General features: G+C 47.1%; 5 protein-coding genes and 1 long non-coding RNA gene across 15 annotated transcripts in view; 4 read left to right on the plus strand and 2 right to left on the minus strand.

Moving 5' to 3' along the window:
• mkrn1 (makorin, ring finger protein, 1) overlaps window positions 1-9,056 on the plus strand; it is a 9,066-nt gene extending 10 nt beyond the window's left edge. The window contains exons 1-9 of one of the 3 annotated variants that reach the window (XR_008948198.1): window positions 1-145; window positions 647-778; window positions 4,464-4,639; window positions 4,857-5,080; window positions 5,764-5,978; window positions 6,195-6,305; window positions 7,344-7,488; window positions 8,168-8,390; window positions 8,540-8,680. The exon at window positions 1-145 is cut by the window's left edge and continues 10 nt beyond it. Coding sequence is in view for 2 of the 3 variants with exons in the window: in XM_057022034.1 (XP_056878014.1) it covers window positions 72-145; window positions 647-778; window positions 4,464-4,639; window positions 4,857-5,080; window positions 5,764-5,978; window positions 6,195-6,305; window positions 7,344-7,488; window positions 8,540-8,752 (1,290 nt within the window). In the remaining variant the exon portion in view is untranslated. Of the gene's footprint in view, window positions 146-646; window positions 779-4,463; window positions 4,640-4,856; window positions 5,081-5,763; window positions 5,979-6,194; window positions 6,306-7,343; window positions 7,489-8,032; window positions 8,132-8,167; window positions 8,391-8,539 lie in introns of those variants that run through there. The other 2 variants (XM_057022034.1, XM_057022035.1) reach the window with 2 other exon arrangements.
• A 650-nt stretch (window positions 9,057-9,706) lies between these two features.
• On the minus strand, window positions 9,707-18,364 carry il17ra1a (interleukin 17 receptor A1a). Of its 2 annotated transcripts, XM_057022031.1 has the most exons (11): window positions 17,581-18,362; window positions 17,080-17,104; window positions 16,839-16,982; window positions 16,546-16,667; window positions 16,186-16,309; window positions 16,002-16,049; window positions 15,240-15,394; window positions 14,847-14,921; window positions 14,701-14,770; window positions 14,327-14,437; window positions 9,707-14,250 (listed from the first exon to the last, which is right to left on the minus strand). In XM_057022031.1, exons 1-11 carry the CDS (start codon window positions 17,671-17,673, stop codon window positions 12,887-12,889), a joined length of 2,331 nt encoding a protein of 776 aa, XP_056878011.1. In that variant the 5' UTR covers window positions 17,674-18,362; the 3' UTR covers window positions 9,707-12,886. The 2 variants fall into 2 exon arrangements, with proteins under 2 accessions (XP_056878011.1, XP_056878013.1); XM_057022033.1 differs by lacking the exon at window positions 17,080-17,104 and having other exon boundaries at window positions 17,581-18,364.
• tmem121b (transmembrane protein 121B) lies at window positions 9,920-12,675 on the plus strand. The gene is made up of 2 exons (XM_057022036.1): window positions 9,920-10,656; window positions 11,567-12,675. Exons 1-2 carry the CDS (start codon window positions 9,920-9,922, stop codon window positions 11,595-11,597), a joined length of 768 nt encoding a protein of 255 aa, XP_056878016.1. The 3' UTR covers window positions 11,598-12,675.
• A 10,622-nt stretch (window positions 18,365-28,986) lies between the features above and the next one.
• Window positions 28,987-49,846, minus strand: arhgef39 (Rho guanine nucleotide exchange factor (GEF) 39). Of its 5 annotated transcripts, none has more exons than XM_057021813.1 (12): window positions 49,710-49,781; window positions 49,481-49,562; window positions 49,021-49,192; window positions 48,413-48,507; window positions 47,355-47,475; window positions 46,291-46,409; window positions 45,603-45,673; window positions 43,759-43,887; window positions 42,830-43,059; window positions 41,000-41,088; window positions 36,083-40,732; window positions 28,987-31,019 (listed from the first exon to the last, which is right to left on the minus strand). In XM_057021813.1, the coding sequence occupies exons 3-11, from the start codon at window positions 49,168-49,170 to the stop codon at window positions 40,663-40,665; spliced, it is 1,074 nt and encodes a 357-aa protein (XP_056877793.1). In that variant the 5' UTR covers window positions 49,171-49,192; window positions 49,481-49,562; window positions 49,710-49,781; the 3' UTR covers window positions 28,987-31,019; window positions 36,083-40,662. The 5 variants fall into 5 exon arrangements, with proteins under 5 accessions (XP_056877793.1, XP_056877794.1, XP_056877791.1 ...); XM_057021814.1 differs by lacking the exon at window positions 49,710-49,781 and adding an exon at window positions 49,634-49,650; XM_057021811.1 differs by lacking the exon at window positions 49,481-49,562 and having other exon boundaries at window positions 49,710-49,846.
• LOC130518905 (uncharacterized) lies at window positions 31,199-34,318 on the plus strand. Its single transcript, XR_008948170.1, has 3 exons — window positions 31,199-32,894; window positions 32,982-33,055; window positions 33,141-34,318. It is a non-coding gene; the product is annotated as an uncharacterized LOC130518905 (long non-coding RNA).
• Window positions 49,847-50,244: 398 nt separating the features above from the next.
• On the plus strand, window positions 50,245-57,970 carry lmo3 (LIM domain only 3). 3 transcript variants are annotated; one of them, XM_057021819.1, is made up of 6 exons: window positions 50,678-50,793; window positions 51,036-52,065; window positions 52,166-52,379; window positions 53,042-53,167; window positions 55,521-55,665; window positions 55,733-57,970. In XM_057021819.1, the coding sequence occupies exons 3-5, from the start codon at window positions 52,174-52,176 to the stop codon at window positions 55,624-55,626; spliced, it is 438 nt and encodes a 145-aa protein (XP_056877799.1). In that variant the 5' UTR covers window positions 50,678-50,793; window positions 51,036-52,065; window positions 52,166-52,173; the 3' UTR covers window positions 55,627-55,665; window positions 55,733-57,970. The 3 variants fall into 3 exon arrangements, with proteins under 3 accessions (XP_056877800.1, XP_056877798.1, XP_056877799.1); XM_057021818.1 differs by lacking the exon at window positions 51,036-52,065 and having other exon boundaries at window positions 50,643-50,793; XM_057021820.1 differs by lacking the exons at window positions 51,036-52,065; window positions 52,166-52,379 and having other exon boundaries at window positions 50,245-50,793.
• Window positions 57,971-59,572: the final 1,602 nt, after the last annotated feature.

The following is a 59,572-nucleotide window of genomic DNA, read 5'->3' on the forward strand; positions in this document are numbered from 1 at the left end:
GAAGAAGCCGAACTGAAACGGAACTAGTCCGAACATCCGACGGGAGCTCGAGCGCCTCAACATAAACAGCAATGGCGGAGGCAGCAGTCGCATCTACGGTGACTTTACCAGTGACCGGGGGGTGGACCAAACACGTAACCTGCAGGTGATGAAAAAGTAACGACAGTTGTCTTGCGGATCGTCGCCATGTCTGTTGTGTGGGGACAGAGCCTAGGTGACAGCGAGCCTGAGCAGCAGCTGACATCAGCCTTTTGTCGGGCTCCACTCAGCTGTCGGCTAACTTGGCTAATATTAGCCGAGTCGCTGTGTTGTTGTGGACGGCTGCTGCCTGGCTCGAAGGCTCCTCAGCTTCAGGGTCGCCCGGTATGTGTCCGTGAGGGACCTGCGTTGGTGCTGCCGGAGCCCCCAGCAAGGATGGCAGAAGCGCGTCATGAAGCCCAGTTCAATGACTGGCTCGGTTATAATGGTGGACCTTGTCAAGCCTCAACACGTCGGCTAGAACCTTCTCTTTCCAATGAAAGTTAAATAAAAGCCTCCCCGGCATTAAACCTTCAATTCCGGTTTCCTAGGCGTAGTTTCACGGCCGAGATGCTTTGTCGTTTTTGCTTTTCTTGTATTTCAGGCGTGTTGTTGTGTGTAATTTCAGGTATTTCATGCACGGTCTGTGCAAAGAAGGGGACAACTGTCGCTATTCGCATGATCTGACCAGCAGCAAACCCGCAGCCATGATGTGCAAGTTCTTCCAGAAGGGAAACTGTGTGTTTGGGGAGCGATGCAGGTAAAGATGCATAAAGGTGGACATGTCCCTAGAGTAGCTCACTGTGTTTATGCATCATGGCCCCAGCGTTGAAGGGCTAAAGAATTCTAGGAAGTAAGTAAGGACTAGCTCCTTCTCTGAGAGATGACAGTAGGGGGTCAAATGCTGTAGCAGGGGGACAGATGCTGTACCGGTGGGACAGATGCTTTTGTGGGGGACAGATGCTGTAGAGGGATCTCTCTCAGAGAGAGAGAGATCCTCTTTTAAAGGTGTGTCCACAGGTCTGTCTTTTATGAGACAGGTCTTTTATGGCTCAGCTCCTGGTTCAGCTCTTGGTTCAGCTCCTGGCTCAGACCCAGAGCCAGCCTGTACAGGATGGTCTGCTGCTGTGTGCAGAAGCTCAGCAGCCATCCAGTTTCTTAGACATTTTCCTATAAGTCTCTGGTCTGTTGGAGAGCTTGGTTCAATAGTCTGAGCTCCACAGTTGTGTCTGTCCGTCCGCCCGTCCGTCCTTTTGACGGAGCTGTGGGTGTCCTGGTCATCTGTCTCACCAAGACAGATTTGCAGCCTTTATGAGGAGTTCCTGCTGAAAGGCCTTGTGTGCTGCGTTTGTTCTGCCTCAATAGCCTCTGCTCGGGCTATTGTGATGGACTTGAGCTCAGTCTGCTCTCTGGGCCTGGGGCCCCTCTCTCCTGCAGACCCCTGAGCCAGACAGACCCCTGTGGTTTCTCCTCCACTCCACTCCTCTCCTCAACTCTTACCCCTCTCCTCAACTCTTACTCTCTCCTCCTCCACTCTCCTCCTCCATTCCTCTCCTCCACTCTTACTCCTCTCCTCCTCCACTCTCCTCCATTCCTTTCCTTCCTCCACTCTTACTCCTCTCCTCCTCCACTCCTCTTCCATTCCTCTCCTCCACTCTTACTCCTCTCCTCCTCCTCCTCCCCCTCTTCCATTCCTCTTCTAAACTCTTACTCCTCTCCTCTTCCACTCCTCTTCTCCTCCACCCTCCTCCATTCCTCTCCTCCACTCTTACCCCTCTCCTCCACTCTTACTCCTCTCCTCCTCCACTCCTCTTCTTCCTCCATCCTCTCCTCCACTCTTCTCCTCTCCTCCTCCACTCCTCTCTTCCTCCACTCCTCTTCTCCTCCACTCTCCTCCATTCCTCTCCTCAACGCTTACCCCTCTCCTCCACTCTTACTCCTCTCCTCCTCCACTCCTCTCCTGCACTCTTACTCCTCTCCTCCTCCACTCCTCTCCTCCATTCCTCTCCTCCACTCTTACTCCTCTCCTCCTCCACTCCACTCCTCTTCTACTCCACTCTCCTCCATTCCCCTCCTCCACTCTTACTCCTCTCCTCCACTCTTACTCCTCTCCTCCTCCACTCCTCTTCTCCTCCACTCTCCTCCATTCCTCTCCTCCACTCTTACCCCTCTCCTCAACTCTTACCCCTCTCCTCCACTCTTACCTCTCCTCCTCACTCCTCTCCTCCTCCACTCCTCTCCTCCATTCCTCTCCTCCACTCTTACTCCTCTCCTCCTCCACTCCACTCCTCTTCTCCTCCACTCTCCTCCATTCCTCTCCTCCACTCTTACTCCTCTCCTCCACTCTTACTCCTCTCCTCCTCCACTCCTCTTCTCCTCCACTCTCCTCCATTCCTCTCCTCAACGCTTACCCCTCTCCTCCACTCTTACTCCTCTCCTCCTCCACTCCTCTCCTCCACTCTTACTCCTCTCCTCCTCCATCCACTCCTCTCCTCCATTCCTCTCCTCCACTCTTACTCCTCTCCTCCTCCACTCCACTCCTCTTCTACTCCACTCTCCTCCATTCCTCTCCTCCACTCTTACTCCTCTCCTCCACTCTTACTCCTCTCCTCCTCCACTCCTCTTCTCCTCCACTCTCCTCCATTCCTCTCCTCCACTCTTACCCCTCTCCTCCACTCTTACCCCTCTCCTCCACTCTTACTCCTCTCCTCCTCCACTCCTCTCCTCCTCCACTCCTCCTCCTCCATTCCTCTCCTCCACTCTTACTCCTCTCCTCCTCCACTCCACTCCTCTTCTCTCTCCACTCTCCTCCATTCCTCTCCTCCACTCTTACCTCCTCTCCTCCACTCTTACACTCCTCTCCTCCTCCACTCCTCTTCTCCTCCACTCTCCTCCCTTCCTCTCCTCAACGCTTACCCCTCTCCTCCACTCTTACCTCCTCTCCTCCTCACTCCTCTCCTCCACTCTTACTCCTCTCCTCCTCCACTCCTCTCCTCCATTCCTCTCCTCCACTCTTACTCCTCTCCTCCTCCACTCCACTCCTCTTCTACTCCACTCTCCTCCATTCCTCTCCTCCACTCTTACTCCTCTCCTCCACTCTTACACTCCTTCCACTCTCTCCTCTCCTCCTCCCCCTCTTCTCCTCCACTCTCCTCCATTCCTCTCCTCCACTCTTACTCTCTACTCCTCTCCTCCACTCTTACCCCTCTCCTCCCCTCTTACTCCTCTCCTCCTCCACTCCTCTCCTCCTCCACTCCTCTCCTCCATTCCTCTCCTCCACTCTTACTCCTCCTCCTCCTCCACTCCCCTCCTCTTCTCCTCCACCTCTCCTCCCTTCCTCTCCTCCACTCTTACTCCTCTCTCTCCACTCTTCCTCCTCTCCTCCTCCACTCCTCTTCTCCTCCCTTCTCCTCCCTCCCTTCCTCTCCTCAACGCTTACCCCTCTCCTCCACTCTTACTCCTCTCCTCCTCCCTCCTCCTCTCCTCCTCCACTCCTCTCCTCCATTCCTCTTCTTGTCCATTCCTCTCCTCCACTCTTACTCCTCTCCTCCTCCACTCCACTCTCTCTTCTACTCCTCTCTCCTCCTCCACTCTCCTCCTTCCTCTCCTCCACTCTTACTCCTCTCCTCCACTCTTACTCCCTTCCTCCTCCACTCCTCTTCTCCTCCACTCTCCTCCATTCCCTTCCCTCCTCCACTCTTACTCCTCTCCTCCACTCTTACCCCTCTCCTCCTCCACTCTTACTCCTCTCCTCCTCCACTCCTCTCCTCCTCCACTCCTCTCCTCCATTCCTCTCCTCCACTCTTACTCCTCTCCTCCTCCACTCCACTCCTCTTCTCCTCCACTCTCCTCCATTCCTCTCCTCCACTCTTACTCTTACTCCTCTCCTCCACTCTTACTCCTCTCCTCCTCCACTCCTCTTCTCCTCCACTCTCCTCCATTCCTCCCTCCTCAACGCTTAACCCTCTCCTCCACTCTTACTCCTCTCCTCCTCCACCTCCTCTCCTCCTCCACTCCTCTCCTCCATTCCTCTTCTTGTCCATTCCTCTCCTCCACTCTTACTCCTCTCCTCTTCTCCTCCACTCCACTCCTCTTCTCTCTCCACTTCCTCCATTCCTCTCCTCCACTCTTACTCCTCTCCTCCACTCTTACTCCTCTCCTCCTCCACTCCTCTTCTCCTCCACTCTCCTCATTCCTCTCCTCCACTCTTACTCCTCTCTCCTCCTCCACTGCTCTTCTCCATTCCTCTCCTCAACTCTTACCCCTCTCCTCCACTCTTACTCCTCTCCTCCACTCCTCTCCTGCACTCTTACTCCTCTCCTCTGCTCCTCCTCTCCTCTCTGGGGATCATAGAAAGAGCTTTTCATTTCGCGTTTTGTCATGGCAACATCATCTTATATACTGAAATTCTAGCCCTGACTATTTCTTCTTCTCTGCTTCCTCAGGTTTGAACATTGTAAACCAACAAAGAGCGAGGAGGTCTCGAACCCCCAGATGTTGCTATTAAGCTCCACCCCACCGTCGATTGATCCAGAATGCAGTGAGTCAGGCCCTCGCCTGAAGACTCAGGACTGGGCCAATGCTGCCGAGTTTGTTCCAGGACAGCCTTACTGTGGCCGGGGTGAGTGGCAGCCCCGTCTCTCTCCCACCGGGTTGCTAATAAGGGTCCGTATTTCACCGGCTGACTTGTTTGGTGGAGCTGATGAAGCAGCCTTCATGTTTTTGGGAGGCTCATTAGTAAACCGCGGTCACATTTGTGGCCGTCTGTCTCTGTGGGGCTTCTGCTATTTCCTGTTTACGTCCGGACATCTCGTGAATGTCATGTGTGTGTTGTGCAGCTGAGTCGGTGGATGTGGAGATCTCCATCCCTCTCATTGAAGAGCTCAACGGTGATGCCACCACTGATAAGGAAGAGCTTCGAAAGCAGCTCTGCCCATATGCTGCTGTAGGAGAGTGCCGCTACGGCGTCAACTGTGCGTACCTGCACGGGGATGTGTGTGACATGTGTGGCCTGCAGGTGCTCCACCCCACCGATAGCAGCCAGCGCTCCGAGCACACCAAGGTAACCATGGCAGGGAGCCTGTGGAGGTGGTTGCGTTAAAAGGTGAAAATGGCTATCTGCCTCTGGTTCTTCACCCTGAAAATCTGGGACGCACCACTTAGCTGAGAGGGGGCGTGGCCCTGGAGGAAGCCCCGCCTCAGAAGTGGTTGAAGGTTTGTAGGGTAGGGGGCTGTTTGGACAGCTGCTGGATGATTACTGCAAGCTTGGACTAGCCAGCAGCACCTGGAAACAGGGCAGTCCTGGTCCAGTATGAGTCCAGGATTCCTGGCATTAGTAATGAAGGCCAGGATGGCATCCATCTGGCGATCCAGTGGATCTCTGAGCCTCTGTCCAGCCCCTGAAGGGCACCTGACACAAACAGCTGGCTATCATCTGTAGGGCCGTGGAGAAGGCTGTTACTTATGGGTGTTCCACGTTAGCAGGTTAATGGACCTGCACTCAGGCAGACCGCAGGAGCATCAAATGGAAGAACATCTCAAGATCCAGATGTGAAGGCTCGTGACTTCGTACCAAGAAGACCGAAGACTTTTTGAGTGTAATGAAGCCCAGATTCAGGGAATTTTTTTGGATTCTAGCATAGGGCTGCAACAGAGTAACCTTCCTGGAGAAAGCTTAGCAGATGGAACTGTTGCTATGGTTACAGGCTTGTCAACTGATGCATTTGTCACTGTCGCATCTTTCAGGCCTGCATCGAGGCCCATGAAAAGGACATGGAGATCTCGTTTGCCATCCAACGCAGCAAAGACATGATGTGCGGCGTGTGCATGGAGGTGGTGTTTGAGAAGGTCAATCCCAGCGAGCGACGCTTCGGAATCCTCTCCAACTGCAGCCACTGCTACTGTCTGAAGTGCATCCGCAAGTGGAGGAGTGCCAAGCAGTTCGAAAGCAAGATTATCAAGTCAGTCGAGTTCGGCACTAGTGTGTGAGAGAGTGTGAGCGTGCTCTGCCTTCCCAGCAGGTACCAACAAGGCCTGAGACAGAGTAGAGAAGATGGGGTGATTCCAATGTCCTCGCCGAGAACAGTCCCCCTGAGAGGGTTACGGATGTCGGCTGACCTGTTGTTGAGCTTGGACGTGGGCATTTAGCAGGTTTTCATGCTGACTTTTCTTTGCAGGTCTTGTCCAGAGTGTCGAATCACCTCCAACTTTGTCATCCCAAGTGAATATTGGGTGGAAGATAAAGAAGACAAACAGAAGCTCATCCAGAAATACAAGGATGGAATGGGGTAATTACACCGCAGCAGTGCAGGCTTTACCCCACACACGTGAGAGTAGTGTAGAGGAGGAGAGGGGCGGGGGCGTCAGGGATGAGGCAGGCAGCAGCACCTGTAGACCCTGTTAATGATTCATTCACTCGTCACCATCACCATAACAATCGTTAGGAAGTTAAGAATGATGATACCCATCCCATCTGGGTAGGCTAACAGGGGTACCTCTACATCTGGGAGAACGCCTGGTGTTCCAGGTGGATGACAGTGCAGGTCTTGGCTCCTCCTCAGGGGCTCATAGAGCTCCCTATCCTCTCCTCTCAGGTGGAACCTATTTCAGGGGCTTGCAGCTGCAATTGGGCCCTGTCAACAACTGGAGGTTAGATTAAGCAGTTCATTCAGAAGCTCTCAGAAGAGCTGTGTCTTCAAGAGGGTAGAGAGGGTCGCTACTGCTGTGACACAGCTCTGGAGGTCGGTCCACCATCGGGGAACAAGGGATGAGAAGAGTCTGGATCTCTATGTCCGAACAGACGGTGTTACCAGATGATGCTCATGTGAGGAACGCAGCAGACGAGGGGTTGATGGGCTCTAACAAGACCGGGAGGGAGCAGATCCAGCTCTGTGGGCCAGCAGGAGGGACCTGAACCTAACGAGACACCTGGACTCCCTACAGTCTTGGGGTGCATCTCAGAGCTTCATCCTCTGCTTTTCCACAGTACCCCCCCCCCATCCCCACCTTGACAGCATGGAGATCCCTTTTCCTTCCTGGGGCACCAGACCAGAGCCCCTTACAGCCGACTTCTGGTTGGCCCTCATAGCCAAGCACCTCAACCGGGTTCAGTCTACTGGCTGGTGGCCTTTGGAGCAGTCGGCTCTACAAGAGTCCTCTTTGAGCTGGGACGCAGCCCTCAGAGTAGTCCACATCTTAAATACTGACCAGGCAGGAAGAACCTTGGGAAGAATGTCTCAGCAGCGCCACAGACCACGCAGCTCTATCTCTGTGCTGCAGTTCTGACGTTCTTTGCTTTGTCTTGTTTCCACGTGTGCTCTCTTTAGGAGGAAACCCTGTCGATACTTTGACGAGGGTCGTGGAATTTGCCCTTTCGGTGCCAATTGCTTCTACAAACACGCCTTTCCTGATGGTCGTCTGGAGGAGGCTCAGCCACAGCGAAGACAGACTGGATCCAGCAGCAGGAACCGGGTAACATTATCATTTTACATACAAGTGCTTCTGACCCTCACGGGACAGGAGAGTTTCTGAGTCCGTGGACTTCCCTGCTAGTCCTACACTGGTTGAGGATTCCACGTTCAGCTGCTCCCCCTGCTGTTAGACAAGACCTTGTTGGCTTTAGCTTTCAGCACGCTGTAAACAGAAATATTGCCATCAAGAAGACACGCGAGGGAGGACATTTGGACAGCTAGGACTGAGTCGTTCCTCCAAAGGTAGCTGGTATTCTCAGCTGGTTTCAGCACTATAACCGTGGTTGACAGGCGATGTCATCAGCAGTGGCAGTGTTTATGGTCTGCCAGCACTCCTCACTGGTCCACCACTGTACTGATAAAGTCATCAGAAATCAAAAGTGTTCCTCAGACTTTAGTTCAGTCAGCAGCAGCTCCAGTGGTCAAATCATGGCAGATATTTTCTTTCAGCTAAGCCGTCAGGGTTCCTCCGTCCAGAGACGGACCTCATTTGTGGGTGCAAGCGGCCCACTGTGAGTTTGCTGTTATGACCACCCCCCCACCAGGACAAGCTCCTCCTTACTCTCACTGGTTGTAAGGTGAAGGAGAATCTGTGCGGGACGTCTGCTCCAGCTGCCCGACCTGTGTGAAGACAGGCTGCTGCACTTCAAGGTGACGAGGGATCTGGCGCACGTTTTCAGGTCTCCCGAGGCGAGCTGTGAGTCAGAGCCGAGGTCCGCCAAGATGGGATGACGGTCCTAGGGACATCACGTCAGGCTTCAGAGGGTTCAATCTGACAGACCTGAAGATCCTGAGCTGGCTGTGAATCTGTTGGTGCTGTTAACAACCACAGTGTAGCACTGGGAAGGTGGAGCTTCAACACCAGCAGGACCACGAGCGTCCAGGAGACGCGAGGAGCTCTGGGTTGGTTGTGGTTTGATAAGCATGTTGACTAAAGTCTGAAGAGGGTTGAGGAGCACTGATCTCCAGATGTGTGAGGTGAATTAGGTGTGTTTGTTTTAGCAGCGTTCCCCACTCAGTCTTCTCTGTCTGATTGTGCTTGAATCCATTAGAACTCCAGGAGGACACAACTGTGGGACATCATTGACGAGCGGGAAAGCACCGGTTCCCTGGACAATGACGATGAGGAGATGGTGACATTTGAGCTGAGCGAGATGCTCCTCATGCTGCTCGCTGCAGGAAATGATGAAGAGGTGACAGATTCAGAGGATGAGTGGGACTTGTTTCACGAGGAGCTGGACGATTTCTATGAGATTTACCTATAGCCGCCCCAGCCTGTGCCTCCCCCCACCCCATCCTCAGATTATATTCTAGACTCTAGAATGGACTGTCTTGTGCAAGTGGTGGACAGTAGCTGTTTCTTTCCCCATTTTGTGGTTGTGCCTTTAACTAGGCCGTTAAAAACCAACGTTAAAGACAAAAAAAACCTGTGGGTGCACTTGTGCTAAACTTTTTTACACATCTATCCTTGAGTGTAACTGCTGTTTCCTAATGAGTTAAAACAGAGTCATCTACGTTAAACGGAGGATCAATGTCTGCAAATATTGGGAATAAACATTGTCAACTTTATTTGTAGTGTGACTTTGACTTGTTCCTCGTGATAATAAAGACTAAAGCGAGGACGTGGACCCTCAGCACATGTTCTCTGCGTGTTCCAGGCATGTTTCACAGCTCCTGACAAGTTCCGCTTTTGTTGTTTTTACTGTTTGACCGGCTGAAGATGTGTCTCCGTGTGGTCGTCTGCCACCTTCCCTGTCCTGGAGCCATGCAGCCGCTCACCTGTGTCCTCTCTTGACAGCAGGGCTGCAACTGGACGTGGATAGATGATGCACCTGTATGATCCCAGTAGCCCTCACAGACATGAAGCACAAATGCTGCCTTCTTTACGGTCTGTTAGAAACTGCAGCCAGCCAGGTGAATCTGATCAGAGATGGCAGATAACTGGATCACACGCGCACACCGGCCCTTCACTATTTCATCTCCATCATCATTCTGGCTGTTCCTCTGCTCCAGATGAGCCACTCGTGGAAGAAGAATCTTCAGTAGTCGTCACGTGAATCAAAGACTTCATTTCCCACAACCCATTGCGCGGCTGTGGCAGCTGCCGTGTGCTGGCTGCCCTTGGCTGTGCACCTCTTGTGATTGCACGTTAAAATTAAATATGTGTGATTTGTTCCGCATCCACCTGAACTTCAAATTAAAGTTTCTTCTCACGCGGCTGCAGGAATAAACGGATTTTAATTTGTGAAGGAACTTTTCGCCCACTACATTTTAATGAGTTTGCGTTGACTGCGAGCTGCAACAGCAGCAGTGAAGCACCTGTGCACACATGTGGCTGGAGCGGCAGCGGCGCTCCAACACCCAACTCCCCCCCCCCCGCGCATGCCTGTTGTGGGCAGGAGGCAGAGGAGGGAGGCGGCCGCACATGTACCATGATATCAAAAACGGAGCCGCTTCCACCCGAAGAGTCTGTCGGTCCAGTCTCATCTGTCTCTCTGTTTCCGGAAGGTGACAGCCAGACCACCAGCGGTAGCATCCACCCGCTGCTCTCCTCGGGGGGAGGTGCCGCCCGCATTATGACATCGGGGGAGTCGGTCCAGAACCCTCCAGCGGCGCACACACCCAGGCGGGCTCTGATGTACAAGGTGCTCTGCTTCCTCCTGCTCATCCTCCAGGGCGGCGTCCTGGACTTCTATCTGATCATCTTCACCGACCTGTACTGGTGCTCCTGGATCGCTACGGATCTGGTGGTGGTCTCCGGGTGGGCCATTTTCTTCATCAAGAACGCGCGCAGTAAGCGGGAGCGCGCCTGTGGCTTCCGCCAGAAGAGCTCCGTGTTCGGCTGCAACCTGGGAGAGTTCACCTACGCTTACCTGGCCTGGCTCATCTACGTCATCTCCTGCACGCCGAAGGTGGTGCTCATCCTGGAGACGTCCATACTGGACCTGATCACGCTGAAGGTGCCGTGCGGACTTACTGGTTTCAAGGTGGTGGTGGTGCTGTCTGTGCCGCTGCTCTTCTGTCTCATCAGCGCCATCATCGAGGATCCGAACGGGCCGAGCAGACACCGGGCCCAGAGCTGCTTCCTGAGCACCTGCCTGGACCTGCTGGACGCATTCACCTTGGTGGAGCTGATGCTGAGCAGCGGCATCCCCACCGTCTACCTTAAGTACGCCGTCATTTCCGTTTACTGGGTGGCTCTGGCGGTGCCGGTGGTCTGGTTGTACGAGTTGACCGTGTCGGAACTGGGCTGCCGGCGGCTGTGCTTCCGCTTTCTGTCGGCCTTGCTGGTCAACGCGCCCCTGCTGGTGGTCAGGTGTCTCCTGGTGTTCGTGCACAACACGCCGGTGTCCGTGTTCCTGTTCAAGAACGTGTTCTTCTGTGCGTGTCAGCTGCTGGAGCTGCTGGAACAGTGCGCGGCAGTGCGTGGCCTCCGCAGCAGCGGGGCCCAGTTCTCCCATTGCGTGTCCGACAACGACATGTGTCCCCACGGCTACGTCAACACCCTGGCCGTGGCCCAGTCCTAGAGACCGGCCAGCGGCTGCTTCACACAGCTGGACCGAAAAGATGGATGGATGATGATAGGTGGATGGAGGGGTGGGTGGGTGTATGGATGATGAATGGGTGGATGGATGGATGAACAGCTGATAATGTATTTCCATTGTTTACCCATTAACATAAAGCATCTGTTTGGCACTGGCAGTAATAAACACTGAAAATGTCCCAGCGATGGTCCCTCCGATGACAGAAATGGTTAAACATTATCCTGAAAATTGACTGAAACGACAGTTTTACTTTACAATCTCGCATTTTGCTGTGATGAACCTGATTATTGCTGATTCGGTGCCCTTTGTGGCCCCTGAGTAGACGTCCATCCACAAATCAAAGTGTCCGGTCACTTCCGACTAACCGTCAAACGGTCAGTAAGGCCACACTCAAGTCTAGCTGGCTGAAGGAATCCAGGACGCTTAATGGCTGTATGAAGAGCAGCTGCTCCACACTGGTTGATGATGAGGCTGCTGTAAAGTCACCAGAGTGGTTTGGCCCGTTTGTGTTGAGCTCAACCTCATTTCTGACAGATCTGTGGTGATGATGGTGAGCAACACGTGATGGTGCTGAAGGTGAGGAGCTGCTCCCTCTGAGGCCAGTTTCCAGGTGCCCCAGTGAACCTTGCTGTGGACAGGCTTGGACATGAGCTGAGGACACCGTGAGGACCTCGTCAAGTGCTCAGTGTCCAGCGGTGGTGGTTGGACAGAGTCCTGCTGGCCGTCATCTTCATCTTCTGTCTGGAGTTTCTTCTAAAATATGGGAAATGTTCACGTTAGTTCCGGTTCTCGTCTCGTCAGATGAGTCTGAAGCTCCAGTTCAAAGGTGGCTTGTCTGGTTTCTCCTCACGACACCCAGCACCAGACAGGTCTTCACACCTGTTCTCCAGAGACCTAGTGTGTGTGTGTTGCCCATGGACGTGGTGTGCTTATCTAATGACCTAAGATGTGATCTGAAGCTGTTGGTGATAATTGTGTTCAGACCCTGGTGGGTCAGCAGGTTCTGACATCGTTGTTGTTCCTAATGGTGAACCTTAGGTGGTGTATGTGCACGTCGGTTTGGTTCTATCACATAGCTACTAAACACATTGTAATTGTTGGCTAACCCAGTTCAACCTGAACCCAAAACCATTTAAAGTGCTAAATCATGCTGCTGGTCATGGTTGTGCTGTTACCCACCATCATGTGAAGTTAGGGTAGCTTAGGGATTAGCATATCTGTGGCTAGCTGAAATGTTGTGCTCCATACTAATGTGGAATGTAAAAACGGCATCACACCAACAGGAAATCCAGCCAGATGTTTCAGCTGACAGACGCTGACTCCAGCCCGCCAAACTGGAGTAACTGGAGAGACAAAGAAATGTTTTTACTCAGACAAAAGGGAAACATCTGATAACATTGGTAGCTTGTTGCTGGAACGCTCCTCTATTGGAACCAAGAGTTCCAGCCCCAGGGGAATGCGTGAAGGTGTGACCCTTGAACTTTGACTCTCACGTCAGGCCTGTGACAAGATGACAGCAAATATCAGAGAAGCTTTACTCTTCCTGCCAACATACTCCTTCATTTGTGTATCAGTAAAGACTTGATGTGACAATAAAACGTGTTGACAGAATATTGTGGTTGAAATAAAGGCGAGGGAGGAAATGTCCAATGTCTTTATTGATCAGTGCACACACACACACACACACACACACACACACACCCACAGTCCAGAAGACCTCCTGCCACCATTTGACAAAACATTGGTTATTTTTATTATTGAAACTAGAAAAGTGTTTTTTTTTCTTTATATACAAATAACATATAAACAACATGTGCACGGAACATCACGTGCACATGTCTTACATATTTGGAGTCAGGTTTCTTCCAGGTCAGAACACTGGAGACTTGAGAGCAGCAGCCTCTCTTGGAGCCTCCTCAGAGCCACCAGAGAACCCTCGTTGGACCCTGGTTCCTGCTGGGATGATGTCTTGGAGATGTATCCGAGGTCAGATCTATGGCTCTGGATCTTTCTGGGCTCCAGAAGCTCCTCCGTGCTCACAGGCTGAGAAGGTCTGACTTCCAATGGAGGGAGAACCTCACTCTGCCTGTTGTCCGCCGAGGAGCTCTGGAAGATTTTAACACCTGAGTGCTGCAGAGAAGAATCCTGGTCTTCAACAGGGAGCCGCCTGAAGCAGCCTTCACTGAAGCAAATCCCGTGTGTGCTGACCGCTGCTGGACTGTGGTATCCAGGAACGGTGTGATGTGTGAATGGCTGGTTCAGCGGCTGCTGCTGGGCACTGTCTCTTATGTTATCTCTGATGAGTGGTGTCTGTTCTGCCACAGACGGTTGGAGAGGCGGTGGGTTCAGTTCAGGGCTGCAGATGTGGACTCTGGTCTGGCTCTCCTTCAGTTCTACCTCACGGATGAAGAAGGGAAGGCCGTCTCTGATTAGAGGAACGCACTCGAGGACCGGAGAGACCTGCAGCTGGGAAATGGGAACATCTGGCTCCATAATTACATCCTCCTCGGCCTCCACACATTCGTTCGCAAACCAGTCAGGGTGCTCGAACTGAAAGTCTCTGAAGGTCTGGATGGCATTCCTCAGGGTTTCACCAGAGGGGCAGTTGAAGTATTCATCACAGCCGATGCCCTCGATGTGATTCACCTGATCAGGGTGATACTTCTCCATGTCTAAGATGCGGAAATACAGCTCCTCAAAGTGCTTCATCAGCTTGTATTTGACTGCAATGTCAAACACTGAGGGCACGTCTTCATCAGTGCTGACCTCATCGAAGTAGGCGATCAGGTACTTGCCCATCATCCCCGCCTGGTGCATATTTGGCAGTAAAAGGTTGAGAAAGGGGGTGAGGATCTCATCAGTCGGGGAGAGAACATCTTGTCTCAGCATCACACGGCCTTGGCCACAGACGGCCCTCCACTTTGCCTGGACGCCTCGTGAGCACAGCACCAGAATCTTATCGCAGGGATCTTCGAGCTTTTGGAGCTGCAGCTCAAGCCATCGAAGGGGCCCGACCATGCCGACCGAGGCGGAGTCCAGCAAGTCCAGCAGGACCTCGGTGCCACATTTAGCCTGGAGGAAGGCACATAGCTTGAGCACAATTTCTCTGTAGAGGGGGTGGTCCTGTGAGTAGATGACCAGCACTTTAGGAGGGTGCTTGAGGGGTTTCTGCCACAGCTGTTTTCCTCTTTCTTTCGATGCCACCTTAGCACGGCTCCCTGTTGACACCACAGCAAGGACTGTCACCTTATAAGACCGAGTAAAGCTCCAAGAACCATTGCAACTGTGACTGACCTGCCCTCCTGTAGAGGCCATATCCGACTGCTGCCATGACTACCAGGGTGAAGACCACTGGCAGGACAACCACAGCAGGAAGTAGAACAGCTGGAGGAGCTGTTGGCTGGACTGTAGAAAGAGTAGAGTTCTCAGAGAAGCTGAACCTTTCCGAGCACAGGTAGACACTATGAGTGACCCGCAAAGACTCGAGACCTGGACTTTTGACTCATGTCAAAAGCAGTTGGTGGCTAAGGTTCAAACCATAACACCTGATGCACATGCGTTTCACAATCAGACCTTCAAAAGAGTTCTGGCTGATGTTCTCGCATCCAGATGTTATTTAGTCACACAGACCTCATAACAGAGTTCATGTTGTGCAAGTGCATACCTACCGGGACAAATGTCCCACCTAGTGGCTTGACGGGTACAGTCCTCACCGCACCGTGGGAACAATGGTTTGATCTGGAGTCAGAGGGAAAGCTAGCATTAGTAAATAACGAAGATCGGCTCAAATGTGACATAATAGAAAGATATTTACCTGAACCCTAAACTGGCAGCAGGACCGGGGCCACTTATCCAGGCTGAAGGTTGCACTCAAACTGGATTTATTGGTCTGAAATAAGAAGACGGTCAGAAGAAGGATGAAGGTCAGTCGAAAAACCACCCACAGCTTCTCCAGTACCTACTGTGGATGAATTCCTGCTCTGATGAGCCTTATGTTGTGTGAATGGAACAACTTCTAAGTTTTATCCTCATGGTTTTAGGCGTGTGTGTGTGTGTGTGTGTGTATTAGGCACAAACATTAACATCCTTGCAGAGATGAGTCCAGGTTATAGGAGAAGCTAGATGAAGCACATTTGCTCCTTTTCACCAAGAAGCGCTTCATGTTCCAGTCCAGAAGTTCTGGTTCTCCAGAGTTGTGTGAGCTCACCTTGAACACATGTTCGTTATGTTGGGTCCTGGCACAATCAACAATAACCATGTATTCTTCACAGAGAGCATCAGGCTGGAAGTTGACAGTCAGCACAGGTTGTCCATCAGCCCCCGAGAGCTGAGCCAGGCTGATATTGGGCTGCCAGAGACTCCCTGTAGCACAACACACAAACACACACGCACACTGACTGACTGACCACATAAACACACACTCTAATTGACCACACAAACAGACTCACATTGACCACATAAACACACACACACTGACTGTCCACATAAACACAAACACTGACTGACCACATAAACACAAACACTGACTGACCACATAAACACACACACAGACCACATAAACACAAACACTGACGGACCACATAAACACACACACAGACCATATAAACACAAACACTGACTGACCACATAAACACAAACACTGACTGACCACATAAACACTGACTGACCACATAACACACACACACTGACTGTCCACATAAACACAAACACTGACTGACCACATAAACACAAACACTGACTGACCACACAAACACACACTCTGATTGACCACATAAACACACTGACTGACCACACAAACACACACTCTGATTGACCACATAAACACACTGACTGACCACACAAACACACACGCACACTGACTGACTGACCACATAAACACACACTGACTAACTGACCACATAAACACACACTCAACAGACATTGACACACACAGAACACACACAGGCAGTGTTCCTGAGCAGTGACTCACCTTGTTCGATGCAGACTTGTGTGTGTTTCATAGTCTTCTCTTGACAACCTGCGTGGATCAGGAGGACAGTGGGCGTGATGAAGATGATACCAGAGGTCCCTCAGATGACGCCAGAGGTCCCTCAGACTCATCAGCACTTGCACTCAGAATTGAGAAGAACCAAGCCCAACCAGCAGAAACTCACCAGAAACACTGACAAGTGTGTCGACGTTATAGTTGTTGTGGTTGAGCTCTGGTTTGGGGATGTTGTAGACAGAGACCGTGTAGATCTGATCCGGGTTGACAACTATGTCAGCTGAGAATGACCACTGAAAGAGAGACATCTGTCACGAAGGGTCTGACCTCATGGTGGTGAGAACGTGACCAGACCTCATGGTGGTCTGGCGAGAACAGACAGCAGAGGATGGAGAACATCTGTGCTTATCAAACATGCACAGCTAAGCTATTAAACATCTGTTCTATTGACTGAAGATCATCACAACACTGACAGGAACATCTGATCTAGTTTTTTTTAGTCTAAAGCAACAGCAGGTCAATCACACACCATCTCTTTTGCTGGACTTCTCATGGGCAGCTTGTCTTTGAATGAGTATCGGACACACAAGTTCTGGTTGGTGGATGCTTCTAGGACATGAAGCTCAGTGGCGTTGAGGAAGTGAATGCTACCTGAGGGAGGAGTGAAGAACATCTGCTTTCAAGGTGTTCTCAAACCTGTAGCTACAGCAACACCCAGACACACTGTACATCTTCAGCACAACAGAGGGGAAGAAGCTCGGGCCATTGGCTACTTGGGGAATGGAGGCATCAAAACAGTATCAGTGTTATAGTTGTCCTTACCGTCGTCCTTTAACTTCCAGCTGATGTGCAAGACAGGCTGCAGTTGTCTTCTCCTGTCCCGCCTGAAGTCCACAGTCACATGAAGCTCCTCTGGACCACTGGGAGTGTACTGGTGAGGACGCAGGTCACTGTCCCAACAGTTAGCTACAGACACACACACGCACAGACGCACACAAGCACACACTTTGGAAGACTTGGTCCTACATATTTATGACAATGATGAAGGTCAAAGTTGACTCACTTGTGGAAGTGATACACTGTAAACCCTACAGGACAACAGAGTAAAGGCAAATGAGGATATTTACTTTATTCTGCAACAATTAGGAACTAAATCAGTTGCTATGATGACAGCAATAACACACACAGTGTGCACACCATTGCGCACGCAGGTGCGCCATAGACAAGTCTATTATCTTGGTGGCGCATTTCTCAGATGGAGGCCTCGCAGACTACACGCCCCGCCTCTGCCCCGCCCCTGACCCACCCGGGCCCCGCCCACCGACATGTTCAGGCGCCAACTGCTTCATCACTGTTGCTTTTAAATTTTGTCAGATCCCTTGGAGGCACGCACACGCACGTGCACACGCACAGATTTCTGGAGGTTAACTGAAACTGACCTACTAAGATGTCAGAAGACAATGTCAACATGTCGAATACAGTTTAAAATGTGTGTGCGTGTCAGGTGCGTAAATGTGGATCAGGTGTGTGAGGTGTGCGCGAGGACAGGCAGTTTCTCGCTTACCTGCTGGCTGCAGTTGAGCGGCGGCCATGTTAGGATCCCGACGGCGGACACAGAAGCGCACATTAACAGCAGCAGAACTGCGTTGATACTCATCTTGATACAAACGCGACCCCACAGAATACAAATCTGCGCGTTTTCCTTTAAAATAACAAAGGTGAGGCTTTCTGAGAAGACGTTAACCCAACAGCGAGGCGAAGCTCCCACTCAAATACTTCCTGCTCTTCATGCAAATCAGTGTGGTATGTTTTCAGGAAGTTACCTCAGACGCCTTCAGGTTCCTGAGAGAAAACCGAGTGTTCACTTTCGCCCTCTCATACGTGTGCGTTTTAAACCACACTTTCTCGATATAAGATTGATGAAAACGCCTGTCACATCTTTAACCTTTTCACCTTACAGGGATAGATTATTAATGTAAAGAAAGCTGGTATAAATTGAGTAATCTGACTTTGAATTCCACACGACCTTAACCCTGAAGGCATCATGTCATCGTATTTCTACGTGTGTAGGAGGAAAAATCGCGTAAATAAAAAGTTTCCTTTGCTGGCTCACTCGGCCCAGTTCAAGTGAATCTGATTTCATCTCTGAAGTGTCTCAGGGTTGTCTCAGACTTTTTTTCCCCAAGATTGGAGAGAAAAAAGATTCCAGCCAATTATGTGACATTTTCAGTCAAAAGAGATCACATCAGTCCAGCGTTGGTTTCTGGCTCCCCATTAAATGTAGAGTAGATTTTTAAATCCTCCTCGTCACATATGAGGTGGGGAAACATGATCACCTGACAGGCCTCTGTCACCCCACTGGGTCATGGTTCCCTCTCCTTTCCTCCTCCTCATCAAGCAGACTAGTTATGCTGATTCCTGTGTAGTTTTTCTGCCCCCCCCCCCCCCCCCCCTATTTATTTACAGGTATCGCCGCCTTCGGAGCTGCATGACGACCTCTGGCCCGCTGACCTGTTGTATAGTGTATTTTTGTGTGTGCTTCTGTGCTCTGTGCCTCTCTCTCCCTCTCCTCTTCCCCCTCCTTCTCCTTCTCCTTCTCCTCTCTCTTTACCCAGCTGGCCATCAGCAGGAGGGTCCCCCTACATGAGCCTGGTCCTGCACAAGGTTTCTTCCTGTTAAAGGGGAGTTTTTCCTTGCCACTGTTGCTTGTCTGGGGTTAGGCCCTGGGATTCTGGAAAGCACCTTGAACAATTTTGATTGTATAAGATGCTATATAAATAAAGATTGATTTGATTTTGATTTGACTGAATTTCTGTATGCTCACCAAGTAATTAACTCACAATGTTAACTTGCAAAGCCGAAAGTTAAAAACAAAGAATGCAACTAGCAAACACATACCATCAGGATGCTTCCCAGAATAGCAGAGATCTTTTCCTTGTTCCTTTCCCAGCACTGGCCCGCTCCCTACGAGCAGGTGCCCCACCCTGCACATAGCGAAATGTGGATACGAGAGGAGGTGGGTGTTTGGAGCTGTCTCCCACTTGCAGCAGCACTCATATCCGGTTGGACTGTTAGCGGACGTAGCCGCTGCTACAATATCACAGATGTACTTCAGCCCAGCGTTACATCAGAGGGAATGGATGGAAAATATGTTGAGCCACCAACACAGAAAAGTTTGTATTGTAGCGTGTTGGGGAGGGTCAGAGTGGGAAATTCCCAGCATGCTTTGTAGCAGTGTGTTCTGTGGGTTCAGGTTTTAACCCTGTTTTTATTTGTTGTAAATGTTATCCTTTGCAACTTTCAATGTTAATGTTCTATTTATTGAGTTCTGGTTGTTGAAGAGAAATATTTTGGTTTGTTAGCATCTTTTATCCTATTAGCATGTGTTATACTATATGTTTTGTTTTATGTTACAGTTAGTTTAGAAGTTAGGAATACTATATACTCTTTAGTAGGAATACACATAAGCAAGTCAGTTGACCCTTCCTTGACCTGAAGACTGGTCAGACAGTTGGAGCCAGCCAGACAGGAATTGGTAGATCCCCATCGTAAAACATGACAACGTAGTTTACTGGTGTTGATAAGTTCCTTGGCAGGAATATGACTTCGGACCTGGCCATCTGGAGAAGATAATGGAGAAGAAGGACCACACCAACACCAAAGGAGGCTGGAAGAAGAAGATGGGGTCATCCAAGAAGAAGGACTGGATTGGACTGAATTAGCATCAATAATTTACATATGTCTTTCTATAAAAGACTGGGTCAAGGGATAGTTAGGCAGTCAGACTTCATGCCCTGACAATTGACTTTGTTGTTGCTAGGGTTATGAACTGGCCCAGAGCTCTGTAATATTTGTATCTTGAATTGATTCTGTTTGCTAAATACATCTGTTTGCTAAATACATCTGTTTGCTAAATACATTTGTTTGCTAAATACATTTTGAAATTGACATTTGTTTACTTGAAGTCTTCATTTAAAGAACACGCGGATTGGCAGTGACACACGAGAGGTACTGCAATCCAACAATTTGGTGACCCCGACGTGATGAAGACAGAGAAGTCATCTGAGGCAAAGAATTCAACAACGGTCACTTCGGAAGACAACTGACGACAAAGGGATCCCTAATAAAAGGTAAGCAGACACCTGTTTAATCAAAAGCTCTGCACATTGGCAATTTCCAAAACATTTGTCGTCACTGTCAATTGAAGTGTCCTAGTTATAAATTCCAGATACAAATATAAAAGTACTGTTGAAAAACAGGGAAGTACTGTTGAAAAAACAGGGAAGTACTGTTGAAAAACAGGGAAGTACTGTTGAAAAAACAGGGAAGTACTGTTGAAAAACAGGGAAGTACTGTTGAAAAAACAGGGAAGTACTGTTGAAAAACAGGGAAGTACTGTTGAAAAAACAGGGAAGTACTGTTGAAAAACAGGGAAGTACTGTTGAAAAAACAGGGAAGTACTGTTGAAAAACAGGGAATTACTGTTGAAAAAACAGGGAAGTACTGTTGAAAAACAGGGAAGTACTGTTGAAAAAACAGGGAAGTACTGTTGAAAAAACAGGGAATTACGGTTAGAGTAAACCGTAACTAGTACAGTGCTGTATTGCTGTATGCAGTGCACTGTATATCAAAAAGATTTGGGTTGGGACTCGGAGCGCAGTTGACGGGACGGACACTCCCGACGCCCGAGATTTGTGTTTTTGTGTGGGGTGGAAAAGTGTCAGAGTGAACGTGAATTAAAAGGCTCTTTGTCCTTGGGAATTAACCCCCAGAGTGGAACCGGATCAAAGACGTTTGATCTAGAAGCTTGTTTCACTGAGGCATTGAGTTGACCGTTGGAGTCATTCACATTCAATCTCACTTGGGAGCATAGTTAAAGATGGAACTGGAATGTGGTAAAGCGTGTTGGGATCAGGGAGAATGTTCTCCCTACCCTCGGTCTGTGGAAGAACAGTGGAAGTGGACTCTTGATCAGGTGGTGAGTGGCATGAAAGAACAGGACAGGGAAAGAGAATTGGATGCAATAAAAAAGTTGTGGAAAGAAGCTCAGAAGCAGAAGATACTTCCCCCTCCAGAGGTGAAGGTTAATTTAGCTGAAGCATTGTGTAAGTGGGAGTCAGAAACTCACAACATATTACAGGATCATCTTGATAATCCAAAATTAGGTTTTATAGCAGGAAAATCGTGGCAAAAACAGGGTAAGGAGTTGGAAGATAAGCATCGAAGGATACATGTTGTGGCTGTGACATGTGCAGCGGTGCACTATTTCAGAGCAAGGGGGGGTCACACGAGTGCCCAATGTAGAGAAACCTTCATTAGAAGATCCAAACCAGACACTGACACTTAACACCACTCTTTATCCATCATTACCTACTACCTCTTCCCCACCCCCATATCAATTGCCAGTTTTGACTACTAATAGTGGTCAGTTAGATGTGGACAGAAATGAAGAAATGCAGGAGTTACGTGAGACAGTGGGTTTGAACTGAGACAGGTTAGCAGGATCAAACAGGGACAGGAAGAGGTTGAAGATAACTTAGGAAAAATTGAATGTAGAGAAGAAGCCCAGGTGGTTCGCCCTAAAATCTCCCAACAAACTATATTTAAAAAACAGGACAGTCAAAAATCTGCATTAAACGTCTTTAAAACAATTAGCAATCAAACAAAACAAGTGAAAAGAGCTGATCCCTCAGGAGGATTTGCCAGGGCTGAGCACAGGAAGGAGAAGGCAAGATCGATTTATGGCAGTGATAAAGAGGAGAGCGAGAATAAGACAGATACCTACAAAATTCTGGCTACATTTAATGGTGAATTGGAGGTTCAGGAGCCTGTTGAAGCTCAGACAGAATTATATGAATTAGAATCATGGGAAGAGAGTGAGTGTGAGTATAGAGGTGTACCGTTGACAGGGGCCATAAATAATGAGGAGGCGGGTCAGATAGGAATACACACGCGGAGTAAGGGGCCTGTTTTAGGAAGGCCGCAGTTCCAGGCCCCTCTGATACAGAAAAGAGGAGGACAGCTACCAGTATATGTTCCATTTGCTATCACAGACATTAATTGTTTGGTGGATAAGATGCCCCCACCCGCAGAGGGAGGCGGCAAGTGGATGTCTACCCTTTTCAGTTTAACACAGAGCATGCAGCTGGCGGTGGGAGACTTTAGAGGAATTTTAGGGAGACAAGTGTCTCTCTGGGATTTGGATAAAGTTGAAGTAGCAGCAGGCATTAAAGGCAGACCTAATGCTGCACGTTTTGGCCCATGTGCAACCAGGGTTGGTGAAGCTATGAGACAGATATTTCCAGTATCTCCAGGAGCAATGCAGAATTTAAGATTTAAGTGGGAGGAAAGTGAGTCGGCACATGGGTTCCTTACGAGGTGTAAAGAGGAATGGATGTGTGCCACAGGGTGCCATCCTGGTTCTAAACAACAGGGAAAGAAAGAGGAGGTGATGACAGCGCAGGAACGGCTCCTAAAAATGCAGTTAGATGAAGCACTGAAAAAGTTTAACGATAAACACAAGGAAGAGAAACAGATGGTTCGGCAGTTTTCTCGGCAGGTGCAGCCAGATCCGTTAGGTCCGCAACAAGATTTTGCTCCAATAAACCCGTATTGGGTCAGTCCAAGGGGAGGCATGTGTGGGAGACGCGGCGGGCAGGGATACGGCTTGATAGGCGGGTACTTAGGCCGAGATCAGTGTCACGCCTGCAAAGGGTATGGTCATTGGCAAAGGGACTGTCCATATCGCAACTACCCGGAGGTACCAGGCAGTGTTCCATCATCTCATGGAATTTATCACCGGAGCTGATCTCATCTGACACCGTCGAGCTTGTGGGGTTCTCAGGAAGCCCGGAGAGACTGCTGTTTTCGGTGCCGTTAGTGACTCGTTTTGCTGGACAGACTGTGTTGCACCCCTTTGTCATTTCACCACATTGCCCTATCAACCTGTTGGGACGAGATCTCCTGGTGAGGACAGGAGCAGCTATTCTGTGTGGGGGCAAAGCTCTTGTGGTGCAATTTCCTAATGGACTGAAACTGAACTGCTGTATTTCACACCAAGGTGTGAAGGGACAAATGCTGATGAGTCCGACATCCCTCCAGAACAGGGGGTGTGGGCGGACATTTATTGGGGAGAACTTGAGCCTGAGACCTCACCTGGTGTCGGTGTTGCGGCATTGTTTCAGAGCTGGGGGCCCTGGCTGTCGATGGTGAGTCCCTTTGCCCTGCCAGTTGATCCCTATCATGTCACTCTATTTTATGACCGTGAGAATAATGAGGTCTATCAGGATGCGTTTAGAGAAAAGTTACAAGGAAATTTTTGGATGATTACATCACCGTGTTTGTTTGTGGGGCCTGAGGGTGTGGCTGCGCAGGTTGACCTTACTGCTGAACAAAATGAGTGGTATGAGATGGCTGAGGAAGCGTGTCCCCACGTTACCCTTGCCATCCATGCTGAACATCAGGCAAAGGACCTTGGTCCTATGATAAAAAGGTTAATGAGTGTCACAGATTGGAGCTCTACTCAGATTCCTGGCCTGTTATATTCTCCTTCAGAAAAGAGTTACAAGATAATGCATACAACTACTAACTAGTAATCTTACAACATCGACAGATTCAGAGGTTTCATGGGAGAGAAAAGACTGATCATCCAGACAGTGCAAAAACTTTAAACTCACTTCCAGAAACTTTATGGTCCTCTGGCCCGACAGAAGGGGTTGTGTTCTACTGTTGAGCCAGTGTCATTCAGTGTCTCGGATTACAACCCTGTCTGGCAGAGTCAATATAAACACAGACCACCTGCTGAGGAAGGCATTCAGGAAACAATAGAAGGGTTGTTAATTTCTGGGGTTCTTGAGTATTCCACTTCAGCATGGAATACTCCGATTTTGCCAGTTGAGAAGCAGGAAAAAGGGAAATATAGGATGGCTCATGATTTGAGACGTATTAATTCTATTGTGACAACACCCACAGTGCCAGTTCCCAACCCATATACTGCAATATCAGCTTTGTCTCCTTCCCATAAATGGTTCACATGTATTGATCTGGCTGATGCATTTTTTGTCTCCCACTTCACTCCGCTATGCGTGACATCTTTTCTTTCACATATAAAGGCAGACAATTACGATATACACGTTTACCACAGGGATTTATTTTATCCCCTGGTATTTTTAATCAGACATTACGGAAGTTATTGAAGGACCTCACTCTACCAGAAGGGGTGGTCTTGATTCAATATGTTGATGACATTTTATTGGCGGCTACATCAGCTGAGTCTTGTTTGTGGGCAACGCAGGCACTCCCTACGCATTTGTGGGAAAAGGGCTTTAAGGTCTCTAGAAAGAAGCTTCAGTGTTGTCGTCGCTCTGTGACGTTCTTAGGTAGGGTGGTTTCTGCTCAGGGTACAGGTGTATCACCAGCTCATAAATCCTCTATCCTTGAACATCCTAAGCGAGAGACTGTAAAGGAAATGTTGTCATTTCTGGGTCTCGCGAGCAATAGTAGACATTTTATTCCTGCATATTCAGAAAAGACTACGCTCCTACGTGCAATGGTGAATGAACAGGGAATGCGTGATTTGGCAGCCCGGCTAACATGGACAACTGAGGGGGAGAAAGCGTTCATTGCTCTTAAACAGGCACTCACGACATCTGCATGTTTTGCCATTCCGGAATATAAAGATACTTTCTTTTTGGATGTTTCTGAAGGAGAACATACAGTACATGGTGTTCTCTTTCAGAAAAAAGGGGGTGACAGGAAAGTATTAATGTATGCAAGTATAATGCTGGACCCCATTGAAAACAGGCAGCCATCGTGTGTAAGGCAGGTAGCAGGGGTAGCAAAACTTTTACAAAAAACAACACATTTAGTGATGGGTCATGCTCTGACAGTTCTTACAACACATAGTGTGGTATCACTGGTCAGCTCAGCAGCATTCACCATGACCTCACTTAGGCAGACCAGGATGGACAAGATTTTAACGGCACCACACATAACATACACACATGAAGGGATCAATATGGCAGATGGTATGGGAGAGGGTGAACCACACAGATGTGAAGAGAAAGTGAAGAAAGATGAAAAAATCAGAGTAGATCTTAAGACGGAGCCGTTAAAGGATCCAGATGAAATACTATTCACAGACGGCTGTTGTTTCAGACACCCACAAGAGGATCTGAAAGCTGCCTATGCAATAGTTAGACAGTCAGAAGAAGGCTTTGAGGAAGTGGAAACAGGAAAGATAAAAGGTAAAGAGTCAGCACGACTTGCAGAATTGAGGGCAGTTATTAGAGCATTAGAAATATCAAAGGGAAAGAGAGTGACTATCTATACAGATTCAGCATATGTAGTGGGAGCAATTCACTTAGAACTTTGTCAAGGGTTGCGGGCAGGTTTTAACACAGCATCAGGATCTCCTATAAAACATGAGGCAGAGATGAGGCAATTGGCACAGGCACTCATGGAACTCAGTGCAAAGGTCACAGCAAAGAGAACTCTCTGGAGGGAAGAGGTAATGAGGCTGCAGATCAGGCAGCAAAGAAGGCTGCAGGTTATAAACCAAGTTACAATTTGTTGTTGGCAGAGAAAACAGTTCATGAAATTCTTCCAAGATACGATAGGAAAGACTTAGTTGTGATCAAGAAGAAGCTTCTCCACATGAAAAAACAGTTTGGAAGGAAAGGGGGGCTGTGAAAGTTGAAGGAATTTGGCGGGGCCCAGACGGCAGACCTGTTCTCCCGCCCGGTCTGGTAGATGCCGTCCTGGAAGAGGCCCACGGCCTGACACACTGCGGGAAACCACGAATGATGCAGAGAATGTTCAATATGCAAACACTTTAATGTAAAATCAACAATTCGACTACATGAGGGCAAGTTTCCATAGCAGGGCAAGGAAAATTATAGATTTCACCGATATGATAGACCGAGTCAATGGGTTCCGATACCTCTTGGTGGCAGTGGATGCATACACTGGCTGCCCAGAGGCGGTTCCCGTAATAGAAGATGCAAAAAGAAGCAGAAGATGCAAAAAGTGTTATTAAATTTTTGATTAATCCGATACATGGTTTCCCAAACAAATTAGGTTTGATAATGGCACTCAGTTTAAAAATAAAGATTTACAAGAAGTAGAAAAAACATTAGGCCTTAAACATGCATTTGGCACCGTCTATCATCCACAATTACAAGGGAAGGTAGAAAGAATGAATCAAACACTGTAGAGCAAAATTGGCAAGATATGTGCTCACAGTGGAATGAAATGGACACAGGCGCTTCCAATTGCCTTGATGTCAGTAAGAAGCTCTGTTAGCTCCCGGATAGGATTCACTCCCTTTGAGCTCGAGAGGGGTGTTCCCTTTCGGGACCAGGAGCAGAAAATCCATAGGCCAACCCAGCACTTTTATGAAATATAAATCTTATTTTGTTCAACTAAAAACGACTCTCTCAGTTTTCTCCCAACAGGCAACCTCTGTAACCACAGTCAGTGAGGATCCAGGAACTCAAAACACAGCTGAGTGGGTTCTTCTGAGAGTCATCAAGTGAAAGTGGTCAGAGCACAGGTGGACTGGTCCCTTTGAAGTTGCAGAGTGAACATTACATGTTAACCCTAACATACTAACACTCTAACACATTAACCCTAACTCTGGTATCACTGGAATCAATGTACCCCAGCAGGTAATCCACAGAGAACGCTTGGACAGATTCGGAAACATCTAAAGGAGACGGCACAATGATTACAGTTCTACTTTTGTGTGCGTTGTGGGGAGGATCTCAAGGCAACGTGGGAGACATCTGTCTGGGTTACACAGGGGTGATTCTTGATTACACCAAAGGGAGTGATACAACATTTCAGTTTGATTTATGAGGTCATAGGGGCTGTAGAGACCCTGGAATTTGGAGGAACATGGACACATGTATGATCCACTTTGTCAGCTCTTTTTCCAGTGGTCTCGAATAAGACATCTCCTCCTACATTTGTTTCAGTCAGATCCAATTTTACCTGCTTGTCACGAACGGGAAGAAGGTTGGTAGGTGACTTGCCTTCAACATGGTGTAAGTACATGGTAAATGTCACTACATGGAGTAACGCTTCACACTTTCCAGTTCATCGAGCTGATTTGTTTTGGCACTGTGATCCACACACTCTGATGCCAGCAATCCCACCTGACTGGTCAGGAACATGTACTCTGGTTCGTCTCCTACTCCCTATCACTTTATTAAGTCCAAAGGGGGAGCAGGTGCTACCTCCAATTAGACATAGGAGAGGAACATCATTTGATCTCACACAGGGATCCCCAACATATATTGATTCAATTGGAATTCCAAGGGGAGTCCCTGATGAATATAAATTAGTGGACCAGGTATCAGCTGGATTTGAAAATTTACCTTTAATCTCTGCACTGTTTCCTATAACTCCAAATAAGAATGTGGATAGAATCAATTATGTTCATTATAATGTGCAGCGATTGGCGAATCTCACCAGAGATGCAGTGGCTGGCCTGTCAGAACAGGTTGCAGCCACTTCTTTGATGACTGTGCAAAATAGAATGGCACTTGATATGCTTTTAGCAGAAAAAGGAGGGGTTTGTGCTATGCTTGGAGATCAATGTTGTACATTCATTCCTAATAATACAGCTCCAGATGGTTCTGTGACCCGGGCACTGGAAGGTTTGCGGACATTGTCAGACGAAATGAAGGAGCATTCTGGTGTAACTAATCCACTAGAGAAATGGATGGATAGAATGTTTGGTAAATGGAAAGTGATCATTGTATCTGTTTTGATGTCATTAATTTCTGCAACTGCCGGCTTAATTTTGTGTGGTTGTTGTTGTATTCCTTGTATTCGTTCTCTATGTAATCGTATAATCGTAACTGCAATTGAAGGAAAGCAACCTCCTCCTTACCAGATGGCTCAAATTCGAAGGGAAACCATTCCCTTGATGGGAGTAAGTGATGGAGAGATTTAAGGGAATTGACAATAATTTGGTAGTATTGGCCTAGTTTAGGCTAGGCCAAAAGGGGGACTGAAGAGAAATATTTTTGGTTTGTTAGCATCTTTTATCCTATTAGCATGTGTTATACTATATGTTTTGTTTTATGTTACAGTTAGTTTAGAAGTTAGGAATACTATATACTCTTTAGTAGGAATACACATAAGCAAGTCAGTTGACCCTTCCTTGACCTGAAGACTGGTCAGACAGTTGGAGCCAGCCAGACAGGAATTGGTAGATCCCCATCGTAAAACATGACAACGTAGTTTACTGGTGTTGATAAGTTCCTTGGCAGGAATATGACTTCGGACCTGGCCATCTGGAGAAGATAATGGAGAAGAAGGACCACACCAACACCAAAGGAGGCTGGAAGAAGAAGATGGGGTCATCCAAGAAGAAGGACTGGATTGGACTGAATTAGCATCAATAATTTACATATGTCTTTCTATAAAAGACTGGGTCAAGGGATAGTTAGGCAGTCAGACTTCATGCCCTGACAATTGACTTTGTTGTTGCTAGGGTTATGAACTGGCCCAGAGCTCTGTAATATTTGTATCTTGAATTGATTCTGTTTGCTAAATACATCTGTTTGCTAAATACATTTGTTTGCTAAATACATTTGTTTGCTAAATACATTTTGAAATTGACATTTGTTTACTTGAAGTCTTCATTTAAAGAACACGCGGATTGGCAGTGACACACGAGAGGTACTGCAATCCAACATTGTTGATGTGTTTAATTACTGTTTTAATTATTGTTTGCACCTGGACACCATAAGCGAGGTTGTGTGTGTCATTGAAGACTTCCCTTTGTTCATGTGTCTTCTGTTCAGTGTTAATTAAAGTTGCTCTTTTTGCAATTGAATAGCAGATTAAGCTAGCAGAAATCTGCATCTGAGTTCTTCTGCCACCCGAGGATTGCAGTTCCTCTCGTGTGTGTCACTGCCAATCGTGTGTTCTTTAAATGAAGACTTCAAGTAAACAAATGTCAATTTCAAAATGTATTTAGCAAACAGAATCAATTCAAGATACAAATATTACAGAGCTCTGGGCCAGTTCATAACCCTAGCAACAACAAGTCAATTGTCAGGGCATGAAGTCTGACGACCTAACTATCCCTTGACCCAGTCTTTTATAGAAAGATATATGTAAATTATTGATGCTAATTCAGTCCAATCCAGTCCTTCTTCTTGGATGACCCCATCTTCTTCTTCCAGCCTCCTTTGGTGTTGGTGTGGTCCTTCTTCTCCATTATCTTCTCCAGATGGCCAGGTCCGAAGTCATATTCCTGCCAAGGAACTTATCAACACCAGTAAACTACGTTGTCATGTTTTACGATTGGGGTCTACCATTTCCTGTCTGGCTGGCTCCAACTGTCTGACCAGTATTCAGGTCAAGGAAGGGTCAACTGACTTGCTTATGTGTATTCCTACTAAAGAGTATATAGTATTCCTAACTTCTAAACTAACTGTAACATAAAACAAAAACATATAGTATAACACATGCTAATAAGATAAAAGATGCTAACAAGATAAAATAATTCTCTTCAATCCCCCTTTTGGCCTAGCCTAAACTAGGCCAATACTACCAAATTATTGTCAATTCCCTTAAATCTCTCCATCACTTACTCCCATCAAGGGAATGGTTTCCCTTCGAATTTGAGCCATCTGGTAAGGAGGAGGTTGCTTTCCTTCAATTGCAGTTACGATTATACGATTACATAGAGAACGAATACAAGGAATACAACAACAACCACACAAAATTAAGCCGGCAGTTGCAGAAATTAATGACATCAAAACAGATACAATGATCACTTTCCATTTACCAAACATTCTATCCATCCATTTCTCTAGTGGATTAGTTACACCAGAATGCTCCTTCATTTCGTCTGACAGTGTCCGCAAACCTTCCAGTGCCCGGGTCACAGAACCATCTGGAGCTGTATTATTAGGAATGAATGTACAACATTGATCTCCAAACATAGCACAAACCCCTCCTTTTTCTGCTAAAAGCATATCAAGTGCCTTTCTATTTTGCACAGTCATCAAAGAAGTGGCTGCAACCTGTTCTGACAGGCCAGCCACTGCATCTCTGGTGAGATTCGCCAATCGCTGCACATTATAATGAACATAATTGATTCTATCCACATTCTTATTTGGAGTTATAGGAAACAGTGCAGAGATTAAAGGTAAATTTTCAAATCCAGCTGATACCTGGTCCACTAATTTATATTCATCAGGGACTCCCCTTGGAATTCCAATTGAATCAATATATGTTGGGGATCCCTGTGTGAGATCAAATGATGTTCCCCTCCTATGTCTAATTGGAGGTAGCACCTGCTCCCCTTTGGACTTAATAAAGTGATAGGGAGTAGGAGACGAACCAGAGTACATGTTCCTGATGTGTGAAGCGTTACTCCATGTAGTGACATTTACCATGTACTTACACCATGTTGAAGGCAAGTCACCTACCAACCTTCTTCCCGTTCGTGACAAGCAGGTAAAATTGGATCTGACTGAAACAAGTGTAGGAGGAGCTGTCTTATTCGAGACCACTGGAAAAAGAGCTGACAAAGTGGATCATACATGTGTCCATGTTCCTCCAGGGTCTCTACAGCCACCTATGATAAATCAAACTGAAATGTTGTATCACTCCCTTTGGTGTAATCAAGAATCACCCCTGTGTAACCCAGGCAGATGTCTCCCACGTTGCCTTGAGATCCTCCCCACAACGCACACAAAAGTAGAACTGTAATCATTGTGCTGTCTCCTGTAGATGTTTCCGAATCTGTCCAAGCGTTCTCTGTGGATTACCTGCTGGGGTACATTGATTCCAGTGATACCAGAGTTAGGGTTAATGTGTTAGAGTGTTAGTATGTTAGGGTTAACATGTTCACTCTGCAACTTCAAAGGGACCAGTCCACCTGTGCTCTGACCACTTTCACTTGATGACTCTCAGAAGAACCCACTCAGCTGTGTGTTGAGTTCCTGGATCCTTACTGACTGTTGTTACAGAGGTTGCCTGTTGGGAGAAAACTGAGAGAGTCGTTTTAGTTGAACAAAATAAGATTTATATTTCATAAAAGTGCTGGGCTGGCCTATGGATTTTCTGCTCCTGGTCCCGGAAAGAGAACACCCCGCTCGAGCTCAAAGGGGGTGAATCCTGTTCAGGAGCTTAACAGAGCTTCTTACCTACATCAAGGCTATTGGAAGCGCCTGTGTCCATTTCATTCCACTGTGAGCACATATCTTGCCAATTTTGCTCTTCAGTGTTTGATTCATTCTTTCTACCTTCGCCTAACGCCTTCTCTACTTCTTGTAAATCTTTATTCTTAAAATGAGTTCTATTATCAAACCTAATTTGTTTGGGGAAACCATGTGTCGGATTAATCAAAAATTTAATAACACTTTTTGCATCTTCTGCTTTTACGGGAACCGCCTCAGGCCAGCCAGTGTATGCATCCACTGCCACCAAGAGGTATCGGAACCCATTGACTCGGTCTATCATATCGGTGAAATCTATAATTTTCCTTGCCCTGCTATGGAAACTTGCCCTCATGTAGTGGAATTGTTGATTTTACATTAAGTTGTGTGCATATTGAACATTCTCTGCATCATTCGTGGTTTCCAGCAGTGTGTCAGGCCGTGGGCCTCTTCCAGAACGGCATCTACCAGACCGGGCGGGAGAACAGGTCTGCCGTCTGGGACCCGCCAAATTCCTTCAACTTTCACAGCCCCCCTTTCCTTCCAAACTGTTTTTTCATGTGGAGAAGCTTCTTCTTGATCACAACCAAGTCTTTCCCTGTTGTATCTTGGAAGAATTTCGTGAACCGTTTTCTCTGCCAACAACAAATTGTAACTTGGTTTATAACCTGCAGCCTTCTTTGCTGCCTGATCTGCAGCCTCATTACCTCTTCCCTCCAGAGAGTTCTCTTTGCTGTGACCTTTGCACTTTACGACTGCGACCTCTGCTGGTTCCATGAGTGCCTGTGTCAGTTGCCTCATCTCTGCCTCATGTTTTATAGGAGATCCTGATGCTGTGTTAAAACCTGCCCGCAACCCTTGACAAAGTTCTAAGTGAATTGCTCCCACTACATATGCTGAATCTGTATAGATAGTCACTCTCTTTCCCTTTGATATTTCTAATGCTCTAATAACTGCCTTCAATTCTGCAAGTTGTGCTGACTCTTTACCTGTTGACGGTTTCCTGTTTCCACTTCCTCAAAATCTTCTTCTGACTGTCTAACTATTGCATAGGCAGCTTTCAGATCCTCTTGTGGGTGTCTGAAACAACAGCCGTCTGTGAATAGTATTTCATCTGGATCCTTTAACGGCTCCGTCTTAAGATCTACTCTGATTTTTTCATCTTTCTTCACTTTCTCCTCACATCTGTGTGGTTCACCCTCTCCCATACCATCTGCCATATTGATCCCTTCATGTGTGTATGTTATGTGTGGTGCAGTTACAATCTTGTTCATCCTGGTCTGCCTAAGTGAGGTCATGGTGAATGCTGCTGAGCTGACTAGTGATACCACACTATGTGTTGTAAGAACTGTCAGAGCATGACCCATCACTAAATGTGCTGTTTTTTGTAAAAGTTTTGCTACCCCTGCTACATGCCTTACACACGATGGCTGCCTGTTTTCAATGGGGTCCAGCATTATACTTGCATACATTAATACTTTCCTGTCACCCCCTTTTTTCTGAAAGAGAACACCATTTACTGTATGTTCTCCTTCAGAAACATCCAAAAAGAAAGTATCTTTATATTCCGGAATGGCAAAACATGCAGATGTCGTGAGTGCCTGTTTAAGAGCAATGAACGCTTTCTCTCCCTCAATTGTCCATGTTAACCGAGCTGTCAAATTACGCATTCCCTGTTCATTCACCATTGCACGTAGGGGCGTAGTCTTTTTTGAATATGTAGGAATAAAATGTCTACTATAGCTGGTGAGACCCAGAAATGACAACATTTCCTTTACAGTCTCTCATACCACTCATTCTGTTCAGCAAAGTCGACCTGTGCAGCCACACCTTCAGGCCCAACACACAAACACGGTGATGTAATCATCCAGAAATTTCCCTGTAACTTTTCTCTAAACGCATCCTGATACACCTCATTATTTTCACGGTCGTAAAATAGGGTGACATGATAGGGATCAACTGGCGGGGCAAAGGGACCCAGCATCGACAACCAGGACCTCCAGCTCTGAAACAATGCCACAACACCGACACCAGGTGAGGTCTCAGGCTCAAGTTCTCCCCAATAAATGTCCGCCCACACCCCCTGTTCTGGAGAGGGTGTCGGACTCATCAGCATTTGTCCCTTCACACCTTGGTGTGAAATACAGCAGTTCAGTTTCATTCCATTAGGAAATTGCACCAAAAGACCTTTATCTCCACACAGAATAGCTGCTCCTGTCCTCACAAGGAGCTCTCGTCCCAACAGGTTGATATGGCAATGTGGTGAAATCAGAAAAGGGTGCAACACAGTCTGTCTGGCAACACGAGTCACTAATGGCACCGAAAACGGCAGTCTCTCCGGGCTCCCTGAGAACCCCACAAGCTCGACGGTGTCAGATGAGATCGGCTCCGGTGATAAATTCCATGAGATGGTGGAACACTGCCTGGTACCTCCGGGTAGTTGTGATATGGACAGTCCCTTTGCCAATGACCATACCCTTTGCAGGCGTGACACTGATCTCGGCCTAAGTACCCGCCTATCAAGCCGTATCCCTGCCTGCCGCGTCTCCCACACATGCCTCCCCTTGGACTGACCCAATACGGGTTTATCGGAGCAAAATCTTGTTGCGGACCTAACTGATCTGGCTGCACCTGCCGAGAAAACCGCTGAACCATCTGTTTCTCTTCCTTGTGTTTATCATTTAGCTTTTTCCGTGCTTCATCTAACTGCATTTTTAGGAGCTGTTCCTGCGCTGTCATCACCCCCTCTTTCTTTCCTGTTGTTTAGAACCAGGATGGCACCCTGTGGCACACATCCATTCCTCTTTACACCTCGTAAGGAACCCATGTGCCGACTCACTTTCCTCCCACTTAAATCTTAAATTCTGCATTGCTCCTGGAGATACTGGAAATATCTGTCTCATAGCTTCACCAACCCTGGTTGCACATGGGCCAAAACGTGCAGCATTAGGTCTGTCTTTAATGCCTGCTGCTACCTCAACTTTATCCAAATCCCAGAGAGACACTTGTCTCCCTAAAATTCCTCTAAAGTCTCCCATCGCCAGCTGCATGCTCTGTGTTAAACTGAAAAGGGTAGACATCCACTTGCCGCCTCCCTCTGCGGGTGGGGGCATCTTATCCACCAAACAATTAGTGTCTGTGATAGCAAATGGAACATATACTGGTTCCTGTCCTCCTCTTTTCTGTATCAGAGGGGCCTGGAACTGCGGCATTCCTAAAATGGGCCCTTTACTCCGCGTGTGTATTCCTATCTGACCCGCCTCCTCATTATGTATGGTACACCTCTATACTCACACTCACTCTCTTCCCATGATTCTAATTCATATAATTCTGTCTGAGCTTCAACAAGCTCCTGAACCTCCAATTCTCCAATAAATGTAGCCGGAATTTTGAAGGTATCTGTCTTATTCCCGCTCTCCTCTTTATCATTGCCATAAACCAATCTTGCCTTCTCCTTCCTGCGCTCAGCCCTGGCAAATCCTCCTGAGGGATCAGCTCTTTTCACTTGTTTTGTTTGATTGCTAAGTGTTTTAAAGACGTTTAATGCAGATTTTTGACTGTCCTGTTTTTTAAATATAGTTTGTTGGGAGATTTTAGGGCGAACCACCTGAGCTTCTTCTCTAAATTCAATTTTTCCTAAGTTATCTTCAACCTCTTCCTGTCCCTGTTTGATCCTTCTAACCTGTCTCCGAAGTTCACCCACTGTCTCACGTAACTCCTGCATTTCTTCATTTCTGTCCACATCTAACTGACCACTGTTAATAGTCAAAACTGGCAATTGATATGGGGGTGGGGAAGAGGTAGTAGGTAATGATGGATAAAGAGTGGTGTTAAGTGTCAGTGTCTGGTTTGGATCTTCTAATGAAGGTTTCTCTACATTGGGCACTCGTGTGACCCCCCTAGATCTGAAATAGTGCACCGCTGCACATGTCACAGCCACAACATGTATCCTTCGACGCTTATCTTCTAACTCCTTACCCTGTTTTTGCCACGATTCTCCTGCTATAAAACCTCATTTTGGATTATCTAGATGATCTTGTAATATGGTGTGAGTTTCTGACTCCCACTTACACAATGCTTCAGCTAAATTAACCTTCACCTCTGGAGAGGGAAGTATCTTTTGCTTCTGAGCTTCCTTCCACAACTTTTTTATTGCATCCAATTCTCTTTCCCTGTCCTCTTCTTTCATGCCACTCACCACCTGATCAAGAGTCCACTTCCACTGTTCTTCCACAGACCGGGGATAGGGAGAACATTCTCCCTGATCCCAGCACGCTTTACCACATTCCAGTTCCATCTTTAACTATGCTCCCAAGTGAGATTGAATGTGAATGACTCCAACGGTCAACTCAATGCCTCAGTGAAACAAGCTTCTAGATCAAACGTCTTTGATCCGGTTCCACTCTGGGGGTTCATTCTCAAGGACAAAGAGCCTTTTAATTCACGTTCACTCTGGCACTTTTCCAACCCACACAAAAACACAAATCTCGGGCGTCGGGAGTGTCCGTCCCGTCAACTGCGCTCCGAGTCCCAACCCAAATCTTTTTCATATACAGTGCACTGCATACAGCAATACAGCACTGTACTAGTTACGGTTTACTCTAACCATACTTACGGACTCGAACCGCACTTACTAACGGACTCGAACCGTTCTTATTTACGGACTCGAACCGTTCTTATTTACGGACTCGAACCGCACTTACTAACGGACTCGAACCGTTCTTATTTACGGACTCGAACCGCACTTACTAACGGACTCGAACCGTAATTCCTGCAGTCATTTCACTATTTTCTATATTTGTATCTGGAATTTATAACTAGGACACTTCAAAATTAAATTGCCAATGTGCAGAACTTTTGATTAAACAGGTGTCTGCTTACCTTTTATTAGGGATCCCTTTGTCGTCAGTTGTCCTCCGAAGTGACCGTTGTTGAATTCTTTGCCTCAGATGACTTCTCTGTCTTCATCACGTCGGGGTCACCAAATTGTTGGATTGGCAGTGACACACGAGAGGTACTGCAATCCAACAAAGGCTAATGATAACATATATGATGAATTGCTTCAAATATTCAACCTATTATATGCTTAAAATAGTCATAAAGCAAGACAATTATCTACATGAAAACATTAATAGTCTATAGGTCACTGAGGGGCTAAAAAAATTCATGCAGCATCTGCCCATAGAGGCAGAAGACAAGTATCAAAAATATAAAAATAAATGAAGGTATGTAAGAAGGAATGAAGGGTATGAAGAACACATGAAATGGAATTGTGAGAAGTGGGTGTAAAAACTACCCAGAAGTCTGTAAATGTGGGACCAGAACTAGCCGCAAAAATAACGAAACCAGAGGTACCACAAGGTGGGGGTGTCAAAGATATGTTTAAAAGGGGAGATAGAAAATAGAAAATTATGCCAGATACATTCAAAACTGGCAAAATGCACTGCAGTGTTGGGGGGGGGGGGGGGACAAGACGCATAATAGATCACAGATTCTTACACACCCTGTATGATTCACCGTATCTCTTGTTCTGTGTAGAGGTCTAGAGATTCAGCCATAAATGCCCTAACCAGATCCCCAACATCGTTATGCACCGACAACCCCTAACAGACAAAGGAACAATATCTCACTGTAGCCATCCGACAGCTAAAACTACTTCCTGACACAATTGGAAATCGGAAAAAATCGTAACGGAAAAACAACAAAACTACCTGTTTGGCCCAGACAACCCACGCCACCCCTACTTTTATCTTGTATCAAAACTTCCTAAACCACCGGATACTTGGACTATCCCCTTTGAAGTCGCCCCCGGCCGACTGATGGTTTCTGACTGTAACAGATGCCACATATCACATTTCACAATACATTGATCACGTTCCACCTGTGCCCCGCCGTTACAGTGAAGACACCTACCACTTCCTCAGTATCCTCAGACCCATGGTCTTTCCAAACCAATCCATCACTCAAAAACATTTTCAATCAAAATACAGGCCACACTTGACCCGATTCACTGTTAATACTACAGTTAATTGAACATTGCCCCAACAACAATGACATTCTTCTCAATCAATAACATTACTTACAAATTCACAGAACAACCACGGGCCCCATCATATGTTAATCTCTATTTGAGCAAGTGGGAGCAAGAAGCCCTTACGCAGTGCCCCTTCCAACCCACCCTCTACCTCTGTTACCATGACGACATCGGCTGTGACCAGCCTCCAAGCATTCCCCAAAACACTACAGACAAAAGGTTACTTCAAACCCGCAGACACCCACGTCCTGCTTCACAAATCCAGTCACCATCCGGGACGCACATTGACAGGGATTATCAAGTCACAAATCATCCAGTTCTATTGGATTTCAGCCAATACATCAGATTTCCACAATCCCACCAGCACTTTTCCACAGTCACCCCACTAGAGGTTACTCCCAGCACTTCCTTCACACGATTAAAAATAACACTTTGGCCTCTCTCACTGCCACTCACTCTGTCCCCCAGCCACCATATTCAGCCCCCATACAACTCTCCCACTGACCGTACCCATGCCCTAATCTTCACTTCTAACCCCAACCTCCACATTTACCCCAATCCCCTAACCCCATCCCTCACGCTTACCTACCCTGACCCTTACTCCTATCCCCGTCCCTAATCTACCCTTGACCCCCATTCCTAACTCCTAACCTCCAACTCCATTCCATATTCACATCAAAATTCCCAGAGTTCCACCATCCAACTCAAACATAGTCATTATTACAGAAATAGGAAATTCATCTGCAAGCGACGTACAGGCTTAGTGTTCCCCAACCTAGGCTCCGTATCCATCCTTAGTACTAATGGAGTTTACATCATTACATGCACTTATTATTGTATCTTCCATTTTGACACATGGATTGGGGGCAGCTCGCATGGTTTGATTTATGGATTCTCTTTTGCCTGCCTGTCTTTTCTCTATTTTGTGATGGTGCTCGAGCTCTTACTATTAGCACTGATTTTATAGCACTTCAATTGCGTCCCCTCTACCCCCACAGACAATCTTCAACCTGTCTTCGTCTTATTAACTGATTTTTCCTTTAGGGCAAACATTTGGGTGAAAGCAAACATTTGAGTTCTGGTACCGTCCCCTACTACCAGAACACCTTCCAAGTTTTTCCCACCCCCTTCCCCCAGCAGACTGAGCTACCACCACCACACCTATTCTTCAACTCCTGCTTTTGAATAGTCTACTGTAAAGATCTAATATTTATCATAGCTTTCACCTTTTTATAATATTTATTATATTATCTGTTTAATTAGGTATTCTTTTGAAACCATTGGCTTAAGGGCCTGGTTTTCATAAGCCTCCACGGCTGTTCAGTCCTTTCCCTGAGTTCTACTGGAGCTTTTCTCCCAAATTAATGTTTCCCACTATCCTTTCAGTCTTTAATAATAGTAATTAATAATAACGATAGTAACAGTAAATAACTATCCCACATGTAGTAATTCTAACAATGGTCTCAAATATTTTCTCTGCTTCAACCTTCTGAAAGTGATTAGTTGTTAATGGTTACCGTATTTTCACGACCATAAGGCGCACTGTATTAAAAGGCGCAGTCTCAGTTATGGGTGCTATTTCTGTATTTAAAACATACATAAGGCGCACCGTATTATTAGGCGCATGCTGAAACATACAGTAAAAAATGACAACGGAAGTAAAACAGTGAGTTTCGACACATTTATTGAACAAAATATTCATTCTTCCACCACAAAACCATCAAAGTTTTCATCTTCTGTATCTGAATTAAACAGCTGCACTATTTCAATGTTCCAACATTTCCTCTTCTTAATCTTCTGAATCGGACTCACCGACCGGTTCAGCGTTGATTTTGTGAAAGCTCTTCCAATACATGAAGACGGTATCATAGCCCAGGCGTCTACAATCCACCCGCATATGGTGGCATAACTCTCCCGCCGCTGCCTCATAGTCTTTGTGAAGGAGTGTTCGCCTTCCGTCATCCAGCGCTCTGTCCGTTTCCATGGCAGCCAAGAACCACGGTGAACGACGACTTCTCGAGCCCCGTTGTGCGTATCGCCACCGTGCTGGTCCCTTTTTCTCCACTTTGTGGGTAAAGGGGTGTTAAAAGTCAGAGGGATCTCATCCATGTTGGTGATGTGGCTGGGCGCGGTTATCTTGTTGCGGCAGTAGGTAGGGAAGATGGCCGCCCTCTCCTGGTAATCCGCGGGCAGCCGATGCGCAACAGTTGTCCTCACGCGTATGGAGAGATGCCGCCTCCTCATAAAGCGAAAACACTAAGATTGCTCGATTGCCATTTTCAGCCGCATATTCGATGGCCTGCAGTTTAAAATAAGCCTCATTCATAGGCGTCTCACTTGACCGGCACCATTTTAGGGGATCCTTATGCGTAGGTGTGCCGCTAATCGATTGGCAGAGCGTTTACCGTAGTGCACCCACCAAAGGCGCACAGCAGATTTTGGAACTCAGTCCACACACAGGGCACACCATATTATAAGGCGCACCCTCGATTTTTAAGAAAATCTCAGTGTTTTAGGTGCGCCTTATAGTCGTGAAAATACGGTATTTAAGATGAGAAGCTCTTCACTGCATCAGTCAGGGTTCATGACTTGCTGCCAGTTCAACGATAATCACTCGTACACCAATGCGTACATGTATGTCTGGTTTAGGTAGCACTAAAGATCTTCCAGATAGACCATCGTGCTCTGATCTCCCCCTTTCTAAAGGGTTAGGTGATTGGTTGGATCCAGACCCTTGAACACCACCTGGCCATGTCTCCTTTAGCAAGACACTGAGGCCACCAGGCTGTCTTGGGTCACAGATGCTCACTGGCATACCCGGCACCAATAGTCCATGTAGGTTCTTAATCTGCCACAAAAACAACCTGATAAACACCAACAGACCAGCACAAACCGCTTGAAATTGTAAAAGCTCAACTTTTAATAATGGAAGTGGCTGAAATAAGCAAGCGAGCAACATTTAACAAAGGCAGCGTATATGTTGAGAGCATGTTTCTGATTAGACAGAAAAACTAGTGTATATTTCTGTTGTTAGTATGGGTATACTGTAGGACTGTTGCCATGACTACAGTCTTTTTAGAACCTCAGTCCTCCGCACAGGCAAGCGGAAGAGCAAAATGCTCTTCATAGTAGTGCTGTGGTGTAAATGAGCATAAATTATATCAACTTTAGCTGAGTCATACGCAGCAAAGCTCTGAAGAGTCCATGCTTTGCTGCTGCAATAAAGACTAAAAGCAGCCACCATAGATGCATAACCAGCTGCTGGATCACTACTCCTTGGGTCAACTCTAGGGCTCACCAAGGAGCTCCACCTAGTGGTTGGAACCACAATGCTGCAGGTTTGGACGTGTGTGAGTGGAAACAAACAACATCAGGGCTCGGACACAGGTGGAGAACAAAGGGTTGAGGGTTGCTGATGCTGTTGTGGTTACTGGCCCCTGAGAGGGACGGAGGTCAGCACGCCGCTCTCCGGTGGATCAGTCTTGGACTGCAGCTTGCTGAAACAGGCAACACAAACAAGGGAGCTCATTTTCCAGCTTCATTCCATGGAATCAAGAAAATTCAAAATAATTCCAACTCAGATCTAACTTAAAACAAAACATTCCCATGGCCCAGGAGCAGGTCTTTCCTTTTTCTCTGGTTCCAGTAAGGTTGTAAAGGTGGGCTGATGATCCTGCTGGAAGGGGCCTCCCCCTGGCCAATTGTCACATTCTAAACTGCTTCCTCTGACCTGGGCATGAGTCCCCCTGGAGTGTCACTCTCACCTGATGGTGGCGCTCAGGCTGTGGTACCAGTCGCTGATGTTCTCCTGGCTGCTGGACATCAGCAGGAGTTTGGCTTTGGGGAAGTTCAGCTGTGAAGAGCAGGAAGCAAAGTTGCTCATCATTATTAGGAATGTGAGGCTGCAGAAGCCTCGTCTGTCTGTCTGTCTGCCCGTCTGAGGAGCAGCTTTCACAGAGGCTGTCTAGTTCTTTTTGGGGGGGGGTGGGGTTTCACCAGGAGCTGACCTTTGACCCACATCACCACTGCTGGAGACACAGTGTGACTGGCAGATAACAACTCCAAGTTAGTCGTTGGCTTAAGGGCCTGGTTTTCATAAGCCTCCACGGCTGTTCAGTCCTTTCCCTGAGTTCTACTGGAGCTTTTCTCCCAAATTAATGTTCCCCACTATCCCGTCTTTAATAATGGTAATTAATAATAACGATAGTAACAGTAAATGACTATCCCACATGTAGTAATTCCAACAATGGTCTCAAATATTTTCTCTGCTCCAACCTTCTGAAAGTGATTAGTTGTTGTTAATGGTTACTTAAGACGAGAAGCTCTTCACTGCATCAGTCAGGGTCCATGACTTGCTGCCAGTTCAACAATAATCACTCGTACACCAATGCGTACATGTATGTCACTTAACATGCACATTACCGCCAGAGTCTGAATATCCCTAACCCCAACCCCTAACCTTAACCCTATCCTGATTCAGGTCCATCCCTCCTCGGTGAAGCTCCTTCAGGTACGTTCTTTGTCCCTAAAAGGGGTCACTGAAATTGATTTGAAATTGAAGAATCAAACTTTGAGCCAGTTGACTAGTTGACCGTTATGGGTTTAATCTGCAAACCACACCAGGTAGTTCCAGTTTCTGTTGGCAGACTGAAAGAGTTCCTGCTCTTTGGAGTCTTTAAGCCACAGTAGCTAAATGAAAGAATCACAGAGTTGTCAGGTTCTTTAGCATCATCGTAGCTACGCTGCTACAGGTCTCACCTACCAGAAACCTGATCCACTGACAGGTCTCTTTACGTCCTGGGCCACGGTTGCACCTGCTCTTTACCGTCACCGCCAACTCTCTCCATCACTCACACCTTTCCCTCCTGGACTAGAATTGTTAGCTGCTGACCTCTGACCTCACTGACATCTGCAAGTGTCTGTCCTTCTTCCTCTGTTTTGGAGGTCAGGTCCTGGGACTGTGCATTAGTGAATAAAGATGAGGCAATCAGACCGACTGCCCTCATTTAGAGAAGAAGAACAGAGCACTTAAAAGCACACAAATGCATATTTATGTTCGACCACTTACAAAAGGGCCTATTATATGTTGCTAAAGGACCCGGAGGCTTTGGTCCCGCTCACACTGCTGTTACATCTGACTGCTTGCTCAAATCTGACCTTGAAGCTTGTGATCACACAGCAGTTAGCAAGTGATCCACTAACACCCCGATGTGTCCGCCCTCCAGAGTGGGATCGGGATTGGCACGGTAACGGGGTCACCTTCACTCTGTGTGCCACAGGCTGCTCCGTCCTACAGGCTGCTCCGTCCTACAGGCTGCTCCGTCCTACAGGCTGCTCTGTCCTACAGGCTGCTCCGTGATACTACATGCTACAGGCTGCTCCGTCCACAGGCTGTGAGTTCCCTGAATCCACAGTGCACGGGTAGGCACGAACACACTGATGTCACAATCGTGAAATCACAGATATCATTGAAAATGGATTTGTGCTGTTGACACTACAGGAAATCCGTTTACAGCCATCCAGAGAGGAGAGGCGTCCACAGCTGTGGGACAGCAGTGTGAACTGGGCCGCAGAGGCTTGCTGGACGGACTTACGCTGAGAAGGCCTCCTTGGCTCCTGGTGTGACCAAACACCTTTTCCACAGTGCAGTCCAGCAGGGGGTAGGCACACTGGCCCACAAAGCTGCCTCCACTGGTGGGGAGCAGAGAGCTGCAGCGCTTGGCCTGCAGCAGCATATCGGAGAACAGGAAGAACATCTTCGGCTTGGTGCCTGTGCCTTTAGGAGGAACCACATTTAACCAGCCCTCACGGACGTACCACCTCCCTGAGAGACACAGAGGAACATAATCAGATCTTCACACATGTTACATTTACTGTATAAGCCCAACCAAGACAATGACAGTCAAATGAATTAGGACACCCCATTAAATATTCAGCAACCTGTTTCCAGTCACCCCCAGCATCTCAGTGGGATTGGGATCTCCACCACTTCAGGACTCACCGGGTTTTAGTTCTCGGCTATCCTTGGTGGTTTTACAGCTTTGCTTTGAGTCATGGTCATGCTGCAGGACCCAGTTCTGCTTCAGCTTTAACTCTTTTACAGATGGTCTCAGAAGGTCTTCAGAAACCCCCAGTAGAATTCAGGGTGGACCATGTCAGCATGAGCTGGTCAGGTCCCGCTGCAGCAAATGACCTTTGTTGAACCAGGGTACCGCCCTCCTCTCGCCCTCTAGTTGTGGTTTATTTTGATGGATAAAGGAATACCCACTGTCGCTGTTGCAGGGTTACGGTTCGTGTAAAAGTATGACTTTCCTGAAACTCGTTGCTCTTGTGACGTCGTTGGCTTTAACATAGTAGTATCTACTCAACACACGTGGAACCTCAGTTGAGTCAGGCTTTGGTGGTTCAGTCTGTGGGGCAGTTCTAGGTCTGTCTGTGGGGGCAGTGGTGGTTTGGTCTGAGGGACCAGTCCTAGCTCTGCCTGTGTGATCATCAATGGGAATATGTGATCAGAGGCACCAACCTTTTGCGAGCACTTTTGTCTTTTGGCCTCTCATCATTTTCTGCACCCGGCAAAGCTGCAGGTGATTGTCATGGCGACGGGCGTTGTTCTGGATGCGCTGGGATACACCACCGACTGTAGTGGCTGCTCCTGCTCCACAAAGACATGGTGTCAATTTTGAGGGCACATCTCCTGATAAAAAGCTGTTTCCATGGAACAGATTTGACAGCTGAGACTTTAGTTCAAAAGTTTTTTGTGATCAGTCAGGAGAAAGACAACAACCTCATCACCTCATGTTTCTCACTGAAGCTGACTGGAGGTCTATTTCAGATCTATAAATGTATAGATTAATTAGCCCTGGTTAGCTTGTCTGATTAATCACAATATGCAATTAACAACCGCATCCACCTCTACAACCCCAGCTACACAAACAACTGCAGCTACAACCATAACTACAACCCCATCTACAAAAACAACTGCAGCTACAACCACAACCATAACTACAACCCCAGCTACAAAAACAACTGCAGCTACAACCACAACTACAACCCCATCTACAAAAACAACTGCAGCTACAACCACAACCATAACTACAACCCCAGCTACAACCACAACTACAACCCCAGCTACAAAAACAACTGCAGCTACAACCACAACCATAACTACAACCCCAGCTACAACCACAATTAAAACAATAACTACAACCCCAGTTACAAAAACAACTGCAGCTACAACCATAACTACAACCCCAGTTACAAAAACAACTGCAGCTACAACCACAACCATAACTACATCCCCAGCTACAAAAACAACTGCAGCTACAACCACAACCATAACTACAACCCCAACTGCAGCTACAACCATAACTACAACCCCAACTGCAGCTACAACCACAACTACAACTGCAGCTACAACCACAAATACAACCCCAGCTACAACCACAACTGCAGCTACAACCACAACTACAACCCCAGCTACAAAAACAACTGCAGCTACTATATATATATATTATTATTATATATATATATACAGTATATAGAATATATATTTTTATATATATAATATATAAGCATTATAAGCATTATAAGCATATATACATAAATTTAGAATAAAATGGAAATAAAATTGCAACATAAACATTAAACAATTATTGTTATTTTAAATTACAACCACAATTAAAACAACAACTACAACCACAGCAATAGCCACAACCACCACTACAACCACAATTAAAACAATAACTACAACCACAACCACCTTTACAACCATAATTACAACCACAGCTACAGCCATAACTACAACCACTGCTAGAACAACAACTACAGCTACAACAACTACAACTCTAAGTTCAACCACAACCAAAAATAAAACTACAACCACAGCTACAACCACAATTACAACCATAAGTAAAACCACAGCCACCCTTCAGGACAGACTTTGGCTGCAGAAGGTCCATTGAGTGGTAAATGTAGATCACTGTGTGCTTGGTTCCATTGTTGCTGTTGTCTGCCTTTGGTTGTTTATCATTAATGTCATATGCTGTTGTAATAATCTCTTTCTGTCTTAGTCATTAGTTGTAGCGACTGTTGAAGTTGGTTCTTTTGTTAGTTGTTCTGTGTTTCTTGTTGTTTTGCTGTGATTGGTAGCAAGTGTGTGGGTTCCTTGGCAGTCAGAGCCAGCATTCCTCTATAAACTACATCATCATTCAGGGTTGGGTGAACAGAACCAGTCTGGTTGAAAACAAAAAGTCCAGCAAACTGGTTTTAATGATCACCTGGGGCGTGTTACCATGTCACTGCTGATGTGAATAATGTCACTGCAGACAAACCTGGCTTAAAAGCAGCCCAATAAAAGAAGAGACTTACGGGACATTTGCTCAAACTCCAGGTTGTTGGGACTCATGTTAGCCGCAAGATCATGTAAGAAACGTTTATACCTGAAATGGGACAAGATAGCAATCATGGTGTGGTCAGCGTTTAAAGTTCTTAAGTTCCTAATCATTTCCCTCCATACACACACGTACAACAGGTACATCCCCAACACCCACCCCCAGGCTCCTGAACACCTGAGCATCCTGCAGGTACATCATCTGTGACACATCTGATGCCCCCCACTGTGACAGGATCCCATGAGCTGCAAATCACTACATTTCAGAGGTTGACTGCACGCCCTTCTTCTTTGGTTGTGGCTACGCCAGCTCCTTTAGTTAGGTCAGGAGCTTCCAAAGGGACCTTTCATTGCTCACAGCAACCATGGTGTTTCTCCAATCGTTGACAGTAGACGTCCACTAAAGCTTGGACACTATTCTACTCATGTTTACACTCATGTTTTATTACCAGCCAAAGCAGAGTTTTATTCATAATATAATCTATACTAATAATAAACTTGGTTGATCCAGCCCCTTTCATTAAAAGGATTTCAGCTAAAAGTGTTTTAAATTTTAAAAAAAGAGGCAAATGAAACTATAAAGCATTCTCTACACTGTAGAGTCTACAGCCTCTCAACCTTCTGGGAACTGTGGGCGTAACATCAGAAATAGACAGCAAGTCTTACTGGTCAATGCGCTGAATCGGGAGTTGAAGCAAGTCCTCAAGTTTATGGTTGTTGAACTCCAGTCGAGATTCCTGGAGCTTCTTAAAACGCCTGAAGGCCTTGTTTTTCCTCAGCTGTATCTATGGTAATGCAGAAACAAGTAGGAATGAAAGGAATCGTTGGGAGATGTGCACAGAGGGGCTGTTCACCAGAGTCCACTTAAACCTTAACCCTGTTCACCAGGGTCCACTTCAACCCTAACCCTGTTCACCAGAGTACACTTAAACCTTAACCCTGTTCACCAGGGTCCACTTCAACCCTAACCCTAATCCAACAATGTCGGTCAACGTGGGCAAACCACCAGAAAATGTCTGTAATCAGACTAGCGTCACACCAAACCCCATTGAAGACAACACATGGAAGGTGTTCTGGTAGAGGGGAAGGAGCCAGAACACCTTCAGAGCACTGCTAAGGTGCCCTTGAGCAAGGTACCACCAAATGAGCTGGTGACTCAATTCTTCATGCTGATCTAGGGGTGTTCTATTCCTGATTAGGAATAAACCAGTTTACTGTTAATCAGGGCCAGAACAGATAATGGAGGGATCACTGACTCATCACCGACTCTCATCACCGACTCATCGCCAACTCACACTGCCAACTTTCATCTCCTTTACAAGCTCAAGCCAAAAGATCATCAGATGTGTTATTGACACAAGTAGTTTTTATAATAGCCGTCTGAACAGTGTTATAAGAAAGTGCTCTAAATAGCGTTGAGAACATGAAACCTATATGGTCATTTGTGTAAATCCAGTCAAACGATTGCTAAACATCTGAACCTCAGTCACACTTTCCCTCTCATGTTCCATTTGAAGACACTGGCATGGAGACAGAATGATGGATTTAATAATGTAAAGGAAGCTATGGCTCCTAACTATGTGGCTTGATTGTCTCCTCACTGTGAGTTATTTGGACAGAAGCATCTGATAAATGACTAAAATGGTCATGTAACACTATGGTGCATTTAGACCATTAAATACACACTGTTGTTACAGGTGATGAGACCATATGTGGGGCTGTGGTCCTACCCTGAGCACATTGTCGGCCGTATAGATGTTGTCTGCATATGTGCAGTAGTGGTGCAGCTGTGAACAGAACTGGTCAAAACCTCGGCCCAAAAAACCATTCTCCAAATTGACGAGCAGCGATCTACAGGGACAGAAAAATGGAAAAACAGAAACACTTACTTTTTCTGCACACCAGCAGAGGCCCACATTACCCCAAACCAGTCATATTGTACTCATAAAGATTAAAACAATCCCCTCTCATTTCACAGTGACGGTTTGGGAGCTAAAGGCAACTGACAGAGTCCATAATCTCGTAGCACTACACAAGGGAGTCTGACCTTTTAGGTGTCTCATGGTGATGGAAAGCTGAGGGGATGTTACATTGTGTACTGAATGATGACCTTGTTGACCTATGGTAGGGAGGAAGTTACCAACCACGCCCCCTCCAGCGGGGGGGGCAGACCTGCTACTGCTGGCGTTGTGAACATACCCAAATGCTCAGCCGAGGCGGGTTGACCCGCATTCCACAATCCTGTGTCAATGTGCTCATTTTCAGTCTGAAAGCAGTTATTCCCCCCCCCCCCCCACAGGGGGGGCAGGTGTTACTCTTAGAGATACCAAATGTACACATAAACACCCACACAAGTCTCTTCCTGCTCCTGCTGGATTTGAATGTTCCGGTAATAACAGAGAAACCTTAAAGACACGGAGCTATACATCTGGCATGTAAATGGCTGAGGTGACCTGGCCATCCCAGGACTCTCCTGGCTGACACACCAAGGCAACACTGCATGGACAGCGTGGAGATGGCGCCTGGATAAAGATGAGCCCAGATAAGATGACCCGTGGGAGCTCTATCAAATATTCTGAACCAGAACCTTTCACCCGTCCACACCTTCAGTTGCAGCCATAATGAGGCTGAAGAATGGCATTTAAACAGCTACAGGGAACCGCCACCTCTGCTCATTCAGCTAATAAGCTAAATAAATGTTCCTTTATAGTTTTAACTAATCATTCTTCAGTAAAACAGTCCTGCCCAGCAGTAAACATCACGAGCAAATGAATCGTTGGAGACTTACTGATTTACTGAATAAATGGCCTCAATGGAACTGAAGATCCTCTCTTTAATGTCTTTTTTCAGGGTTCCTTTGGCCATCAAAAGCTTCACAAAGAACTGAGGAATGCAGAGAGCAGAGTCAGACAAGGTCGGGCTGTGTTCTTAGCTACATAAATGTGCTATATACTGTGTTTGAACCCTAAAACTGCACATTAGAGGACAGTTTTGAAAGGTGAAGCTTGTTTAACCTCCTGAGATCTGGGACACCAGGACACCAACATGAGATGTTCATACCATCCCAAAGAGAAGAGCAGCTTCTACTTGCTAAAGCCAGACAAGATTTGTATGACTGAACTGGTTGAACACATATGGGATCTAAAACAGATGAATCTGATGTGGATTCATTAAATTATCATTGAATAACAAACTGTGGCTATAGCAGCAGCAGTAGATTTAAATAACTCCTAAATTAGAATTGTAGATAACCTGGTTCTACTGCAGCTCACCTGCTCTTACTGTGACACAAAAGGTTTTAAAAGGCTTTGACTTCACAAGGATTCATAGCTAGAATGAATCACGGCTTTATGATTTTCACCATGAAAATGGGAGTCCCGGTGCAGGAACACCTACAGTGGTCACCAGCTCCAGCTGCTGGCAGTAGCTCCGTTCTGACTGCAGCAACTCCACAGCTGTCAGGCTGTGTTTTTTCTCCCAGCGTTCCCTCTGATCCTGGATATTGGTGTGTCCAGTGGGACCAGACCAGGTCGGTGCAAAACTCATGCTCACGCTTAAAACAAGGACGCTGGAGGAAGAAGAAAAAGAGGCAGCAGACATGAATAAGGTAATTCAGGGTTCACATTAGCAGGCTGGTCAGTACAGGCTCTCAGAACGTTCCTGGGATTCTACCAAAGCCACAATAAGGTGAAGGAGAAAGAAGAGACAGGAACCCAAGTACAGGAGGACGAAGGGAGTGCGGAGGCCTGGAAGCATCCTTGGTCACACTGAGACAGCCTCTCAGAATTAATTAATTAATTAGTAGATCCCTTACACAACGGACAACGAAATGCTGGTTTCTTTTACACGATTTCACCTATTTTCCTGCTACTTTTCCTGCTCTGACAGTGGAGGTTCTGTCGCGTTCCACCGGAAGCGAAGGAAAACCCAAGAGATTCCTGCCAAAATATTCAGGAAACAACTAAAAACAACAACTACTACTACTACAACGCCAACGCCCTTTTCATACCGTGTCTGAGAATCATCGACGAATTGAGAAAACCTTTGAAAACGTTTTTTTAAAGCACATTTTACACCCTGCCTACCTCGTCGGGACGTTGGTATTTTGAATCAGGCGCACTCGCAGCCGGGCTTCCGTTTTCCGGTCTCGTTCTGACGCGCGAGCAAGTTTGACCGGAAACGGGGCGGTCCTTAAAACTAAAGCTATTATTTATTATTAGTAAATTTAATGCAACTTTTCAATTAATATTGCTGGGCAAAATAATAACGATGATAATAATATTAATAATACACGTAGGTAGAATCCAATAAATCGTTGCTGAACCCCTGTTTTACATAAATAATTGATTTTATAAATATATATCTCAAAGGATATCTCTGAGAAAACCTCCTGGAGCCAGAAGGTGTACCTCCTGGTGAGAAATTGAAATCAGCTACTTTTCTGCTTGCGGCCGGAGACAATGCTAAAGATGGATTTAATTCTTTATTATCAACTCTTTAAGAAGCCTCCAGCTGATCCAAAATGCTGCAGCCAGAGTTCTGACAGGTATTGACAAAAGAGATCACACAACTCCTGTACTGGCGTCTCTTCATTGGCTGCCCGTTAAATTTAGAATAATTTTTAAAATGCTTCTTCTGACCTACAAGGTCCTCAGAGGCCTAGCTCCATCCTACCTGGAGGAGCTAGTGACACCTTACCAGCCCAATAGACCGCTCCGCTCTCAGAATGCTGGTCTACTTGTGGTCCCCAGAGTCTCTAGGGGTAGAATGGGGGGCCGAGCATTTAGCTACTAGGCCCCCCTGCTGTGGAACCAGTTCCCTGTCCAGGTACGGGAGGCTGACTCCATCTCTACTTTTAAGATTAGACTTAAAACCTTCCTCTTTGAAAAAGCTTATTGTCAGTAATTCTGTAGTCCCAGTTATTATCCTAGACATAATTATCATATTTAGAGGATTGTCTAATTATTAGGTTAATATCTTAGTTATGCTGCTAGAGGCCGAGGCTGCCGGGGTCTCCTCTCCTCTCCATCTCTGCACCCCCCCGCCCCCCCTGCAGACGGATTGCTGGCTGCTTCCCGGAGAACAAAGCCTGGTCTCTAGCTGCCTGCTGACGGTTGCTGCCTGGACCCACACTGTTTCCACAGATGCAGCAGAGGGACAGAAGTTTCGGTAAGACGTTGGCACGTTTGCATGTTAAAGAGACTCTTTTTCTGTACTGTGGCGTGCGCGGATCAAATCCAGGCTGGTAACGTGGATCCATTGTCCGTGTTGTCGCTGACGGCACAGCTGATGGCCGCGTTCGCACCTCCTTCGCGGCGGAGGAGTCAACCTCCCATCTGGCTTTTGTCAGGGCGTTGCTGGCATGGCAACAGTCTTTAAACATATAGAATCAATGTTCCCCATTTTGTCAGGAGCAGCCGGGCTCGGCTCCCCATCGTGCTCGGTGCTGAAGCCAGCGGAGCGAACCGAGCTGTGAGCAACAGGGAAAACTGGGACAGGGAGCCCCGAAATATCTGCTGAATCTGCTGGAAATGAGCTGCTGCTGGCTGAGGGAAGTCTTCACCTCACTTAATCACATCATTTTGATCACATTAAGATGATCCATGAGGGGTTGTGATGAGCAGGGGGGACCCTGGAGCGGCGTCCAGGCTGGAGGAATCCAGGCTGCCGTGAGGCGCAGCAGGCAACACAAATCCAGCCAATTAGCACATCAACAGACCCACCACGCCGGGACAATTGAGCCAGCTGCTCATTTGTTGAACTGGAATGTGCTTTAATGTGAAGATGAGTGAGGAAATGGGAGGGTTCTGCAGCCAACCTGCAGCTCTTCCCAACAGCCTCTTCAGCACCATTGCTGATCCCAGCCTGGAAGACTTTGGCTTGACAGCAGATGGGAAAAGACATGGTTGCCTGTTTTCTCGACATTCCTATAATAAAGCAGTGATTTGAGTATTTGGAGGCATTGAAGACCAGTGAGGGACAAAGGGTGCCCCCCCCCCCACCTGCCCTAACCCCCTGTCTGTTTCTGTTTCTCTGGGCCGACAAAAGCGCTCCAGAGCCAGCTCAGGCCAGACAATACCGAGCTGTGGCCACACCCCCAGGGCCAAACCAGTGTCCTGGTCAGGAGTCCCCATGGTTCCTCTCTGCACTCCTCCTCTCATTCTTACGTTCTTTAGGCTCCCTGAGTTTGCTGCAACCCCCTTCTGAACTTAAAGTATTGGTTGCACTAGAAGGAAGTAGAATTGACCAAGAGTTTTCTGGCTCCCTGTGAGGCCTGCAGGTGGATGCAGGAGTTCATAACCGTGTGTTACCCCCTGGACATTCCAGTGCGGTGAAGACTGAGGACAACCAAAGAAAACCCCGATCACTCGCTGTTTCTCTACTTTGTGGTTCGGGTTCTTGGATTTTGGTGCTTCAGTCGTCCTCCATCGAGCTCTGCAGGTCGATGCTGGGCTGGGAGGCGACAGCGCCCTTCACTGCTAACACCAACATTGGTGAGTGTTCCCTGAGGTCTGAAGCTGTCTGTGTTCACTCCTTCCAGGAATACAAATGCTCTCCGTTCAGCCGGACACCAAGCCCAAAGGCTGCGCCGGCTGCAACCGCAAGATAAAGGACCGCTACCTGCTGAAGGCCTTGGATAAGTTCTGGCATGAAGACTGTCTGAAGTGTGCCTGCTGCGAGTGCAGGCTGGGCGAGGTTGGCTCCACCCTCTACACCAAAGCCAACCTCATCCTCTGCCGAAGAGACTACCTGCGGTAAGGGCGTGACAGTACACCAGACATCAGATCCTCTTCCAGCCGCTCTCTTCATGTGCCATCGAGATCGGAAACGACACTTTATAATGAACATGACTCAGATGAGAAGGTTGCAGCTTTTTCCAATCAGACTGGCTGACCTCACCTCCAAAAATGGCCGCAGACGCGACTGTAGCCTGCTGTCGGGTAGAGCACTGCCTTTATTTGAATAAAAACACACCTTTGCTTGGTAAAACTGGCTTTAGAACTACCGTTTGCTTCTATAACATGACAGAGGACAAAAAAGTCACAACATTGGTGGTGAAGGACATTTGGGCGTGGCTCTTGTTTAGCTAGGTCCCAATGCTAATCTGGCAGTTTGACCAGGCCCCAGTGCTAATGTATGTGAATGGGGAGGAAATGTGAGCGCAAGCTGAGCACAGCTAGTTAGCAACAGGGGTGTTCCTGAGGAAGGTTGGCGAGCTGCAGCGAAGAGAACTTGGAAGGATCAGCAGGAGGCCTTTGAGGTGTTGAAGGAGTTTCTGCTTTGCCCAGACTGCCACCAAAATGCTGAAACCACTGAAATCTAACACCCTCCAAATGCATATGTGTGTAGGTGTGTGTATGACAAAGAGAGCTAAAGCCACGTGCATTCTCCCTTGTGCACGGTGTCTGTGCTGCAGGTTGTTTGGTGCCACAGGAAGCTGTGCGGCATGCAGCAAACTGATCCCAGCCTTTGAGATGGTGATGCGGGCCAAGGACAACGTCTACCACCTGGACTGTTTCGCCTGCCAGCTCTGCAGTCAGAGGTGAGCACCGCTACGTCGTTAGCTTAGCTGCAGACCCTTGGATTACATCACTCTTACATGGTTGAGCAGCTCAGATGGGTTCAAGAAGTCAGGCTGCACCGCACCGTAGCTGTAGACATGATTTATGTTCATGGTGAGGATGCATCCTTTCATGGTCTACCACATCTCTCAGGGGTCTCAAGCTGTCCTGCTGTGAGGAGGAGCACGACTCCTGGAAAGCTAAAGGCTCTTAACACTAATGTTAAATGTGTTTTGTACTTTAATGCTCTGATTCTCTGCTGAAAAGAAGACAATTAATAGATTTATCATTTAATTCCTAATACTAGAAGACCGCTAAAATGAATGGATCATAAAAATGACCTGGTTGCTTCTGGTGCACAAGTCCCCCTTTCCCAAGTGAAATATGGAGACACTTGTACTTATTGTTGAGCAGAGACCAAGACTCAAGTACCTCAGGCCAGGTTGGCTGAAGCCCAGAACTCTGGGATCACACCAGGTCATGTAACCCGTTTGGTTCTGCACTGGTTCAGGGAAGGCTGTCATTTCTGGTTGTTTGTGGTCATTTTCATTATTGTCGGTGTGGATCATCTCGGTCATCATGTGATGTTGGATGTGAAACGTCCTGGAACAGGATCCCTCCCAGGACAGCACTGTTGGTTTTAGGCTCTCCCCACAATGCAGGCCAAGACTGGGAACAGTTCAGAAGGACTTTTTATCGCCAAAGGAAATCAGCAAACACAATGAATTCATCCATGAAGAAAGTCTTCGGGCTGATTGAAGCAAATGTGGCAGCAGGGCTGGACAAAGGTGCTGTCAGCCAGTAGAGGACAGTTACCAAAGCAGGAAAGAGGAGAAAGTGGCAGCACGTGGACAAGGGAACCAGATTTAAATGCAGCACAGGTAGAACACCAGGTGCAATTCAGCTGTGTGAGCAGGGTGGGCATCCACAGGGGAGTGGTCAGGGGTCAGGGCCAGATCTGGACGGTCCTCACTGCTCTGGACGGTGTGTTTTGTCCTGGTGGACCAGTCTCTGTTCGACTGTGTTCCAGGTTTGAAATGAACAGGGATGCAGTGTTGTTCTGATCTACCTGCAATGTTGGGTGTGACAATGCTGCTGTGTTGCTTCTGATTCATCTCACCTTTGTTCTTCTTTGTGGATTTAAGAAAGGCCCAACCAGGAGAACCACACCTTTCCTCGTGTGGTTCTTTTCCTTCCCCTCCTCCCTCCCTGAGGGTTTGGATCAGACCTAGCTTGTGTCGCAGAGAATGATGGAGTAAATGAAGACACTATGTCCGTCCATGTCTGTGCTCTTTCTGGACCTCTCAGCATTGATGCTTCTGTCAGCTTCAGTGTGTCCTGCACAGTCCAGGAAGACCAAAAGCTCTTGACCCTGACACCTTCAGGAGTGATCCTGATGTTCAGAGGTGGTCAGTAACGGCTTCCACTCGTTTTATCTTGATTTTAACCCATATGTCATCCATTCAACTGAACTGCTGGTTGGGGGAAGTTCCAGAGAAGGAGGTCAGTGCCTTGGGTTCCGCTTCTTCCATATAGATGTTGGCCACTACGGGATACTATAGGGAGCCCTGGCCAAGCCGTGTTCCTGCCTGTAGAGGCTTTCTCTGTACTGAAGCAGGTGTTGGGATGCAGGTGATCCGTGAGGCGACATCATAGGGAAGCAGGCTGGATCTAATTTGAGGGTGGACTGGTTTGTTCTGTACCAGCGGAGGAAGAAAACATCCTGTCCTTTTCTAAAGTCAAATCTTCTATCCTCTTCTATCCTTACCTGATTTCCAGTCTTCCTCAGATTCAACATGAACTCGTTAGTATAAAGCCATATTATTTCTCTTGTGATTACTGACAGAAGCTAATGTCTGTGTCATTGATACACAAGGTAAACACTAATGGTCCCACCACCAAGTCCTGGGGGGGCGCCACATGCAATGTCCTGCTACTCTGATGATCTCCTATCTTCATAAACTGTTGCCTGCTCTTCAAAAGCTCCTCACAATACAACACGACAGGCATATTGTTGGTATTTAAATTCATACAATTTTGTAGTTTAAAGTTTGAAAGCTCTATTTTACAGCGACACACGATTACCTTCTCTCAAACACCTGGGGTGGCACCTGCATTCACCTGTAGATTCAGGTGTTTTGGTGAGCCTGTAGCTCCGTCCCTGGCAAGATGATTGATTTGTGCTTGTATTCCTAGAGTGGTATGAATTTGAATAAGGTTTCACTCAAATTGTAAAAACTGGTGACTCGCCTGCTCCAGGAGACCTGCTGGACAGCAGGAGGTTTCTGTTGCCATGGTGATGTAAAGCCCTGTTCAACTGTTTCATCTGTCCAGGTTTTGTGTTGGAGACAAGTTCTTCTTGAAGAACAACCTGATCCTTTGCCAGACAGACTATGAAGATGGGATGATGAAGGAAGGCTACGCTCCTCATGTCCGCTGAACTAGCATGGAGATGGAAGAAGAGAAGAGCTGCTGGAGGGTAATGCAACAGTCACGCCAAGTAAATAAACAGATACACCAAAAAAAGCACAAGCGCCTCGTTTCAGGCTGAGCTGCCCTCTTCATGGACATCCAGGCAGGGCTGTGGAGGACAGGCGACGGCAGGAGGAGCAGCTGCAGAGACGCCAGTGTGGCAGAGAGGGCTAGATACCCCTGCTGCCACTCAACACCTCCCAAATACCCCAGAGAGCATCGGGACTGTGTTCCAAACTAAATCACTCCAAATGATCTGGACAAGACGATGTGTGTATGTGTGTGTCCCTCAAGTTCTTTTGTACCTTTAAGGTTCCCACATTTGTATCATCTGATAATGATCCTAATAATGATAGTAATCATGTTCACAGACTTTAATTAATATTAAAAACTGAAGAGGGACAGTTTTTGTTTGTGAATAAGAGCTGATAAGGAAATGCTGATGATGACTATGACGATGGTGAAGATGTTGGCGATGATGATGAAGATGATGTCCCCTGCTGCTGTCTCGTACTCACCTGTAGACTGTGGACCACATAAATGCTCAGCTGTTATTAGATTTTAGGGTCATCAGATGTTTATTTTTGAATAACATTTGTTAAAACTGTGAATGTGACTTTATGGACCAAACGTACACATCTGAACAGTAACTGGGGTCATGGGGTCATGCATGCCTTCATCTTCTCAAAATGGACTTTTAATTGATGAACCCGGACAAAGAGAAATGTTAGGGGAACATTTCCTTTGTTCCAACAGCACTTTGGAACCTTCCTCCCAGATGACCTGAGTGAGGACAGCTTCAGCAGAAGGTTCAGTACTGACCTTCTCACCACAGGAGCCGTTGCTCATGCTGATAACTGATCCTCAAGCTGCATCCGGTTCTCTTGGAGTCGTTGGGAAAAGCAAAGCCCTTAAACCTTGAAGAACCTTCTCTAATGTGCAGGATAACCGGAGCTCAGGAGAACTGGAGTGGTTGCTCATCCTCCCCAGGTTGGTCGGACAGCCAGGTGTGGGGTCCAGGCTGTACCAGTCTTCCTCTATTCCAGAATGGTGGGGGCCACAGGGCTCCTAGGACCCTTCAGATCAGCTTCAGCTGTGAAACCTCATTGAAACACCTATAATTCTTTCCAAATCACTTCCCATCAGCTCTGATGTAAACATCACAATCTCTGATGGCTTGAAGAGCAGTCGATTTTTGTGGCGATCCGCCGGGCTCTGAGCATGTGGGGATTGAACCGGACTCAGTCTGTTGTCGTCAGGTTGCACGAGGCTCCAAAAGCAAAATGTGATATGTAGCACTGAGGTTTCGTGCACAGTTTTACTCATCCACCAAGTGAAGAACTGCGGACTGAAGGTCTCGGCAAGTCATTATTGAATGGGCTGCACCTTTTGGATGAGGCTCCTCTTAACTGATGAAAAGGCAGGAACCATTAGGTTCCAACAGTCTCAAAGTTTTCCGAGACGGAAGCCTGTCCTCCTCAGGCTGCCACTGTCCCACAGATGGACGGACAGCCACCGAAGGTCCCATAATTCAGATACAGAAGCATCCAAAGGAAATGCTTTGAGGGCTGTTGGCAGGGAAGCTCAGACCTCCTCCATCTGCTGGAGCGGCACCCTGCTGGACTTGATGCTGATTAGGTCAGCAAGATGAGGGATGGAAGACTTCATCAGATCGTCCAGCTTCATGATGCTGGCCTCTCTTAATCTGGACCTCTGACTGGCAGAAGACAGGACCTGAAAAGTGACTAAGCCATTTCCAAAGAGCGGCTCTTTGAAGATACACATCCCTGGTGTTGTCACAGCTCTGTGGATGACTGGAGCTGAAGGGTCGAAGTGACCAAGTTATTGACAATTATTGGTCTGTCCACTGTCCAACATGCGTTGCTTTACTCTTCTCCCTGTTTACGTTGGCAGAGGACACTTTTTGGTTGTCAGCATCTCGATGGTCTCCAATGATTGATTCCATCAGCATAAGATGACACCAGTAGTTGGGCTGCTGTGGAAGACCTCCTGACAGCCTAGATGACAACACTACCTGGCTAAAAAAGCCACCACCAAAAGAAAGATCATTTCATAAATGTAAATACTCAGTTTGAGCAATATTCAACAAATGAGAGAGAATGTCCAAGTCTTCTTCTTCAACATGTTCCATTTGGACATCTTTACAGATGGAGTCCTACTGGTCAATCAGCTCAGTCCGTTTTCCTGCCACTGTTGCTTGTTGGGGGTCAGGTCCTGGGATTCTGTAAAGGGCCTTGAGACAATTTTGATTGTAACAGATGCTGTATAAATAAAGAGGAAATGACATGAAATCTCTCATCTTTCCAGGCTGTCATGATCTAGATAAAGGTAAACTCCCAGTTGTTGACTACACCTTTGAATTTCAAACTTTGTCAGCAGCCTGTGGCTGGAAGGTCCCCTCCCTTCTTGATACCTTCCATCACGGCTCATCCATCGCTATTAAGGACCACCTTTTTTCTGTGGAGCACCCTGCTGACCTGGAGTCTTTCATTACCTTGAGCAGCCAGATTGACAACCACCTGAGAGAGCGAGAGAGTGCATCTACAAATACCTCAAAACAGGTATCCTATCATTTCCTGTGGCGGCGTCACCCTCTGGTGGGCAGGCAGAGCCCATGTATCTAGGGTGCGCCGCATTATCTTCAGAAGAACAACAGCGACGCCTGCAGGAGGACAGGTGCATATATTATGGTCAACAGGGACAATTCCTGGGGACCTGTCCAATAAAAGGCCAGCCTTGCCACTGGAGAGGAGGTTCTTGGTAAGCTGAACCATTTCCCTTAACTGTGAATTTTGCCCTCTTACTGAGGTGGAGCTACTGTCTCCGGTGCTCTCCATAAAAGTTAACGTGTTAATAGATTCAATCGCGGCTTAAATTCTTATGGACTTGAAACTTGCCAAGAAACTTAAATGAATGGTACTTCACCTTCTGGAACCCCTAGAATTTGGATGGGAAGTTACTATATTGAGCCAATCACCACACAAATTCTCTCAAATTCATGATGGCAAAGGGACACATGGAACGGGTGTTTTCCCCTTTTCAGCTTTTTACACATGCTCATTTTAGGAACCCCTTGGTTAGTCCAGCAGTCCCAAAGTTAATTGGTCCACTTGGGAGATTTTGGGTCGGGATTCAAGGCTGAATAAAAGTCAGCCGACACTCTGTTTTGCATAAGCCAGTTAGTTCAGGCTCCCACCGTGTTACTCAGTGCTCTGTGAGTACAAGGGTGCAAGAATCTCAGTTAGAGCAGTTTAACCCAGATTCCCCTAAACTATCCAGTATCAGTGTCATCATGATCTTGTCCCAGGCCCACTCACTGCACCCCCACAGGGAGCATGACTGTTTAGTTGATCTTTTGCCTGGATCGTGTCCCCCAGGGGTCGCCTCTATTCTGTCTGTCCCACAATGCAAAGCATTGAACAAATACATCTCGTCCTCCCGCTTCCTCTCCAGCGGGTCTGGGATTCTTTTTCATGGACAAAAGGGACAAATTGCTCCGGCCGTGCATCAACTATTGTGGACTGAAGAAAGTGGCCGTCAAACCCAGGTAATTCTTTACTACATCTTCCTTTTGCTCATCATTCGATAACAATAAGGGAGAGGGATGAATGAAAGACGGCCTTCAACAATCCCAGTGGACTGTTCGAGTTTTAAAATTGCCCCTTGGATTACTGCCCCTGCTTTCTTCCAAACTCTAGCCACAACGTTCTAAGAGACGTGCCAAATGATTGTGTGTTTGTGTATCTTGATATTTTGATTGTTTTCCCCTGATCTTGGGACCCATGTGGGGTGACACACACACAAACACACAAGTGGGGGTATGCTTGCTGGACTTGAAAGTTAGTGAACAAAGGCAGACAACACCACCTTGGGAACTGCATCCCATCATGTCG

Source organism: Takifugu flavidus, chromosome 22 (assembly GCF_003711565.1).
Source record: "Takifugu flavidus isolate HTHZ2018 chromosome 22, ASM371156v2, whole genome shotgun sequence".
Lineage (NCBI taxonomy): Eukaryota > Metazoa > Chordata > Actinopteri > Tetraodontiformes > Tetraodontidae > Takifugu > Takifugu flavidus.

What these genes read in the sequence shown, in the direction of transcription:
- lmo3 (XM_057021818.1), top strand. Translation starts at nt 50,769, where the DNA reads ATGCAGCAGAGGGACAGAAGTTTCG. An exon ending in GCAGAGGGACAGAAGTTTCG is followed by an intron (nt 50,794 to 52,165) that starts GTAAGACGTTGG and finishes CACTCCTTCCAG; the next exon opens with GAATACAAATGCTCTCCGTT. An exon ending in TGCCGAAGAGACTACCTGCG is followed by an intron (nt 52,380 to 53,041) that starts GTAAGGGCGTGA and finishes TCTGTGCTGCAG; the next exon opens with GTTGTTTGGTGCCACAGGAA.
- il17ra1a (XM_057022031.1), bottom strand. Translation starts at nt 17,673, where the DNA reads ATGAGTATCAACGCAGTTCTGCTGCTGTTAATGTGCGCTTCTGTGTCC. An exon ending in ACAGTGTATCACTTCCACAA is followed by an intron (nt 16,983 to 17,079) that starts GTGAGTCAACTT and finishes GTGTGTCTGTAG; the next exon opens with CTAACTGTTGGGACAGTGAC. An exon ending in ATAACGAACATGTGTTCAAG is followed by an intron (nt 14,922 to 15,239) that starts GTGAGCTCACAC and finishes TTCTTATTTCAG; the next exon opens with ACCAATAAATCCAGTTTGAG.
- tmem121b (XM_057022036.1), top strand. Translation starts at nt 9,920, where the DNA reads ATGATATCAAAAACGGAGCCGCTTCCACCCGAAGAGTCTGTCGGTCCA. An exon ending in ATCCCCACCGTCTACCTTAA is followed by an intron (nt 10,657 to 11,566) that starts GTACGCCGTCAT and finishes CATTTCTGACAG; the next exon opens with ATCTGTGGTGATGATGGTGA.
- arhgef39 (XM_057021811.1), bottom strand. Translation starts at nt 49,170, where the DNA reads ATGAGTTTTGCACCGACCTGGTCTGGTCCCACTGGACACACCAATATC. An exon ending in GACAAAAGTGCTCGCAAAAG is followed by an intron (nt 43,060 to 43,758) that starts GTTGGTGCCTCT and finishes TGTGTCTCTCAG; the next exon opens with GGAGGTGGTACGTCCGTGAG. An exon ending in GCCAAGGAGGCCTTCTCAGC is followed by an intron (nt 41,089 to 42,829) that starts GTAAGTCCGTCC and finishes TGCTCTTCACAG; the next exon opens with CTGAACTTCCCCAAAGCCAA.